This window comes from Portunus trituberculatus, chromosome 46, assembly GCF_017591435.1.
Source record: "Portunus trituberculatus isolate SZX2019 chromosome 46, ASM1759143v1, whole genome shotgun sequence".
Lineage (NCBI taxonomy): Eukaryota > Metazoa > Arthropoda > Malacostraca > Decapoda > Portunidae > Portunus > Portunus trituberculatus.
Genome location: NC_059300.1, coordinates 31,280,534 through 31,342,734, shown reverse-complemented (window position 1 = coordinate 31,342,734; position 62,201 = coordinate 31,280,534). Strand labels below are relative to the sequence as shown.

General features: G+C 40.3%; 5 protein-coding genes across 6 annotated transcripts; 3 read left to right on the top strand and 2 right to left on the bottom strand.

Moving 5' to 3' along the window:
• Nucleotides 1-13,362: 13,362 nt before the first annotated feature.
• Nucleotides 13,363-23,694, top strand: LOC123520071 (zinc finger matrin-type protein CG9776-like). The gene is made up of 6 exons (XM_045281952.1): nt 13,363-13,573; nt 15,461-15,737; nt 16,527-17,391; nt 17,964-18,048; nt 18,638-18,756; nt 20,601-23,694. Exons 1-6 carry the CDS (start codon nt 13,468-13,470, stop codon nt 21,039-21,041), a joined length of 1,893 nt encoding a protein of 630 aa, XP_045137887.1. The 5' UTR covers nt 13,363-13,467; the 3' UTR covers nt 21,042-23,694.
• Nucleotides 23,695-25,231: 1,537 nt separating this feature from the next.
• LOC123520005 lies at nt 25,232-39,976 on the bottom strand. Of its 2 annotated transcripts, XM_045281787.1 has the most exons (12): nt 39,915-39,976; nt 39,401-39,530; nt 32,584-32,755; nt 31,742-31,961; nt 31,408-31,497; nt 30,981-31,090; nt 30,426-30,596; nt 29,863-29,937; nt 29,550-29,700; nt 29,232-29,342; nt 28,609-28,804; nt 25,232-27,994 (listed from the first exon to the last, which is right to left on the bottom strand). In XM_045281787.1, exons 3-12 carry the CDS (start codon nt 32,739-32,741, stop codon nt 26,118-26,120), a joined length of 3,159 nt encoding a protein of 1,052 aa, XP_045137722.1. In that variant the 5' UTR covers nt 32,742-32,755; nt 39,401-39,530; nt 39,915-39,976; the 3' UTR covers nt 25,232-26,117. The 2 variants fall into 2 exon arrangements, with proteins under 2 accessions (XP_045137722.1, XP_045137721.1); XM_045281786.1 differs by lacking the exon at nt 39,915-39,976 and having other exon boundaries at nt 39,401-39,689.
• LOC123520006 (TATA box-binding protein-like 1) lies at nt 33,570-39,148 on the top strand. The gene is made up of 5 exons (XM_045281788.1): nt 33,570-33,723; nt 33,903-34,049; nt 35,228-35,484; nt 36,178-36,278; nt 38,245-39,148. The coding sequence occupies exons 1-5, from the start codon at nt 33,700-33,702 to the stop codon at nt 38,337-38,339; spliced, it is 624 nt and encodes a 207-aa protein (XP_045137723.1). The 5' UTR covers nt 33,570-33,699; the 3' UTR covers nt 38,340-39,148.
• Nucleotides 39,977-41,836: 1,860 nt separating the features above from the next.
• LOC123520084 lies at nt 41,837-43,883 on the bottom strand. Its single transcript, XM_045281971.1, has 3 exons — nt 43,755-43,883; nt 43,413-43,557; nt 41,837-42,753 (listed from the first exon to the last, which is right to left on the bottom strand). Exons 2-3 carry the CDS (start codon nt 43,481-43,483, stop codon nt 42,435-42,437), a joined length of 390 nt encoding a protein of 129 aa, XP_045137906.1. The 5' UTR covers nt 43,484-43,557; nt 43,755-43,883; the 3' UTR covers nt 41,837-42,434.
• Nucleotides 43,884-47,755: 3,872 nt separating this feature from the next.
• LOC123520082 (chitin deacetylase 7-like) lies at nt 47,756-51,955 on the top strand. Its single transcript, XM_045281970.1, has 8 exons — nt 47,756-47,914; nt 48,233-48,317; nt 48,517-48,739; nt 49,208-49,328; nt 49,749-49,916; nt 50,282-50,397; nt 50,628-50,798; nt 51,274-51,955. Exons 1-8 carry the CDS (start codon nt 47,843-47,845, stop codon nt 51,572-51,574), a joined length of 1,257 nt encoding a protein of 418 aa, XP_045137905.1. The 5' UTR covers nt 47,756-47,842; the 3' UTR covers nt 51,575-51,955.
• The last annotated feature ends 10,246 nt before the right edge of the window (nt 51,956-62,201 follow it).

Genomic DNA, 62,201 nt, shown 5'->3' with positions numbered 1-62,201 from the left:
GTCTCCCCATGTCTCTCATCTACATCCCACCCATCCAACACCGCCTCCGCAGCCTCCTCTCGTGTGATGAGGGTGTCGCTGGCTCAGACACGCCATTAGAATAGTGAAGCAAAGCACTTTTCTTTCAGAATTCACAAGTTGATGCAAATGTACGCAAGTATGCATATGTATTTTATGTTCCGCCAGAACATGAATACTTCGGGGTTTCTCTCTCTCTCTCTCTCTCTCTCTCTCTCTCTCTCTCTCTCTCTCTCTCTCTCTCTCTCTCTCTCTCTCTCTCTTTAATCGTCCTTCTGCTACTCGTGATAAAATATGACAAAAAAAAATCCACGAATCAATGTCCGCTAAATTTTCAAGAGAGCTAAAGCTGACGTTGAGGACCACCACCACCATCACCACCAACACCACCGCCGTCGCCGCCGCCACAGCAGTTACCTATCTTCCCCCAGCAGCCGCCTCGTCGAGTCTGGCGAATTAATCAGCAACAATTAAACAACTTCGTTTAGACTTCCGAGTTTGTGATTACCTTTCTGGGAAGTTGATGAAAAGGAAGTGTTAATGTATGTGTTTAGGTAAGAGAGAGAGAGAGAGAGAGAGAGAGAGAGAGAGAGAGAGCCAGTGTTACAAAGGCCGTGCTAACAACCACACACACCACAAGCAGAGTTGCATCAATCTCACAGCAAAGGTTCATCACACCGCATTGTTCTTAGGTTAGTCATATTTATTTACGCGGCGATCACTGGAAGTCTTCCCGCCACATCAAGATAACTTTCATAAGCAATACATTTTCAAAGGCCAAAGAGATCAGCTGTTTCACTTTGTATACGTAAAGTTACTTGTACAAACAAATACAGTGCATCGTTAAGTTTCCTATTACTCTCTCTCTCTCTCTCTCTCTCTCTCTCTCTCTCTCTCTCTCTCTCTCTCTCTCATCGTGTGAGTGTTGCCACGCTTTGCTCTCTCACCACAACTGTTTTCAAAGATCACAATTAATTAGCTGGATTCGCAAAGATGTTCCTGTTGTTTATATTGTTCAAATCTCGTTAACATCGACAAGACCTACTATGTGACTTCAATTAGAACTTGTCGAAAGCAGTGGGGGTGTTGCCAGAAGCTTGTCAGAATATGGGTCATCAGTCTTGTCGAGTGTTGCCGTGCGTTGCGATTAAAGTAACCACACAAAAAATACACACACGAGAAGCGGGAACTGCTAATGACTTGTGTACTACGTAGTGTCTGTCTGTCGCCTCTGTGTGTCAAGTAATGGTTGTGACAGACGCAGCGGTGACGGTGTTGATAAGTTTACACCTTACAGATGTCATACTCGCCAGACCTCTGATAGTACTACATACAATACGTTACGTCTTTTTTTCTTTCTTTTTATGTAAGAGAGGAAAGTTGGATAAGAGTAACATAAAACGAAAAAAATGCCCACTAAGTTCCCAGTCCCCTTGCAGGTGCGAGAGTTAATCAAAAAAAGATAAATGTCTTGAAACCTCCCTCTTAAATGAACTCAAGTCATAGGGAACTGGCAATATCAAGTAGACTTTTTTTATTTTCAGTTATCTTTGGCCAGCTTTCCCTCTTGGATGAAAAAAATATATGAACTCAGAAATACAAAAGCAGGTAGGGAGTTTCAGAGTTTACCTTAGCTAACTTTGGCGCATCACACAAAACTTCACCTTATATGCTATAGAAATCGTATTTTAAAAGTCATCTTTCAAGTGATTTGTATATCGATTATTATATCATATTTTGTTAACCTTGAATTCATCGTCATTTCTTCGCTGTCATCATACGGAAGATAAATTAACGTTAAAAAGGTGTCAAAAGTTTCCTGAAGCCCTTCGGTACTGGGAGGCATTTCTACCTTGAGCAATTTGGGTGTGATTAGACGACTTTATTGGCATTAGGAAGGATCTATAGAGGTCAGAAGATTAATGCCCACAGTCTTCACTATTTCCATTCCCCTCACACAAGTTTCTGAAGCTGTATAAAATCATCAAACAGTAACCAGAATGAATATGGAAGCGCGTCCTGGTACCGAAGGGATTAAGCACTTTGATGACGGAAGACTCAATGCACGTCTCGTAATTTTGGATATTCATTTTGGACATTTGTCTTTTGGAACTGGATTTTGTAGTTTTTGTCTCCTCCATAACATGAAAGTAATAAAGTGGCACGAGAGAGAGAAAGAGAGAGAGAGAATGCTACGAATGTGTGTGTGTGTGTGTGTGTGTGTGTGTGTGTGTGTGTGTGTGTGTGTGTAAGATCCGTAGCACTGAGAAACACTGTGTTGTCACGCCAGGGTTGCTTTCAGAGACCATAGTTATTATCAGTCGGGTCTCACTGGTGTCTCTAATGATGTTGCAGAATCCACGTTCAGACATTCCTGGATTCATGCTGACTCCTTTGAAAGCCTTAATGATTTCCTCTAGTCTATTGAAAGTGGTGAAGATGAGACGCAGAGAGGTTTGGAAATGCGGCTCTTACAGAATATTTTTTTATCATTATCAACTTTTGTTGTTATTATAATTACTATTATTATTATTATTATTATTATTATTATTATTATTATTATTATTATTATTATACTAGTAGTAGTAGTAGTAGTAGTAGTAGTAGTAGTAGTAGTAGTAGTAGTAGTAGTAGTAGTAGTAAAAGCAGTAGTAGTAGTAGTAATAGTAATAATAGTAGTAGTAGTAGTGGTGGTGGTAGTTGTTGTTGTAGTAGTAATAGTAGTAATAGTAGTAGTAGTAGTAGTAGTAGTAGTAGTAGTAGTAGTAGTAGTAGTAGCAGTAGTAGTAGCAGTAGTAGCAGTGGTATTTACTTATTTCTATTATCACTTCATTATCATTACAACAATTCTGCACCACCACTGTTATCATCATCACCACCACCAATAGTAACCACTAACTAACGTCATCAACATCAGCTAAAACAACAAAACTCTGCTTCTACAATATGCAGGATTGAAAGCGTTCATTTTTCCCCTACCTTTAAAAAGATTAACTTTACAAAATACACACAAAAAAAAAAAACAGCTAGGCACATTTTACCATCATGGTCTACAAAACACACTCACATTGAAAATAAACACAAAAATTCTACTCATTCACTAATTGCTAAAACATAAAAAAGAAATACACGCACAGAATTTCACAGCCCACACAAACCCACAAACACATAAACAAAGTAAATCAATAAACAAAAAAAACAGGTTCGCATTTGATGTCAATGCTACACGCTTACAACACACACAGCACTACACACATACATACTTTTATTCGCTCTACACTCACCAGACCTAACCTAACACAAACAAATGGGCAGCGTATCATCAGTACAGTGTATCACCACCACGCGGCCTCATCGTATTGTGTACATGTATCCTCTCTTGCATCTACACGCCCGCTGCTGTGTGGGATGTAATACGAAAAAAAAAGAATTTAATTTGTTTTCCTCACTTCTTTAGCTTTCTCTCTCTCTCTCTCTCTCTCTCTCTCTCTCTCTCTCTCTCTCTCTCTCTCTCTCTCTCTCTCTCTCTCTCTCTTTTCCCATTCCTCCTACTTCTCTCTTTTCCTCCTTCTCTTCCACCTTTTCCTCTATCCTCATCGTTTTTCTCTCTTTTCCTCCTCCTCCTCTTCTATCTATCTATCTTTTTTATCTATCTATCTATCTATCTATCTCGCTACTACTCATATTTACTTCTCAACATTGCTCTCAACATGCTCCCTTCCTCCCTTCTTCCCTTCCCGCGTTCCTCTCCCTTTCTTCCTTCCGACCCTACCAATGAAATTCTGCTAATAAAACCTGACCCTTTCGAGCGTTTCTCTTCCACTTCTTCATCTTTCTCCTCCTCCTCCTCCTCCTCCTCTTCCTCTTGTGGTCCAGTACTCTCTTTTATCCCCGGTATCATACTCTCAAAATTGCTCCCGAGAACCATCTGGGCGGGAATCAGTATCTGTATGGAGTATTACTGGCACGTTAATATTGCTCTGTCGTCTATGAAATATGTTAAGATAAAAATGCAGCATCCAGGTGAAAGTTTGACCTGGGTTTGACCACCACCACCGCCTTTGTCATCGCCACCTGCACACGATCCACGCTGATGCACACTAGTAGTTCCATGCACCCCAGCCTTGAGAGAGAGAGAGAGAGAGAGAGAGAGAGAGAGACATATGTGCAAAGTCTTTCGAAGGGGCGATAATCTTTTAATTTAGACGGTTATTAAAGGAGATTGCAGCTGAAATATGACAGGACTTGACTCGCCGTGTTTGCAAAAGTTAGATTACGTCCCAGTTTACTATACATTTCAGCGGTGGACAAACGGTGTTTTTTGCAGATATCTCCTAAACGAATCATTGGATGAGTATGATATTTCAACACACTACCTTGAACATCCGTTCGTAATTCATGGTTAACATACCACAGTGCTATATGTGTTATGTGAGGAGTTTACTTGTGAAAAATAACACAAAGCCGACGAGTCATGTTGACGCATTCGAATGAAAGTGTGGCCCCCCCCCCCACACACCCACCCAAACCATTCCTAACCACTACTACGTCTCCCCCGTCTCGGAAGTTCTCCCCCCTCTTTATCCCTCCTCTCCTCTCCCTAGCTCCTCGCCTCCCTCACTCCTGTGTCCCTCCCTACTTCTCCCACCACTGTATTTATACATTATAATGTTCTGTAAGTGTGTATGTATAGATATGATTATTAACGAGTATGGTACAATTTCATGAAGGCAAGAAGTGGTTCACGTTGATAATTACTGTACAACAGCACGTTTACGTGTAGTATATAGAAGAGCCATGTTTGCAGTCGTTATGGTCAACCATGTGAACATGATGTGCTGGAATTACCTGTGACCTGGACCTTCTACTGTTAGGAAAAGTTGATACTCTTATTGCGTACTGTCTACCTATTGATCATAAAAAGTGGTCCAGTTTATATATAATATTATTTTGTTGTTAGATACGTTGCTTATTATCCAGCTATACGGCCATTAACAGCGGAATTAGCTATTGCTTTCACGGTCGTTTGACCCACTCTGGTTTTCATGTCCACATATACCAGCAATTGTATTAAATAATATCATTAATGTATGATATGTATGTACATACTGACGTATGTAACTATTATACCTATACGTATGTAATTACAATAGGGAAAAAAAAAAGGTCAAAGGCTGATGGTGTGAATAGGGGTGAAGAGGAAGCGGGAAGAGGGTCATGCGATACTGGGGTAGAGAAGGAGTGGTCTGGGGTTCTTCAGGGTGGTGGTGGTGGTGGAGGGTTAGACGAGTACCCACACTCGTCCGATTTTGTATAACACCTTTGATATGATGACTGGATTAGGCGTAATATCACTCAGTAAACTCCTCACATAACACATATAGCACTGTGGTATGTTAACCATAAATTACGAACGGATGTTCAGGGTAGTGTGTTGAAATATCATACTCATCCAACGATTCGTTTAGGAGATATCTGCAAAAAACACCGTTTGTCCACCGCTGAAATGTATAGTAGGTGGTTAAAGAAGGAAACAACAGAAATGTGACACTCGTAGTCAATGGTTCACGCTGCTTCGAAAGACACGTAAATGATGCTTAGGTTTAAATGGTTGTTCCTGTTATTATCTATTTGTCTATCCGTTTATTTGTCTGTTTATTCTCTATTTATCTATCTATTTATCTATCTATCTATCTATCTATCTATCTATCTATCTATCTATCTATCTATATGATGCGTGTTTCTAAGATCTTCCCAAGGGTACAGTCGAGGCAGTCTCTATTTTTGTCTTTGCATTCCCTCCTTGCAATCTTTAATCCTCTTACTCTCCCTCTCTCCTTCCTCTTGGATACTCCAACATTCTGTCATCCCATTTCTCTGCAGATCTTTGGACTATTTGCAACTTGAGCTGAAGTTATACTGTTTTTTAAAGAATGTTTTTAAAGTCATGTGACAGATTAACAAGATTTCTACATTATTAACTGGAATAACTCCTTTGAGAACCCGGCAATCACACCTACTATATTCATACTCTCTCTCTCTCTCTCTCTCTCTCTCTCTCTCTCTCTCTCTCTCTCTCTCTCTCTCATTATGGTCAATATATTACTCAAGCTCAGTAAGTTCCTCCAGGTCATGAGGCAGTTATCTATCACAGCCATCCATCTCACAGAACCCTCTGCACACTCTCCACACTTCCAACGTTCGTGTACAAAATATGAGGGACAAAACTGTACTGTTCACGTATTCATAGGGTCATATTCTCAGACACCTCTGTGCTTTACCTCCACTATTCCAAAAGGATTTATTTAAATTTGCACAAGTTTTTTATGGTATTTTCACGTTTCTAGAGGTAGATTGACAATAGTTCTGCATTATTAACTGGAAACACTCTTGAAAATCTGGCTAATCAGCTCTGTGGTGTTGGACAATAGTCGTGGTGAAAGAGCAAAGCGTTTCTGAATACGGACCTTAGGGTAATAATTGAGGTAATGATGTACGTGTGCGTGTGTGTGTGTGTGTGTGTGTGTGTGTGTGTGTGTGTGTGTGTGTGTGTGTGTGTGTGTAGTAAATGTTGCTATCCCACGTTCTTCCCTTCTTTTTTTATCTTGTTTTTTAGATTATTTTCCTTTCATGTTGGTTTCTGTTATTCATCATTTTCTAACCCATCTTCCTTTTTTTACTCTCCGGAATTTTTCATTGTTTAGTTTTTTTGTTTTTTTTTAAGTTATGGCCTATGTATAGCGCCAATAGGTATACTTGAAGCGTATGTATGGGAAGTGTTTGGGTTAGTAGTAGTAGTAGTAGTAGTAGTAGTAGTAGTAGTAGTAGTAGTAGTGGTAGTGGTAATGGTGGTGGCGGCGGTAGTGATGTTAATATTAGTATCAGCAGCAGTACAATCGTCACAGTCATTACCGGCATCATATCACCATCATCTCGTTACCGCCACAACACACATCATTAGAATCTCATTTACCACACACTCCACATTCACGCTGAGTCTGACAATTCCTCCTTCCCATCTCTCTCTCTCTCTCTCTCTCTCTCTCTCTCTCTCTCTCTCTCTCTCTCTCTCTCTCTCTCCGACAAAATACTCATGTTTGTTTTATTTTTTCACAAAGGCAACAGTAATTACGGAATTTGTTCATTTCCGCACTAATAAAACTAATCCCTCATTATGACGCACTTTTGCAAATAAGTAGATTTAAATCACACGTCCAGCGGTACAAAACATTTATATTCCCTCTCTCTCTCTCTCTCTCTCTCTCTCTCTCTCTCTCTCTCTCTCTCTCTCTCTCTCTCGTGGTTGAAGTAGTCTACGTACAAAGGATCAGTGCACGAGAGGACGCACTGTATACATCATAATGCTTGGAGATACCGAATAGTTCTAACAAACCCCTTATCCCTTCCCAACCAACCGGGACAAGGCAGCAGACCACGCATGACACTGACGCTGACTCGACGTGGCGATAACGTGCTTTTGAGACTTTAACTTGGTATAAGAAATGCAAGGAAAAAATTAAAACTGGGTAACTATTTTGACTGCATGGTAAAGTGGTCCATAAAAGAATACTTAAACACACACACAGACACACAAGATTATGATTATGATGAAGACCAATGATAACAAGAAGAAGAATTAAAAAAACAAAAAGAAAAAAAGGACCATACAGTAAATTCCCTCCTTTGAACCTATCTTCTACAGTCTGTGATTCCCTCCTGCTGTCAGATCTCCACCCCCTGCACTGCTACCTAGACCTTCAGGAAACGCGCCTCGCCTCACTACCATCTAAATCCTTCCCTCAATTATTACGACGTCTCCTTTAAAATCACCAGGCCCTTCATCTTTTCAGGGACGAACCTCAAGGGAACGGAGAGGAAGCCCCACTAATGACGCTATGCCGAGGAGGGACACGAGGGAAAGGCGATCCACTATTTCTACTACTACTACTACTACTACTACTACTACCACCACTATTTTTTTCTTAGTTCATTTAGTTACCAGCTCCTATTCTGTCTTTCTCTCTCTCTCTCATTTTACTTGTTCTTTGTCTCATTTTGTCTGTTTCTCTTGTCTGCGTGTGTGTGTGTGTGTGTGTGTGTGTGTGTGTGTGTGTTCCTTCCACTCTCCTTTCCTGTGTCTCCTGCGGTTCGTCTCTATTGTTGTTTCTCTGTCTCTCCGTTTCTGTGTATTTTCAGCTTTCGTTCTTTCACTGTTTCTGTCCGGATGTTTCTTCGTCGTCACTGTCCATCTCGCTTTATCATTGTCTATGCGCCACTGCTTCCCCCCCATCTCTCTCTCTCTCTCTCTCTCTCTCTCTCTCTCTCTCTCTCTCTCTCTCTCTCTCTCTCTCTGACTAAATCATCACCCATCCCCAACATTCCGTCTCAAAACTCAGGCTGGCCATCAAAGTTTCCTCCTTAGCAGCGAGTTATCAACATCTGTGAACTTTACCACCACCACCCTTCACGAGTGCTCCGCTGTCGTGCATCACTGTATATACTATTTTGGTGCTTTCTCTATTATTATCTTCCGTCTTCTTCCTCCTCCTCCTCTTCCTCCGTTTACTTTTTTTCACGTTTTCTCTGCCTTCTGTCTCTATTCCCCCTCTGAGGTCTGTTTTCCCTAAAGGTTTTCTCTTCTTCTTCCTCCTTAAATGGCTTCCTGTGTGTGTGTGTGTGTGTGTGTGTGTGTGTGTGTGTGTGTGTGTGTGTGTGTGTGTGTGTGTGTGTGTGTGTGTGTGTGTGTGTGTGTGTGTGTGTGTGTGTGTGTGTGTGTGTGTGTGTGTGTGTGTCATCAATCAAGACGCATCGTTTCAAATTTTAACCAAGACTCTGTTTGCCAATATCTGAGGCAATCTGCAGTAAGCTCATTAGTTTTCGCCAGACCGATAGGTGTAATAAATTAGGTTAGGAGAGGTAGGGTAGGGCAGGGTAAGTTAGGTTAAGTTAGGTTAGGTTAGGTTAGGTTGATAGTATAGATGCGTGACAATACTGTAATATACTCGCTGCAACACAGTGACTGGCCTGAAATGATCCAAAGTGTGTGTTGGAATCATTGCTAGAGAGAGAGAGAGAGAGAGAGTGGGTTTGGGTTTGGGGGGGGAGATGAGCGCTTGACATGTTAACCTTTCAGACTGAATTGTGGGGGCGTTTGTTCCCTCACCTTGAAGCGTGTGATGACATGACCTTTATGTAAGAGATGCGGGTGGGGAAAGAAAGAGAGAGAGAAAAATAGGGGCACACTGTTAGCAAGTATTATGTGTTGAATCTCTCAGAGGACACGGGAATATTTTTGTCTTACCACCTCCACCACCACCACCATCACTACCATAACCATTAGCACTCGTCACCACCATTTTATTCTCTCTCACTGCTGCACCACACGCGAGACAGATAGAGGAGTGGAAGGGATGTATGAAGGTGGTGTGGAGGTTGTGGGATGAGTAATGTTGCACCCCAAGCTGTACTGATGGAGGTGTCGAGCCTGAGGTGCAGGATCATAAAGTCCATAAACCCTGACAGTACCTTCCTACACAACTCCTTCACCTCATCTGCCCAGCCTGGTTTGTGACATCATTAAAGCCATAAACCACCACAGTACTTCCTCACACACACCCTTCACCTTCTTTTGTCTGAATAAGTCATGCGATCTTTTTAAGAGAAGTGCCCGTGTCTATTTCGAAGATTATAGATTCCACACGAAAACACAGGGATAAAATGTCATAGAATCCAGTAAGGTATGCAAAAATCATATTCCCAGTGTTGTAGAGTACGATTATGTAATTAGAGCAAGAAACGAACACAGAATTTTAATAACTGTTCTCTTCATTTGACAAGTGGATCAGGCCGTGGGTGTGGCTTTCATATGTACCTTTATTTCTCTTATTTTCATTACATCTAGCCACACGTGGACACACATCCATCATCCTGACATTGCACTTACTCCATTAGCCTTTCCAAAATGTGTTGGCACCCTCCTCTGTGTCTTGAAATTCAGAGAAATGTGGCACTACTCATAATATAAGAGGTGCCATTTGAATTTCGTCACTCAGGATATAAACAAGAGAGGTTGACAAGACAGTTCCTACCACCACCACCAGACCACCACACCACAACACAACACAGGTCTACACAAATTACATAGGCCTATTGACCACAACACCACCCCAACCACCACCACACACCAATGTATCCTTGGCGCCCAGACCTGCCCAGCCCCGCTATAAAAAAAAAAAATAGCCACCCGCTACTTCTGCCCCGCCCAGGGAGCCCCGCTGGGACCGCTTCTGGGGGATCCTCCGCCTGGTTGCCATACAGCTCCTTTTCACGTATTCCTTAATTCTATAACTGAGTGTCTGTAGTATGTTTTTAGTATTTCTATGAAAGTTTAGTTGCTTTTGAAAAGTTTCCTGCTCCTGTGTTTGGTAAATATGTCGTTCAGTAGTGTTTTGTGACCTAAAAATTTGCTGGTTATCATAACCGGCTTGTCTATTTCAAGCTATAACTGAGTCTTAATCATTTCACAGAATCCCTTGTGTTCCTTTAAGTGCGTCTCACTGGCATTGAGTGAAATATGTGGGTTTTATAATGGTGTTTAGTCGTGTTAAACGTAACGTACATATTTTTGTTTTGTTTGTTTAAGTTTGTGTTTGATGGTATGGTTCGTTGTAGAATGCCTTAAAAGATAGATCAGACACTACAAAGTGTGTTAGCATACTCGGCACATTAAAATGGCTAGACTTTACAAGTTTACATTATAATCCTATCTATTTACATATATATATATATATATATATATATATATATATATATATATATATATATATATATATATATATATATATATATATATATATATATATATATATATATATATATATATATATATATATATATATATATATATATATATATATATATATATATATATATATATATATATATATATATATATATATATATATATATATATATATATATATATATATATATATATATATATATATATATATGTGTGTGTGTGTGTGTGTGTGTGTGTGTGTGTGTGTGTGTATGTATATATATATATATATTTTTTTTTTTCCCACTACTGATTCTAGGTAATTGTTAGATGCCTGAGAAGGTCGTTCATTAAGTTTAATATATTTTACTGTATGTGTCAAGTCGAAATAGCTGGACTTTTCACTACTTTTAATAGTGAGAATGTTTTGATATTTTTTTATACTTAATTTACCTACACAATTCTTTAATACTAGTTAGACTGGAGATGTCTTGATGATGTGGATATTAGTTTAAGTACTTATCAAGTCACAATATTTCAAGCATTCTAGTCTGGCTTCATTTTTCTACAAGTTGATTTTGAAATGTGTTCCGTTACGTACGTAAATCACCAACCGTCACCAGCCAACCTGGCCGCCCAGTCAGGGATGTGACGTCATCAAGTGGGGGGCTGGCCGCCAGCTGTATTCAACAAATATTTGGCATTCTTACCATTGTTTTCCCACCAATAGTATCACGTACTATGACTATGTTTGGTTAGCAGCTGTTCAGATACAACTATCATTGGCGGATGTTGACGTGGGGAAGGTTTTTTTTTTTTTTTTTTTAAGTCAGGCAGACGCAGAATGGTGGTAGACTAGTAGTGGTGACGGCGGCGGCGGCAGCGGTAATGGTCTTCACCTCTACACAAGCGTCACTTGACCGTCTTGTTTGTGTGTCTGTGTCAAATCTACTTTCCTCTTCCTCCTCCGTCACCACCCCTTCTCAAGCCCCATCCTCCTCCTTTTCCTTCCCATTGCGTTGTAGGGTGTTTTGAGTACGTTTTGGGATTTATTTTATGTTCTGTGTAAGTTTGGTGTGGTTTGGGCGTATTTTGTGTTGGTTTGAGTGTATATTAAGCTTGGTCGCCGTCTTACATGAATATCAGCTAGTATATAACACTCAATTGTAAATTACATTAATTTACCGTGTAAATGTTCCTGTCATCCATTAAGAAAGACGTTCAAAACAGTTGTTCAAGGAAAGACGAGTAAAAAAGCAAACGAGTGTGACATAGATTAGATTCGCCGCGTTGAAGCGGAATGAAAATTGTGCTTGACCCAGTGTTGCCACGCGTAGGGGAAATCCCCTACGGTAGGGGATTTTAGACCTCTGTAGGGAGTAGGGGATACCTACGGGGAAAATCGCCTCATCGTAGGGGAATGTAGGGGAAAATAAAAAATTTCAATTGTCAATCAATTTCATACACGAAATCAAAGGAGAGAGAGAGAGAGAGAGAGAGAGAGAGAGAGAGAGAGAGAGAGAATGACGAGTCTGATACGTGTCTATCCTTTCTCTACCTGACTCGACGATTCGTGTCCAGTACGGCTTGATTCGATCCCGTTAGTGACATTCCTCTCAATACTATTAAGAAACTATACCATTTACAAGTCTGAAAATCAATATGGCACAACTGAAATTCAACTGAAATTCAATATGGCTTACATAGACAGTCCATCATTCCTTAATATAAGAGGATATTACTTTGTAGACACGTCGGGAGTTAGAATGTGTTAAGTATACCTCCATTTATTTTTCCATTTTGAATCAAATTGGTTGCAGTTGGATAAAGTCTATCCTGGGATACTTGCAAGCGAAACCCTGCCAAAATTGAAGCCACACGAAAGAGAGAGCTTTCTTTCACGGTGTAGAAACTGGTACAAAACTGCATGCTGTCAAATTCTAAAAAGGATTAATCTAGTGGATCCAGTTTTTGCGGCACTCAAAGACGTTAACCATGAATACATTTTGAAGGATAAAGCTGAAGTGAACTCAGCAGCAATCTTGTTTCGGAGGCTATAAGCATTGAGGAGTTTTGGAAAGAAATGAGAAAAGTAGCTTCATATGAACAACTATAACAACCTTCATGCTGAGAGTAACAGCATTAACCCAAAGTACAGCAGAAGTTGAAAGAACATTCTCGAAACTTAACAACAACAAATCAAAAGTTATTTCTAACTTATCAACTAAGACATTGGAATCAATAATTAAAACATGCGAGAGATTTCCATCAAATTTTGCCCTGACCCCTTCTCTGTGTAAGCTGTATTCAAGTGCAAGAACAAGGTACTTCTCAAAATACTCGGATAAAGATGAAAATGCTATGTTCGTTGAAGCACAAGAATCTTCATAATCATCAACCTGCTAAGCATGTAAGTAAACTTTTTTTTTTTTTTTGCATGTGTAGTCTTTATTTCACTATATAATTACGATTTGTGAGCGTAGGGAAATGTAGGGGAAAATTAGTCATGGAAGCGTGGCAACAGTGGCCTGACCATGGGGTGGCTGTGGCACCGTTGGTAACGAGTGGCGCCCATCGGCATCAGCACCACAACAACACGCTGCGCCACCGCCCTGGCACGGGGACGGGATGCAGGATATCGGTGCGGTTATAGTGAACCTGCTAAGTTAATGTTAAATGTTATGTACAAAAAACAGTCGTGGACAGAATACGGGAGTGTGTCACAAATAGCCAGCAGTAGCTTCAGCCTCGGCAGTGAACGACCAGTGAACATAAGTAGGTAAACAAACATCCAACACAAGTCACCCATGCTGATGTATATCTTGCATTGTGCTGCTTGACTGACGTTTTCTGGTTAAGGAAATGACAAAGAAATACAATAATTGCGTTTTGTGTTACTTTAGATATAACAGTTATGTCTTGCTTTATGTTCAATGAGCGTCAGATGCCCCTTATCTCTTGAATGGTGCAGGTCACGGCATTATGATACAGTGTTCTCGATATTGTCCTGTGCTAATTACCGTCAACTACTATACCGTCAACTATGGAGAGAGAGACTCTTTCCCACTCCCAAGATCCTCCGCAATTTGTTTTGCTTTCACACACACACATCGAAACCATTCCCATGACAACTGACCTACCAGTGACAGGAGTTTACTTTTGTTTAGCCTTAGTGACCGCCACCATTTCACCTCAGTTACAATGGCTACTAAGAAGTCGACTCGAGCCAGACAGACAGGAGCCAAGACTGTGCCTCGTAAGAAAGCTAAGAAAATAGAATATCCTTGTGGATTCTGTCAACAAAGTTGTGCAGCAGACACAATTTTATGTTCAGGCTGCATGACATGGTTCCACCGAGATTGTGTAAAGCTGACCGAAGAGGAATTACATGTCTTGGGAGTGACAGACATTGATTATTTGTGCTCAAGCTGTTGTGGTAAACCTCAAGAGAATAAATTCGACTATCCAAATTCGTTGCAGCGACTGCAGGAGTATATTGGTGCCAACAAATTATGTCATGCAGCCTGAACATAAAATTGTGTCTGCTGCACAACTTTGTTGACAGAATCCACAAGGATATTCTATTTTCTTAGCTTTCTTACGAGGCACAGTCTTGGCTCCTGTCTGTCTGGCTCGAGTCGACTTCATAGTAGCCATTGTAGCTGAGGTGAAATGGTGGCGGTCACTAAGGCTAAACAAAAGTAAACTCCTGTCACTGGTAGGTCAGTTGTCATGGGAATGGTTTCGATGTGTGTGTGTGTGAGTGAAAGCAAAACAAATTGCGTAGGATCTTGGGAGTGGGAAAGAGTCTCTCTCTCTCTCTCTCTCTCTCTCTCTCTCTCCATAGTTGACGATATAGTTGACGGCAGTTGACGGTAATTAGCAGTGTCCCTCCAGCTGTCCTCGTTTTCCGGCGCAATGTCCGCAGCTCTTTCACTTAGCTGCCGGGACATGGGAATGAAAATATGAATATCAAAATGAACTTAACCTAGCTAGTATAACCTAACCAGGCTATTGGTCAGAAGGGTTCTGAAGAAGATGCATGAGCAGTGCATACTGCCTCAACTAGGTTATGTTAGATAGGTTAGATTATGTTAAAGTTTGTGTTAGGTTAAAGTTAAGGTTAGTTTTGGTTATCATATTTTCATTCCCACGTCATGAGTGAAAGAACTTCGAATGGGGAGTCAAGAAACGAAAGCAGCTGGAGGGACGTCTATATTAGGACAGCGGCATGTTCTCTGATAAACCTTTACATGCATTATTCAGTTAGCTAATGTCTATAATCAGTCCTCAGTAGCACATGAAGGTCCCCAAGCTTCTTGTCCTTGAGGAGGGGGATTGGTGATGATAGGAAGGACTCATTGCAGATATTTACTGTTATTCAAAGGAGCAGTTCAATTCACAAAGACACTACAGCTAGGTTTATTGATGATTACTGATAGCATTAGCGCACAATATAGGAATGTACAAAAATTATGACAAAGTAGTGAAATTTTGTTTAAGAAAGAGGTTGACCTCTCGAAACTGTTATAGAATTTTCTTGTCCCTTTCTTATAGACTGGCATGATGTTGGCAGTGTATTGGGTGCAAATCGTTTTATTTGTTATTTTATCTTTACTTTTATTTTGTTTGTCTGAATTTTTTCTTTCTTTTTCTTTCAAGAAATGACAAAAAAAGGAGGCAAGAATCCCACAGCAGGTGGTGGGAGTGAGGTGCCCGAGGAGGATGATGTGGGCCCGGGCTCTCCCTTCCTTGATGACTTTGATGAAGAGCTGTGCATGGAGCTGGAGGAGGTTGGGAAGGAACTTGATCGCTATAAAGCTGAGTCATTGAGAGTCACCAATTCTGGGCGGAAAGAACATCCATCTGTTATACAAAGAATCTCCTCCCTTCTGGAGGACATACCTCAGGGGCCACCCAAGGCAACCCCACCCACTAGGTAAAGAAATTATAATGTAATCTGTATTACCACATGGATTATTGCAGCAGCTCACTGACAATATTGGATGAGTTATCTGTCATAATTAGTGCAGATTTTACTTCTTTTTGTAGAACAATAGATAAGAACCATTATGATTATTTATCATTTGTCTGCTTTTGTGTATTACGATTTTGTATTGAAAAAAAACTTAGACATGATCCAAGACTTCATTGTAATATTTCCAGTATATATATATATATATATATATATATATATATATATATATATATATATATATATATATATATATATGAAAATATCATTGATTTTCCTAAGTTTTTCACATTGAATGTATTAATTTTGTATATGTAAGTATATTTTACTTTACTGTACAATGTAGAGCTCAGTGGTTCATTAGTAGTGCTGCTCTTGCATTGCTTTTCTTTGAAAATTGTAATGATAAATAGGAATTAGAATATTTAGGTTCTATTATTTGTAATGAATAATGTAAGAAATATGTACTATATGTATCTAAAGGCAATATATCTAGAAAGTGTCATGATTGCTCAATTAGATGAGTGTTTATCTGTAAATTTATTGTTGCACACACTGAACAGCCATCATATGGAGCTAACCCATTAATTGCCAGACACATTTAGCTTCCTTCGTACTGTATTACAAAATGGGAAGAACAGTAAGCTGCTTGTAGAGCATCGTCATGTCTGAGTTAGGAGTTTGATATACCATAATATTTTTATATGAACATTGAAAGATTTCCCACACATGATTTGTCACTGCTGCTTTCAGTTTGTGTGCCACTAAAGCAAGGAGAGCTCAGACTGAGACAGTGTCAGCTGATGTGTTTCCAGCAGCACCAGTTAGTGGTGTCACCCCTGAGATGAAGGAAGTGAATGAGGAGGAGAGTGAGTGTCAGCTGAAGGCACTCAGTTCCCTTAAAACCTCTTTGGTTGGCAAACTTAAGATCATGGTGACTCACAAGACAAATCTTGCTCGACAAAAGGATTTTCTCTTGAAAAATTTTGATGGTGACAAAACCAAATTAAGTAAAACTCTGCAAAAGCATTTATCTCAGTGTAAGGAAGTAGATATTCAAATACAGAATCTTAATGCACAAATTACAATGACAAGAAAGAAGATTATTGCTTTAAAGAGTGAAAAACACTCGGAAATAGAAAACAAAAAGAATAGTAAAGACAGCTGTCTTATAAATGAGAAACATTTACTTCAAGTTCCCAAAGGTTTATCTGTTAAGACAGATGAATTATGTGTGAGTAGTAAAGGCAGCCTAACAGAGGACATGTTAGGGAGCACACAGAAGGAAGAGGAAAAGAAGAGAGTTGCTGCAGAGGGTAGAAATGATTCTCAAGATGGTAGACAGACTGACGTGAGACATTGCTCCATCCACACTGTGGTGCCACACTTACACAGTGACACTTGCAACACTTCCAAGAGTCTGCCAGTACCAGCAGAGCCACGGGAAGGTAAGGAGGAAGATTGCTTGGCAGTGGAGAAAGTAGCCAGCACTCTCGCAATGCACCCTTCCTCTAAGAACGTGAACACTTTGTGGTGCAAGACTTGTAACCTGTTCCTCACCAGCATCACTGGATACATCAAACACCTAGAGCTGCCTGACCACCTCACTAAAGAGCATGTATGTATTTTATACCTGTACTTTAAAACAATGGATTGTAACCAGAATTAGGTCTTTGTTATACTATTAATCTCTCTCTCTCTCTCTCTCTCTCTCTCTCTCTCTCTCTCTCTCTCTCTCTCTCTCTCTCTCTCTCTCTCTCTCTCTCTCAAAATATTGATATTTTGTAAGAAACAGTTACCTTAACTGTAACTTACAGCCTTCACACTAGCTATTATTACAATTATCCTCAATAATTTCACATTAACCAAGCACAAGCTAATCTGCCTCTAGGCATCCAAAAAAAATTTGTCAGTACATTTTGACTCTCTTTCACTTTTGCCATTTGTGTGATGCAGGTCAGTAGTCTTTTGATCACCTGTCTGTCACCAATGGTCAGAAATGGAAAACTACTTGGATTGGGTTTAGTCTACTGTAGTGTGAATTCCCAGGATTTCTCATTAGAAGTGTCCTCTTACACATGTTGAGGCACTTTATCCCAGCATTCTCCTCTTCTTATACCATCCCATCCCTTCAGCTCTAATTGTTTTATATTGTATTATTAGTCAAATGAACACTTGCTGTTTCATCAGGAGGGTGAACATTGCCTCGACAAGTTGCTGAACTGTCCCAGCAAGATGTACAAGGAAGGTGGAGGCAGCACTCAAGAAGCACTGGGTAGGTGCCTCCTTGTACTGTACAGTGTGAATGGCTTGGCTAATGCCAGGTGTTATAAACTTTGTTTTACTTTCATACCAGAATGTAATGCACTTAGCTATATATATATATATATATATATATATATATATATATATATATATATATATATATATATATATATATATATATATATATATATATATATATATATATATATTTTTTTTTTTTTTTTTTTTTTTTTTTTTTTTCTTAAATATGCTGAAAAGGAGATATTTATTTTGATATGAACTAATTTTCATGCAGTCTTTCTCTACTCAATATGTTCCCTTTTGGCATCTGACTATCTAGTTGGGAAAGTAGAGTAAGTCTCAGACCTATTCTGAAATAGTATTTTTATTTATTCATTAGATTGTTTTATTTTTATTCCACTCACTACCATTTTCTCTTCGTATATGATTTAGGTCTTGCTGCATTTTTTATATAGTGTTTTTATTTATCTTGTATTTTCTATTGCATCTTCTGCTAGCTCTTTCATTATACCTTGGATATATGAATTTGTTCTGGAAGCAACAAATATTTACTTCGTTTTTCTTTTATTCCATTCTAGGAGTAGAGTTTATAAAGTCTACAAAGCTGATCTACTGTAGCTTGTGCGAGTGTCCATTGTTAACAAGGGAGGAAGCCACCAACCACTCACAGTCTCTCCAGCACACCACCAAGTACAAGGTCAGCTGATACACATGTCTTTTCAATGTTAGGGATCCGTTGTGGTATATCTATCTATCTATCTTTCTGTATGTCTGTCTACCTATCTCATGCACACTGTCTACCTACACCTAATGTCTCCTAAAACTTGCCCAAGTTATGACAGAAGAGTCTCCCTCTGATCTCATCCTTGTGTTCTCTAATCTTTCACATGACTTACTTTATCTCTTGTACATATTTTCATTATTGTTATTATCTATTCTGACATCAGCGTTTCTTGAACAAGTTATCAAAATTTCAGATTTTTTTATTCCATGGCTATATTTTGTTTGCATTTGTGATTACCTGTAAGTTTGTACTAGAGATGTATCGATGCATCAGTATCGGTATCGGAATCAGCGGTATCGGCCCATTTTTGGGTATCGGTATCGGCTTGTTTTATGCCGATACTTCTGATACCTAAAAGGAATTTACTACTTAGTCATATATTCGATATAAGATATTGATGATACCAAATTAATATAATACGGCGTATTAAGTTTCCGTGGTGATTACCGTATGTCATAGAATACTGCTTTCTGTGGTAATAAGCCACAACCTCTAAATTGGACGAGTATGAAACGTGTATAGGCTGAACTCCGGCATCCTGTCACACGGTCGGTCATGAGTCACCACGCATTCTCACTGTCTCTCAGTCAGACGCTGCTCCTCCACTCACACAAAGTTCACACAGGTGAAAAGCTTATGTTTTTGAACTATAATCTAAGAATGTCAAACTTCAGATATTGAGAATCCAACAAAATGATTTGGTATATATATATATATATATATATATATATATATATATATATATATATATATATATATATATATATATATATATATATATATATATATAGTTAGCATTTTGCATTATTGTAAATAACAGCATATTCTTATTTGATTTATAATTAACAGTGCTAGTGCTAGCCTTTTCCAAGATATCATACTGGAATAGGTGGAAGCTCGAATTATATATGTATATTAATTTTAATGCAAGTTTAATTTTTGAGTTACTTGTGTTAACCTAAGGATGTAAAAATTCCATAACTAAGAAAGTAACGATTCTGTTTTGTAATCATGTGCATTGTGTATAATTTGTTGCATATTAATTATTTAAGATCATAGCAATACACTAGAAATTTAGAATAAACTAAACTTTTTCTATTTAATTGAAAAGATTAGGTGAAAGCTCATTTTTCTGAATTAATATCAAAGGATGCCAGGTTTAATTAAAGAGAAACATACACAACAAAATGAGTTTCTTTTGCTAATATTTTGTGTCTGTTTTACAATTTTAATAATTTTAAAAATATTTTTGATCGCCAAAATATCGTCAATAAAATTAATAATGAAAATGCACAAGACCAAATGGTCGCTAAAGGAGTAAGAAGTAAGAATTTAAAATAACTGACAAGAATCAGAAGACTGAGAAGATATTCATTCCAATTACTGAGTAATTTACCTTTGCAAATGGCTTCAAAAAGCTTCTAGAATTGCTCCTATTTCACAAACGTTCTCAGAAGGACTCACAGCATCCTCCAAAACAAAGCCTCCCATCTGATAACGCTCGCTGTCCACCAACTCATCCTGGTGTCCAGTGCAGTAATCACTATAAGTAGCAGTATCGGTAGTAGTATCGGTATCGGCCCAATTAGGTGGTATCGGTATCGGAATCGGCCAAAATTTTGGTATCGGTACATCTCTAGTTTGTACAAATATTACACCATTGTCTTTTTTACATGTTTACCATCCTTTCTTTCATTTTGCATCACTTTACTTGCACAGCTTTTCATCAAAGACTGACTAATTTGTTTTAAATTCAGGAATACATATTGAACAACACAAGCAAAGAATTGGGCTTCCAGAAAGACAAGATGGTGGCATTCACTGAATACTGTAAGAGGAGAAAGGCCACCGTGAAGGAAAACAAGCAAAAACCAGACAATAATGTTGAAGACCCCAACAGGAAAACAATTCCTAAGGTTAATGGAAATGAGATCAACACGGAGGCCGGGCTGAGGAAGACTGAACTACTGAAGATAAAAATACCTAATAAGAAGAAAGGAGTGTGGCCACAGAGTAAAAATAATTCCAGTGGTCTTCAGGAAAAACCAAAAGAAGGCATGAAGTTGATGAAAGAAGGTCCATTAATGCCTCAGAAAATCAATGTGAATGTCAAGAGAGAAAAGGATGTTGTTGGAGAAGGTGCCAAGAAGACTTTGGAGCATCCAGCAGTGAATAAGCGACAAAAGATTATGAACTGACAATCAGATTGACAAATTATAAAGCAATCTGGATCATTATGATATTACCACCTTTATTGATTCCAGCATTGTAATCCATTTTTCAGGCATTAGTGGTTCTTCCAGCAGTATTAAGAAGTAAGGAGTGTGTGTGTTTTTTTAAGATGTTTGCTGTGATGTTTCCCTCCACTGCAGCATATACTGGAAATGTGATACATTGTTAAAAAATAAGCAATAGTGAAGCTGCAATATGTATAACGACATAATTTGCAGAATACCTAATTAGCAGCCAGGAATGACAACAGCTGTTCTCAGTATTCTTGTTATCAGGACTAGTTGCTCAAGTAATGTCAACAAAAGAAAAGAACTTAAAATTTCTTCCCTTCAAGGTTGAGTCTCCTAACAATGAACAAGTTATCTCACCTTAAAGAGTTCTTCCTTGTCACTGTGTCTCCATAATCTAGCGCAGTTTGTCAGTGGGTCTCTTGAGAGTTGACTCAGTCTCACTTCATCATCAGGTCTTTCATTCCTCAAGATTCATTTGAAGACTTTAATGTTTTCATTTTTACACATACGCACAGTTGAATAAGATTACCAGCCTTCTACTCCAACCAGGCTGCTAAGATCACAACTTGATCTAATTTCTTCACCTTCTCTCTGCTAAGTGAGCAGGAGCATTGTATGGCAGGAAACAAGGCCAAATTGTCTCTTTCTACCTAAAGTCTGAAATCCAAGTCCTCTTGTGTCTGAGCTAAATGTACCAATGACTAAACCACTGAGCTGCTGAATCCACCCCACCACCCCCTTTTTTTTTTTTTTTTTTTTTTTTTTTTTTTTTGCAAGAGAAAGTTTGCTCATATTTAATGCTAAGTAATTCACCATGTTGATAAATAGTAGTTTAAGACAGACTCGTAAAAGTTTGTCTTACTGAATTGCTCTTATAAAATACTACACTAAAGTATTCAAGCTTTACATTGTAAAGACATGCTGCCAATCACCACAAATCAAGCATTCTTCAACTCATTTGTACAGCTTTATGTGTAACACTCAGTTATCATTTCATCTTCATCAACTTTATAACTTGTCCCAACATTACATTATTGGAAAGATTGATGCATGTATGATAGATGCGATGGGTGTAATGAGACAGTCTCCATTAAAATAGAAAGTGTGATAGTGAGTAGAGAATGTAATTTGAGCTTGGAAGGACAGGACTGAATGGAGAATATTTTCTCTTAATATTACAACAATTTTTAGGAACTTCCATCAGATATATATCGATAGATTCAGTCAAGCTGAGGAAGGCCTTTATCTCTTAATACCTCTGCAAGCACACACCTACTTGAGATGATATTAGAAAATGATACCATTTGGTTAATTATCAGGGGATCTACAATCTACATAGTGATAGATTATTCTCTTTCTGTTCCAATATCTATGTCATATCTTCTCATATATTGTTGCCAATCTCACCAAAGAAAAAAGACATTAATTTATTTGGTAAGCTTCAGATGTCTGGAAATATGTTTATTATCATTTCTGTTTTGTTTGTAGTGTCAGCTGTACAGCCATGGCAGCAGCACCAGGTGTTATTTATAAAGTAACCTTTATATGATCTAAATTATGTGTTCCATTAATTTTGCAGCAGCAAGAATGACCAGCATTAGTAGTATGTCTTGTAATCCAGTCATAACAATCTCACTACAAATTTGTGATTGGAAAACTAAGCTGATCATTTGTTTCTGTATATTTTTAAATTTTATTTTCCAGTAGCATTACCTGTTTACCCTTCAGGATGTAGCATAGAACACTCTTGCACTCCCTGCTCAGTGAATAACTATAGTATTTTAAGGAAGCAAGCTCATAGTGTCCACTAAGTTAGAAGATTCAAGCTTTGTAGCTTTCAGTGTTTGGCAGAGTGTGCCACTCATTGTACCAGCAAGCTCTGTGTTTTTATTTCATCAAGAATTACAGAATACCATTTAACAGAAGACATTTTTGTAATGTTACAATAATGTAAACAACTATAGTCATCCTGGTATTGCCATATTATGTCTAATTTATAGATATATTTTTATCATTTAATGTTATTATATTGTTTTCTTGTAAGTATGCAGTTTGAAATGTTCTTAGTAGTATTTCTTCATTACTAGAAATTATTGATCATTCCACTTGATTTTAAGAACATGAGGGCTAAGGAGACTGCAAAAGGTTAATTGATCTTACAGGAGGCAGTTCCTTATTGTACATTTTTCATTGATAAAATATGTTTAGGATATATGTAGCCGTGGCATTTGTAGATTATAAGGTGCTGTATTATGATACTTGAATAATTGGATATTGATAATTGTACATGATGACTAATGTCTGTTTCCATGCCTTAAAGTGTCAGATGAGGTTGCTCAACTTGTGTAATGGCTGGTCTGGTATCCTGTGTGGTGCATTCATGATACATTGTATAGATACACATAGTATCAGTGAGACAAAATAGTGCTGTACCTTCATAAGTAAGAATGCATACTCATTATATGCTGGACATGTACACATGTGTTCATTACCATTGTGTTCAGAATTGTTTTTCACTTTAGGGATTATGTAGGTGACCTCATACAGGGGAATGTTTTGCTGAGTACCTCATCCTTCTCTCTTGGCCAATTTTATATATATATATATATATATATATATATATATATATATATATATATATATATATATATATATATATATATATATATATATATATATAGTGGCCCCTCTATATACGAGATTAATTCGTTCCCGGATCGAGCTCGTATCTAGAATTTTTCATATTGAACAAATTTTCCCCATAAGAAATAACTGAAAACCAATTAATCCCTTCCTGGCCTCCCAAAATCATCCAATTTAACCCTAAATAACTATGAAACACATCTTCTGGTTACTAAAAACACATTCAAATAGTAATTGAACATAATAATACAGTAATAGATAAATAAAACGCAAGTTTATTATGAGCACTTACCATGGAGGAAGTCGGATGCGTCTAACAGATGTATACGTGGTGGTGGAGTGAGGGAGCGCGAGAGACTGTTGACGATATGTAAGCATTTACACTTAAAATGAAAGTTAACTTTAAATGAACGATGATGACCAATTGTACTGCTTTGCGAGATCACTCACACGAACACCATGCTCATGTTTGTCTATTATCTCCTGCTTCATTTCAATTGACATCATCCTCTTTTTTTTTCTCAGAGGACACCTTTCCATTTCCTTTTTTTAGAACTCATGGTTAGGATCACCAAAAAAGCCACAAAAAGGAGATAAATGTGATAAAAACAACACAACACAAGAGCGTGGGATCAGGTCTGTATGGTGGGAAACACACGTGCTGGCTGCTGCTGGGCGGTCTTGACCACGTGGCCACCTAGCAGGAGCATCTGGAAATTCTCGTAACTTGGATTTTCTCTCACATTTCAGTCAAGATTTTTGCTCGAAAGACATCTCGTGTCTCGAATTTCTCGTAAATAGAGTAGCTCATATGTAGAGGGGCCACTGCATATATATATATATATATATATATATATATATATATATATATATATATATATATATATATATATGTCCCCACAAATGGCCTCTCCTCTCCCAAGTGAGTAAATGTTAACGTTTCCTGTTTATTCATAAGGCCAGTGTTTTGGTGATTTCCTTACAACTGTAATCCTAACAACACTCATGTCTCATTCCTGAGTCATGTACTCTTCAGTATGTGGAATGCTGAATTACTTCACACATGCTTTCAGTTGCTTTTCTTATATGTACTTTCTTTTTTAACCAGCTGTTCACTATCTATTATCACACAGACAATATTTTGTTTGCATTTTTTAGTTGACATAACTAACCCAATTTGTAGTATATATGTTTATTAGTAGCTGTAAATATAATACTAACTCTTAGCTGTGATATGTACTGTATCTGTTCAACTCAACTTTCAGTATCTGGAGCAATGTAGGAATCAGGAGTCTTTCCTTAAACATTCTCACTTGTGACATGAATATATAGAAAATGCTGAGCTTTACGCCTTTGAAAGTTTAGACTGTAAACGGTAGAACTGAATATTGCTCACTGAAAACCATGTTAACATTTAAAATAAAGAAGCAGACAGGGAATTTCAGGGCTGCCAAACATGTTATGGGTGTAGTTGCATCAGCATAGTATTAAGGAATTTCATAATTCTTTGTAACATTTATTAACTAAATAATATATGTACAAATTAAACAGACATGTTTAAGGAATTGTTAAGTATTTAAGGAAGAATTGTTAGTTAATACATTTTGTACCAAAGAAATTTTTTATTTCACTATTAGATTCCTAAACTTTACTGATTTTTTTTTTTCTTTTCTTTTGTTAGCAATCATTCTTTGGATGAATTTACTCCATGTCACTGCATTTAGCCATTTTACAGCTCCACAATTCACCTCAAATTAAGTTTTGTTATGTAACAAAACATACGAGTATACTGAGACTATGAAAGTGTCTGCAGACCAAACCAGCAAACCCGACAGTGCACTCCAGGTATATTACCTCACTGATATAGTCATAATGACCAAAATGTCCCAAAAAGGAGTTCAGTTGATCTTGTTTGTCTTGCTGCCACACAAACAGGTCATAATCTTCACTGTCAATATTTTGCTTTACCACTTCTGCTACAGTTTATCTTGACTTACTAACACTTGCACACAAGTTCTTTTCTTCACTTAATGAATCATGAGTATTGAAATACTTCATTCCTACATGACAGCTATAGGAACATCATCACAATCTGGCTGCCAACCTTTAAGGAAATTTGCAGCTCAGATAGAGAATCTTTAATGTTTGAATCTTTATATAAAACTATTCCAAGAATAGGCATTTTACATATTTACATATTTCCAAAGTTAAGAAAATTATATTTACAAAACATGGTGTATCTAGGTCTTTTTAAGTAGCACAATATTTGGCTTTTTCTATCCTATGTAGCCACAACAAAAATGTTTATATTCAGAGGTTTCCTGAGGAATCTTAAAGGAAATAATGATACAAAGAAATGGACCACAAGTGAACATGTCAACTAAAGCATCACGAGAGGTCATCAATCAGTTTTCTGTATCGTTTATCTGTACACTTTAACTTAAGTCTCTGTGCCAGTGAGAGTGTGACTATTTGTGGGGAGCAGAAGGGTTCACAAGCCCACACTTTGCTGCCATCTTGTGCAGGTTGTTGTTCAATATGGTTCTCAATTGTTTGTTTAACTGACAGGTCTCCCTTTTTATTCACATTTCCTCCCTTCATATTGTTGAGATTAAACTGTGCAGCATTAGAGTAATCCTTACTTTCATAAAAGTTTGTCTTTGTACTTGTCAGTGGACTAGATGTAAAAGTATCTTCTGCACTTGATATTTCTTCAACAGACTCTTTGTTGCAGTCTGAAGCAATTATTGATGTCTCACAATGAATACTATAGTGAAGAACATCCTCACAATAGCCTGAAATATCTTTCAGTGTTGTTGCCTCTTGACCGTTTATTTTGCTGGAATGTTGTGCTGTGGAATGCTGTGGTTGTGTGACACATGGTGTGGCAGCATTGCCAACATAGTTGGGACTCTCTGAGGACCAGCACTTAACACTTTCTGAATCTTCCTCCTCAAAACCTTTAACTGCAGGCAGTGAGATTAGGGAAGGGTACTCACTACTTTGTTTTTCACTAAGAACATTTTCAAAATCAACAATATCAGCAGGAAATTTTCTTTTGGTCTTTACTTCACAAGAAATTCTTTTTAAATCACAATTTTCAACCAGAACAGAATTATAATCCAAGCCTGAAGGATGTGACCGACAGACAGGATATGATGAATCACATCCCTGCACTGGAGAATCAGGCTGGACAAAAGATAAATTCAGGTCACAGTCTTGAGAAAGGAGACATCTTCGAGAAATATTCTTACTGCATCCTGCTCCTTCATATCTTTGTAAATCTTGTTTAATATCTGAGTCTGATAATGAAGTGTCCACAACCAAGCTGTCCTTAAACATCTCAGCCAAAGTGTCGTCACTCGGCATGTCCCTAGTCATCACATCGGTGCTATCTTTGGTCAAAGAGTCCTCAAACATGTCTCTGGATACATCATGACGCAATGGTCTTGTCTCTAATTCAAGACATCTAGGCACATCTATCTCACTTTCATATGTTTCTATTGTGGAAGTGTTGGAAGAGTTTTCTGCTGAACCAAAACACTTATCAGTACTATTATTTAAAATGTTTTCAGATAAACAAGGCTCTATCTCTGTCTTGACATTACTGAAGGAAATTTCTGAAAGGTTGCTTCTTTTCTTAGAAAGTCTTTTTGATGCTCTGTCAAATAAACTTGGTCTTAGTGGTAAAGATGAATTCTCCTCATCTAAGTATGTCACACTCTCATTCAGCATTTTTTCCCCCAAATGACAAACACTGGGATGACTCAGATTCTGCACCAATGGAGATTTTTCCCTACAGTCAGACTTGCTCACACTCCTTTGTTTCTTATGTTGGAGAGTACTCTGCTGTTCACTTCCTACATTCATTTTGATGTTAATGATCCTATCAATAATCAAAGATAATTCCCTTTCATCACACTCTTCATCCTCCTCTTTCCCATCATCAAAATCATCATCTTTACTGTGCTGGTCTTCCCTGTGTTGATGTAGACCTTCATTGCTGTGTTTCCCTAAGGACTTGTGGTCAGATGAAGTCTGCTCGTGTTTCACTCTCCTTATATCCCTGACTTTGTTGCCTGATACACTGTGGGATGTGGTGATGGCGGTGGTGGTGGTGGTGGTGGTCTTGGTTACAGCTGTACTGTTTGATGTGACTGGTTTGAAGTATTCTGTTATAGTGTGCATTTGTTTGGGAATATTTTCCTTGTTCTCTTTACTTTCCAGGCCTCCTTTGGTCTTCCTGTTCCTGGTTTTCTTTTTGCCTGAAAGAACAAAATTATTCAAATTACTAAAGTAGGTAAGCAACATCACTATACAAAATCATGAACAATATTGCTTTTACAGCTGAAGGTTTGAAATGAAAGAGCCTCTTTTTTTTTTTTTTTTTTTTTTTTGTGTGTGTGTGTGTGTGTGTGTGTGTGTGTGTGTTAGGCCTGTACATTTTGGTAATATGTTTGTGTCTTTTTAATATGAAATTACTGTTTTCAGACAACTGAATAATGAAGAGTAGAGAGAATTGGTGTCAACTTGTCCATGGCAGAGGAACATCATATATATTTCTGTACCAAAAAACTAGAAGTCTCAATTTTCTAGATATTTCTACTTATCTATATATCTAGTGTGGTTGCTAAACAAAGCACCATACACTTCTACACATACCACTCACAGTCTTAGCTCTGTCATCCTCTCCTCTAGTGGAAAGGGGCAATCTTACAGACCACTCTAGTACACCCAGGGAGCTTGGCAGTTTCATAAAAGTATCTAAATGTTAAAATATTATGTAAACATATTGGAGGATGACTAGTTCAGTGGCTAGATAATAAATAACAATCCATGCACTGAAACTAATTACTTGATTGATAATAATAGTGAGAACCTTTCTTTGAAGCCAAGACAAGGTCTTCAAAGTCCTGCACCAGGTGAGGCAGTGAAGAGCGCAGCAGTTCCAGTGGCTCCTCAGTGGTGAGGTGGTTTGGGGTGTCTGGTGGCAACGAGGAGGAGGCAGCCACCTGCCACTGCAGCTTGAGACACACCACTCCTTGCTTCACACACCGCTTCACCACACTGACTGGCTGTGGTCACACAATGGGAAAGTGGTGTTATCCCTAGCCTTGTTTGTTCTTACTGAGTTTCTTTTATAACCTCTGATAATTTTGTGACATTGCATGAACAGAAAAAATGCTTTTGTTTGCTTATAGCATTTAAACATATATCTGGGATGGAAAAAAAATATTCAGCTATAGAGATACAAGGCAACAGTTTATAAGAAAGTTTATAAGAATTTAAAGCATGCCGAGTCTTTACATATCATGGTGGACTGCCGTCAAGTAACATATCCCTCCACAGTTTTCCTTACAGTCAAGTCACCTGTTCTACTAACATTCTATAACATGATATTCTGCAAGCAGATTGTTAGCAGATTAGAGGATTCAAGAATGAGAAAATGCAAATCACAATGGAAGTGAACAATAATTACTGAACTTGTAATGATGACCATACCTGGAGTGATCTGGGTACGGCTCCCTGAGTGACTGTCCAGCGCGTCACCACTGGCGCCACCTTCTGCACCACATAGGAGGCCTCCCAGTCCAACATCCTGCCACACCACCGCTGCAATGACAGGCCATCAACCACTACCATCACCCAATCTTGGTACACACAAGCACAGAATAATCTTGCTACACAAACACAATACAGATGACACTATTCTGATGATTCATTTCATTTCATTATCATTTACATGATCAGCAGTTGAGAATACACATCATAAAACATGAAATCCTGGAAACTTTATGTCCCAATACACACTCCACTCACAACAAGTCCTTCAAAGTCTGGCTGAGACCATTTCACTTTCTTCAAGGGCTGGGGAAGCTTGTTCTTAAATTCTGACAGGAGCTCAGTGAATGGAAAGCCTTGAGTGGAAACAAGCCTCTTTTTCAGTCCCTCCTCCAAGACATTATCACTCCTTCAATTGGAATGGAAAATTTCTTAAGTGTGCATTTCCAAAATTATTCTAGATTTGTCTATATAGTCATACATGGTCCAGACATGCCTTAAAGGGCTAAGGGCTGCCTTTAAACGTCTCATATACAGTTGTTTTCTTTTTTACATTAAGTACACAACTAACCCTTTCTTCCACTTTGTAGAGGCAAGCTCAGAGGGCGCTGGTATTGAGATGCATTCCGCGGCCCACTGCTTGAATCTTAACCACAAAGAAAAGGTGAGCTTTATGCAACAGTAATAGTGAAGTCATAGTCATAGTCTAACAACATTCAACATTCAATTCTACTGTATTTTCTCTCAATCCTAAGTCCTTTGATTTGATGACAATCTCCTTTAAAAACCTGACAAGATTAACAAAACTAATAGATCACCACTAATGTATGAGTACATTAGTGTTCCATATCCCATACCCACACCATAGTCCTTTATATGCACACTATAAGAAAATGTACTGTCTATATATAAATACAATATTGATGACAAACAAGAAATTTCATCACCTCACAGCTATATCACTAATCACAACCTTACTTGTCTCTAAGGACTCATCCAGCATCATATCACCTTTAACACATGTGCAGCACTACCAGTCCATCATGAAATCTGTTTCCTACCAACAACAATTACCTCTCAACACCACACTGCAATATTTTCCTTAATTACTACTTTACCAGATCCAAGAATCACCTCTGTGTTGGGTGTTTGTCTCCAGCAGTGTAAGCCATCCTCAAGAATCTGAGCGCTGTGTCTCTGCCCACCCCATGCACTCCTCCAGGCAGGTAGTCACAGCCCAGCACTATAGCAAGTAGTATCATGCCATCTCGGGTCATCTGCAACCGCTCTTCAATGAGGTCCATTCTGAAGAAAAGGTAAGACCCTCTGCTGCACAGGCCAGTCAGCTGCCTACATCACAGTGTATGTGCATGTCAGAATTCAATGGAGAACTTTATTCTCAATTATGAAATAGTGAGGTATTAATATAAACAAAAGGAGGTGAACATGACCACAAATTGAACTCAGGTTTGAAAAGCTGGAAAGACAAGCCTTAATTAACTGGATTATAGAGTATCTCTTCCTCACAGCCAATCACAACAAGCCCCAATAATAGGGAGTTTCACTGTGTGGTCACGTTTGTAAGGAAGGAAACAAGCTATTACTTTGAGAGGTTCAAGAATACCAATTTGGTGTCCCTACACAAGGAAAGACTTTACGAAACACTATTGTTTCTCACTCATTACATACTTAAACTTCTCAGCCATCACTTTCTTCTGATTGGCAGTGAAGTTGCGGAAGACAGTGTTGCCACCATAGAGGAAAACATCACTATCCTGAGATATCACTCCCTGCACCACCTGTACACAAAAGCAATACCTTATATACAGTACAAAAACCACATGCTATTCAGCAAGTATTGTTACAAAAAATGTATGCATTGTGAATGTTTTCATATACACTTTACATACATAGAGACAACTTTCAATATGTAGTACAGACAGTTATATGAGAATAATGACAATGACCAGTGGAAGACACACCTTGTGGTAGTTAAAAGCAGCATTGTATGCATTGTGAATGTTTTCATAAACACTTTACATACATAGAGGCAATTTTCAATATGTAGTACAGACAGTTATATGAGAGTAATGGCAATGACCAGTGGAAGACACACCTTGTGGTAGTTAAGAGCAGCACAGGTGGCCTCAGCTTCCCCTGCAGCCCGCACCCATGGCACACCCAGCAGGTCAAACAGCTCCGTGCACTGCAACACCATGGCATTACACATGCTGAATGCATCACCACAATTTCCTATTACAACCTCATTCAAAACAGTTCAGATGAAAAGAAAGCTGTTTTGTGTACAATGGAGACAACAAAATCTTTAAGCTGCTTCATCTGGAACAAAGATCTTACAATTCCAACATTAGGTAACTTATGTCACAAAATGAGCTCCTGGGTTTGAACAGTAAGGAAGTCAATGCTCCCAAAGTGTGTCCTCAACTTACTTTTTTCAAGATGGCATTGAAATGACTTCTTTTCCCTGTGTTTGCAGTTGTGGTGGTGGAGGAGACACCACTGACACCACGACCACCATGAGGCTGACCAAAGTTCCTCTGGTTACGGCTAATGATGGTGTTCCACTTGAGGCTTGGTGCATCACCCTCCAGCACCATCACAGGCACCACTCCAGCTTGCAGGCATGCCACTGTCCGGAAGAACAGGTTTCTGGGGAGAGAGTCATCCAGGCTTGTGTTTGTCAAATTATGTTTGATAAGTCATTAGTACTTCTGACTAACTCCTTAGCTGTGCAGTGATAACCTGACAGGACAGTCAAGGCCAGCCAAAGTCTCAATAGGGAGCTCATTATAAGCTTATTCACACAAGTAATGTTTCAGACTCACATTTAGCTTGAATGTTTTACATTAGCACAAAGTGAACCTTGTTAGAACTTCTAACAAGGTTCACTCCCTATTAGTGATCTCTGAAATTCTAATGGACAGAATATCCCATCTCCAGATTAATTTCTCAGTGTTTCCATGATGTTCCTAATGACAGCATGATGCAGATGACCTAAAGCTCCTCGCCGTGGTAGTGGAACCATGCGTGTTTTGGGGTCTGAGGGGTCTCCAAGCGCACGGGTTCGAATCCTGTCCACGGTTCGAGTGTAGGTTGGGCTTCCTCACTCGGGGCAACGGTTTCCTAGCGGGTGGGCTTTGAGATAAGAGGTACCACAAAAAGTATCCCCTTCAGCCCATAAATTCCCGTGAAAAGCCCACAAGGTATAAAAAAAAAGAAGATGTAACACACACACACACACACTACAAAGACAGAGCAGAACAGTACTGACCTGAGGTGTGGTCGGGTCATCACGTGGCTGAGCTGCAGGCTCTGAGTCTCCACCAGCCAGCCCGCGAGGTCCACGGCCACTGCCTGCCCTGCGAAGCCTGCCAGACACACCAGCTCCCCCGTGGGTGACACCATCTCCCACAGGCCCTTCACACCCATCCTGCCGCACAGCGCTGCAAAGTGTAAAGTGTAAACACGTCACAAACACAAGAGTCACCCATCTGATAGTCTGTTTTGTGGGTGGTTGTTGGTGCTGACTGATGGTGTAATGGTTATCCCCACTTCAAAGTAGACGCTACCCTTTGGCAACTTTCAAGGCCAAGATAGTTGATTCAGCTCTTGTGACCAGTGATGGAGTACCAGGAGTTAGTAAAGGTGGTAGTGTACAGTTTCTAAAGTTACTGCAAGTACATAGGACCGAACCAAACCAATCCAATTCTCTTTTGCTGCCGTCACGGCGTGCTTGGGTTCACTTCCAGCTACGTATAGGAAATAGAGTTTCAAGGAAATAGGCAGTTTCATGCACACCAACTAGAGATGAACATATCAAATAGGCACTGTGAAAATTGGCATGTTCGTGAACAAAACGATAAGAGGGCCTCAATACAAGTACAAAGCCAGGAAATCATTTCTTAGCAGTGATAACGAATCTCATATGCCGACGGAGAACATTACCTAAATATTCTACAGGATGATTTGTATTTTGTTTAATATCGATTTTTCCTCTTTAGCATTTCATGATGAGTTGTTACAATGGTTAATAGTTATCACTGAAAATCATGTGAAAAATAACCTTTATTATTATTATTATTATTATTATTATTATTATTATTATTATTATTATTATTATACTACTACTACTACTACTATTACTACTACTACTACTACTACTACTACTACTACTACTACTACTACTACTACTACTACTACTACTACTACTACCACCACCACCACTACTACTACAGCTATCATTATCATTATTACTATTATATTAATAAACTTTTAGCTACTAGTAGTACACAAATATAAATCGCATACTGCAAGAGAGAGAGAGAGAGAGAGTGAAAATGGCGGAAGGAGAACGTCGCGCCAGCGGCATGGAGTTCCCAAAGACTTTATGGCTGGTGTTCCCAAAGTGACGGTGAGGAAACTGTTGTGCTTAGTGTCTTTTGTCCGCTGCCACAGTGCCATACATTTACTTCAGTAATCTGGTGCGGGGCAAGTCAGTAACATAATTTTTTGGGGAGCAGTGGTTCTGTAGTTTTACCATGGTAGTTGCTGGGCCATATTGCATCAGCACCACACTCTGTCCCTCCACAGGGCCAGGGCCAGCCTGCCGAGGTGCGAGAGTTCATTGACATCGAGATTGACAACATTTGGTTCCACGTGAGCACCAACACCAAGATCAACCTGCAATACATTGACCACGCCGCGGACTGCAGCAGCACCTTCCTGTCGTCTGGAGAGGTGAGGCAAGGTTGGCCTCACTTTACCAGTCATTATTTAATTGCTACATTGCTGATGCACGCACTCCATTATATTCCACACTGGCCACGGCGTCAAACCAAGGGTGGCGCCGCGACGGGCCTTTAAATTCTGAAACACTTTGAATGCTCGATGCGACTGTTGTGAAGCACAATACCGATAAACAGACGAGTTCTCTAGTGTTTCTCCGGTTCACGTAAAAAAAAAAAATGAAGAACTGTCACTTCAATTAATGCCAGGTATCAAAAGGCGTACTGGAGATGCACGGGTGTGTGTGGAAGCCTTTCAGAATGTTTTGCCTTTGTTCAGGAAATATTGTAGCAGAAGTGGAATTTTTTCCATTAGGCGCCGCAACAACTTACGCCATGGTATCGCTGGGGTTAATTAACGGGGGAACGCTACACCTCCCTCCGGGCACGGGGCAACTAGGTTTGGCAAGGATTCGAACACGAGCCACCTTAACCAAGTACGCCACTCCAAGGCAAAGCATCACACAAAGATAATTATTAGTGTACAAAGTTCTCATAGGTGTTTTTTTTTTTTTTTTCAAAATTGACAATGTAGAATACATTTTAATACATCACTAGCATCATGGAAGCAACCGTGAAAACCCCCTATAACTTTCAGCACAGCCTATCAAGTGGAGGTATGGGACTAAAATTGCAGAATCACTCTTTATCGAATATTGTTCCTGGCATGTTAAATGATTATATAGACGTACTACTTCACTGTTTGACCTTCCAAGCCTGCTGCCCGCATTTCAGTGGATGTGGATTCAAGAAGCAATGTAAAGATTCATCATTCAATAAAGAACTGTCTACATCTTAACCTGTTTCAAAATTTTACGAGGTGCCATGTTGGTTTAACAAATTCTTCTTAGTTTGTTTATCCACAATTCATTCACACTCAAGCTGTATTTGAACTAAGTCAGCACACCACAAACTGGTGAGTACATTTATACGATTCTCCAATTAGAGAACTATTATGAAAGAGAAAATGATGAGTGATGATGCTTTATACTGAATCAGATTTCCTGAATCTTGGATTCTTGGTTTGTCTCCTTCAGTTATTAGGGAAGTTACATAATTGAAAACATAGGTCGAAATTTGGTTCTTCATCCTTCCTATCGCCTCACAACTCATCATTACTTTCCCGTACAGCTTCAATTACAACTGCAAGATTCGGAGTTCTCTGTGATTCTCAACAAGCGAGGAACAGTGCGTGGCGTTGCAGGGTGTGTGACAGAGGCAGCAGCAGCTTTGGCGGCCATGAAGGCAATGATGCTCCTGAAAACGCTGGGATATCACATCAGGGCACATAACTTCAGGATCACAAATGTGGTTGCTAGAGGACAGGTGCCCTTCAGAATAGACATTAAGTCACTGCACCAGGACAACAAGAAGCATCTACAATACAGGTGAGTACAGTAACTACAAGGCAAATGCTGTTCATGATTGAATAGTGTGCAGTGGAACAATGTGACTCAGGAAATGCACATTTCAGTTGAAATAGGAAGGAAAAACTTGCATTTTGTTGATTGGTGTTCTTCGCACGGTGCAATCTCAGAATTAGAAATAAATATTGTTGTTATTGAGGATATGCTTATTCATACCAAAAGTAGCTTGTATTTTTAACAAGTTACAGATCAAGAATTTTAAAGACTAGAAAGCTCAATATACCTTTACTTGTTAGATGAGAGGAGATGTCATGTCTAAGAAGTATGTGTGGAGTAACTTAGACAGAGAAAGAAAAAAAGGAAGAGAAAAGGAGAACAGGTGTTGTCAGAGACTTCGTAGGACAGGCAGAGCAATGTGTGGTGAGATGGCTTCGACATGTTGAGGGAATGGATGGTGAGAGAGTAGTGAAGAAGATAAAAAGAAGTGAGAGGCATGAATGTGCAAGGTATGCCACACAAGAGATGGATAGATAGTGTGAAAGTGGCCTTAAAGGAAAGGACTGACACTAGGACAAAGTGGAATGATTGTGCTACTTTAGTACAATATCAGTCTCTAATCTTTTGCGTTGATTTGTAGTTAATCTAGAAATGAAACTCGTCCATCGACGTTTTGTATGTACTAAAATTAATGATGTGTCTTGCCTTCTTCCTCAGCTTTGGAGAGAATGGAGAAGAGCAGCAAAAACTGACAACCTTCATCCCTTCAGTTCACACCACAGTTAATATTACTCCCCATGGGAAATTGTTTTTCTTTAGTGAGTTGTCCTTTAAGAACTTTTTATTTGATGATATTCATGCACTTCTTAAAACAAAGTATTGTATGGTTGATGGACACAGTTATAAGTTTTTTTTTTTTTTTTTTTTTTTTTTTCTGTTGAAGGTAATCTTAATAAGGCAGTAGTGTTTGGGACAAAAATGATGATAATAACAATCATCATCATAGTTATGGCAGATATGATGAGCCTTCTTATTTGCAGTGGTGAGCATACTTCTGCTAACGTTATACAGTACATGCTAACTGGCAGTTAGAGAAGCCAACTTTTCTTCAACAGTTCTACTAGTGTCCAGTGATGCACTACTCAGTTAGCCTGTGAGTGTTCTTCAACCTTTTCTAAGATCATGCACCCTTCCGGGAGCTCTTGAAAAGAAGCCAGCCAAGAGCAACAAAATTCATGTACCCTAGCGCCGTCGACAAAAAAAAAAAAAAAAAAAAAAAAAAAAATCACATTGTTTTTTATTTTTAAGACCGAAAATATATAAATAAAAGTATTAGGTCTCTATTTTAAATATAAAAAATAGCTACTTGGTCCTAAACAATTATATAGGTGGTAACTGTATAATAAAACAATATAATTATATGTGTATACCTTTTGTATTTCTATTTTTAAATGTACAAATAATGTGATTTTTCAAATGGTTTGAAAAAAAAAATACAAATGGAATATCACATTGTATACACACAAGTTATAAAACAGCAAATTAAAAAGGTTTTATATTCAGTGGCTGGGTTGCTGCTGCATTGTTCCAACAATCTTTTCAAAGCGAGGTTTTATTTCACTTTCCAGTGCCCCCCTCATCAGAGAATCCACATCTTGTAACTGGTTTCGCTTTTTTGTTTTAATATCCACCAGATTAGAGAAGCCTTTCTCTGCCAGATATGTTGTTGGCATCCGCACTAGATAAGTCATGGCCATTCGTGCAAGTTCTTGGTACTCTGGAATTCCTAAAAAGTGAGCACCAGAAATCTCCATAGTAGGAGAATTCATGGAATGATGACTTCTGTGCAAAATCAGTGGACAGTTCTAGCAAAGTAGGTGTCAATGATTCCAGATTGGCTAATCTGGTATTAGCTGAGACAAAGGGGTTCACAATCCACATACATTCTTCGAGTGCTCTTGCCTCTTGATCAGGGAAATAGATACTAAACTTCTTTTCCAGACTGTCCAGATGAAAAATAACAAAATCCTTAATATTTTCTTCCAGCGAAGGAGATAGCACTTCCCAGTTGCACTCTTTCAAGAACTGATCAAGGAAGGAGAAACTACCGAAGTCCTTAGTTTCAACTTTTCTTTTCCATAACCCAATCTTTAACTTGAAAGCTTCAATCTTGCCAGTGACATCAAAAATATCCCCACCAAAGCCTTGAAGGGATAGGTTTAATTGATTCAGTTTCTCAAAGATAGAAGCCATGTATGATAATCTGGCAATCCAGTAGTTGTCCTGGAGCTTGACAGCCCTTTCGTCTTCTTCTTCTGTCAGAAATACACACACTTCTTCTCTTAGTGTTAGAAATCTGTTCAACACTTTGCCACAAGACAGCCAACGAACTTCTGCATGAAGTAGGAGCTTAGAAAATTCTGCATCCATTTCCTTGCAAAGCTGTTCAAACATGCGACTCTTTTTTGCTTTTGCACGGATATAAATTAATTTAAATTAATTTCTTACATTACACTTACAATTTTCTTCCTAAAACACCTTTTCGTAGTGTGCATTCTTGTACACACTAGACTTGTCATGTACCCCTCCATGTACCCCATTATTTCCATGTACCCTTTGAAAAAAATCATGCACCCTGGGGTGCACCATGCACCCAGGTTGACTATCACTGCTCTAAAAGAAAAATAAAGAGTTAGCCAAAACTAAGGAACAAATGTCTTGATATCTCACTCTTAAAAGATGTTAAGCCATATGTACATTCTGATTATAATTTATGATTTTCAGGTCCCAATGTGGAGAAATTGCTGCAGGCTTCTAAGTACATCTACCCACGCCTGCGTCCCTACGCTGTCCTTCCCACCAAGCCCAGCCAGCTGTAGTTTGAGATATTCAAGGTACCATTCACCTCCTCTTGTATACAAAAAAACAGAAGTACATATGATCAACATTGCATGTCAATTTTGTATGAAGTTCATTGTAACCAATTAGAAGGCAGATGAAGAAGTGAAACCAAACTATCAGAGGTGATTAAGCATGTCTGCCTCTAAAGGATATATAATCTGAGGCTGCAACAGTGATTTACATTGAAGGAGCAGTCACAACATGAATGCCTTGATGTAGCTGAGCATTGTCTCACTGACTTTCATTGGTGTCATGAGTCAGTAGTGTAGTGAAGGACAGAGATCCCAGTATGACATATGATAATGTCTGAGAAGTGCCATTGAGTATTTTGAAGGTAGAACAGTTTTTGATAAGAGTAGCCAACACATTATGTGCCTTAGGAAAATAAAAATGTAAAGGAAATTTATCATTACAGTTTTCTGTTAATATTGAAATTTGCTTGATTTCATTATTGTTTGAGTACATATGGAGGAAAAAACAGTCTTGCTACTCTGTTCACACTGAGACAACACTATTATTGAAATCACTGTGTGTCATGAAAGATGACTGAAAAGAATGGAGTACGAGGACCTGAAACATTACATGTGCTGTATTCCCACAATCAGACAAAGCAGTGTATGTTGATTTGGTAAAACCCTTATTAGGGAGATCTCTGCTTTGCATGTATAGATAGATACACTAAAGTATATATACAGTACAGTCAAGTCTGCCAATGTCACTTGTTTTTCATTTGTTACAGATCATTATAAAGCCCAATACATATAAATCTACTTTCAAATAGTACGTACATCACTTTCTTCATCTCCCTCCTAATTCATAAGCATGGGGGACTGCTGGGAAAGAGACCATATAATTTGAAGAAAGCATATGCTATCCAAAACTAACCAGGATTCAAGCCACACTTAATTCACATAACTCCAATGGATCTCCAACAAGCAATATAGATTCAAAACCATCCCAAAGTAACAACAAAGAAAAGTGTACATACATACATGCTGCAGATTACGTGAAGCTGCACAAATACTACAGTCCTACTTACAAAATAGGATACGGTGAATAGGATGACTATGAGGATGGCTGCCTCTGCCTCTGCATCCACAGTGGCACTACCCACAAAACCACACCATTACTATCTCATCCAGTTATCCAGTATCAGCATTCAGCCACACCTGCAAGAGAGAGAGAGAGAGGTGTTGGTACAGGAAGTGCTTCTCTGTGCTTCAAACTACCAAAGGAATTCATGCAGCCCGACAAATGTAAGTAAATTTGAGAAAGTTAACAAACAACACCAAATAATATTGAGAGCATTTAATTTTCTTCCCACAGGTGTGTGTATGTGTGGGTTTTGTACTAGTGATGAAGGTAGTGGTGGAGGAGGGGGGGTCTTAACTCTCTCTCTCTCTCTCTCTCTCTCTCTCTCTCTCTCTCTCTCTCTCTCTCTCTCTCTCTCTCTCTCTCTCTCTCTCTCTCTCTCTCCACATTTCAGTCATGAGGGCGTTGATAATCTAACCTTCACCACAGAAATAAGTCAATAACTACTAAGTAATACACACCTCTGGCCCAGGTTGTGTGTTTGACTTTTAAATCCCCCAATGACAAGGCGTCCAGGCCCGAGGGAAGGGAGAGGGTGACGGACCTAACAATATTTTGGTTAGAGAGATGTCTTATTGTTACTTATGGGCTTGTTTTTACGATTCAGTGTTAGTTTATTGAAAGGTTTACTTAATTTATGTAGAAGTTGATAGAAAGTGTGAGGTGTTTCTATTCGAGTAAGTAAATTATGGTTTGTCACAGTGTATTTGGGTTTACTAGTGTCTCCCCTGAAATTTTGTGGTTTTCGTGATATGTATACGTATATATTTTTAGTTTAAACCGAAATTCTTTCTTTATTTATTGTCTTTTTTTTCATGTTTACGTTGATTTAGTGGAAGAACGCCAGTCTTAGGATGTCGTGTAATGGTGTTCAGTAGAATGCTGCATCAGTGTGCCGGTAATGATATATTTTTAGTAGTGTTATGCTGTATATATTTATGTAATTTTTGTTAGCTGAACGAGAACAGACGTCATACTTTTAAAGCGTCAATACATAATGGTTGTCTTGTGTCACTGGAAGCGTTTGGGGGGAAAATGTGGAGAATGTGCTGAATAATGTTCGAGATATATATTGATTACAAGAATGAGACATATATATAACTTGGCCAAAATTTAAACTTAACATAGGTGACATATTTAATTTGCCATGGACTGTTAGTAATAAGTGTTTCTGTTCATGAAGTGTGACAAAATGGTAGCATAAGTATTCAGTATCAGGATTTTAGTGTTAGTAAGAAAGAGTTGGTCAGAATCATGCACGTAAATAATTCGATCCTTCATTCGGTTCAAAGGGATGTGATGAGTCGGGTTACTTGCTTGTGTGAGACGCCTGCGCCGCCATTACGACACTAGCAGGCAAAACCCAACTGATCCCTACTCTGAACCTTAACTTTTTAATACAAGTGCTTCTTTGTGAGCACTAATAAACACAGGTATTATGAATTGACGTTAAACATATTATTGTCTATAAATGTCATTCTTGTTGGTAGAAATAGTTAAAGAAATATTGATATATCGTACTCGCTGATTGCATGGCCCACCCCTCCCCCACAGTGAACTGTGAAGCATGTGATTACCGAATGTCCATGTATTGCCTCTCTCTCTCTCTCTCTCTCTCTCTCTCTCTCTCTCTCTCTCTCTCTCTCTCTCTCTCTCTCTCTCTCTCTCTCTCTCTCTCTCTCTTTTTACGCCATATGACCAGGCTATTACGATCCCTTCAAATTCCAGTTTTTTTTTTTTTTTTTTTTTTTTCATTCCGTTGAGACAGGACAGCCAATGTGTTCCTTACTCTCTCTCTCTCTTGTTATTGATTGATTGAATCAGTGGCTCGCGTGCACCAGTAACTGTCACTATGCTAAAATGTGTTTTTCACTGTAATATTCTCTCTCTCTCTCTCTCTCTCTCTCTCTCTCTCTCTCTCTCTCTCTCTCTCTCTCTCTCTCTCAAGATGGGAGGATCAAGACGATATTTTAATTATCTTTACTTACTTTTATTGACTTAATTTGCATTTTCACAGGTTGATTAACTAGATACCTGCATCAAGTAATGACGGAGTTGCTTTATTCATAGGACTCAATGTGTTACCGTGTCATCCTCAGTAACCCCTTCAGTACCATGACGCGTTTCCACATTCATTCTGCTTACTATTTGGTGATTTTATACAGCCTCAGAAACTCATGTGGAGGATTAGAATAGTGAAGGAATTGTGGCCATTAATCTTCTGTCCTCCATAGACCCTTCTTAATGAAAATAAAATGGTCTAATTGTACACAAATCTCTAGGTAAAAATATGTTCCAGTACTGAATGGGTTAACGCTAACTAGAAAGGTTAATTAAATGCATTGTTATTCCTGTATGACGATTGTTAATAGGTGCTGTAGTGTTTTTTTTTTTTTTTTTTTTTTTTTTTTTTTTATTGTTTTCCTGATGATGGTGGTGATGGCGATGATGGCGTTAGTAGTAAAGCCTTGACAAAGTAGTGATAGTTGTGGTGTTAGTGATGGTAGTGGGAACAGCAGGTGGTGTAAATAGATGGTAATGGTGATGTTGGACGGCAATGTTGGTGGTGATAGTGGTGGTGATAGTGGTGGTGGTGACAACGGTTAGTGGCAAGGAAAGCGGAGATTAACATGTTTTCCTTGGTGAGTGTAGGATGTGATGATTGGTGCAGGGCTCTTAACTAGAAACATTCCGCTCCCCTCACCGCGACTAGTATAATAAAAAATAAATAAAAAAAAAAAAAATTGATGAGTAGCTGAATTCTCAACAGTCCCTTCACAATATAAAGATCTTGTTAATCTTAAAAAACAACTTGCTTCAATTTAGAGTTTTGAATGCAGTGGAGGTGCGGGGCAATGTTTCAGTATGACACTAGCAACGGTGATGACGGGAGGAAGTCGTGTTCGTGTACTGTAGAGCCTGGCGTGGAGATGACGTAATGATGGTGGTGGTGGTGGGTGGCGGTGGCGGTGGAAGACCACTCAAACAGCCTCCAGCAGGAGAATGTCGTGTTCGGTGGAGTAGAGCCTGGCGTAGCGGCGGCCGAAGTAATGCACGACGCAGAGCCAGGCGAGCAACAGCAACAGCGTGCAGTGCAGCATGGCGCCCGACACTGTGGTATAGCCAGCCAGCAGCAGCAGCAGCAGGCACACGGCCGTCACCCCGAGGCAGGGCAGCGCCAGGGTAAAGACGAAGCAGCCGTCACCAGGGGAGCGAGTCATCTGCCGCAGTAGGATGACGAAACTCTCCCGCAGCGACGGCGCCTCAGGGTCCTCGTTGTAGGCGTGACACCGGCGACATCTGTGTGTGTGTGTGTGTGTGGCAGTCACAGTTGCGGGCGGGGGAAGAGGGTAGTAGAAACAGCGGCATTAGTGGTGGTGGTGGTGGTGTGGTGGTAATATAAATAGTAGGAGAAAGAGGTGGAGAATAAGTATTAGTAGTAGTAGAAGAGTTATCAGTAGTCAACTGATGAATATTTTAACATAATGTAATGATATATTACGAACAACTTCCTGATTGATTTAAATATAACTTTTCTGATGGAATGTTATTTATATCTTGCCGTTCCTCAGTGAAGATGGATTACTAATCATTAGCTATCACTCATAAGCTTATAAGCCTGTGATATATGCATGTACAGTACACATTACTAATACTCTGCGCTGATTGACATTGATACAAGCACAGCAGCCGTGAAGCCAAATAGTGACAGAATTCACAAACTTTTCGACGTCTTGTCTTAGTTACCTTATAGACTCACGTGGAAGTTATTGAGGTAAACACTTTTTATATGATTCTAGTGCCAGTTGAATAAATATACTGCATTATCACTGAAAAAAGCATGAAATTTAACTCTTCCTTTCTACAGTTGACAAGTCCTGATGAGAGCCAACCATTTCAAAATAGTGAGCACAGAATGATGACAAGCAATAAGCGACACAGACAGACACGTGCAGTACCTGTTTGGCAGCTTGATGTTGACGTGGCTCTCGTCGAAGGTGACCTGGCCTCTGTTATTGCCCTCCCCCATGGTGGCTCCGACGCCCACGGGCGATGCTGCTCCCTGGGAACACCTCCTGACTGACTCCTTCCTCTCTCCCTTGACTGAGGATCCCCGAAACGACACTGGTTGAGACGCACCACTTATACTCTCTCTCTCTCTCTCTCTCTCTCTCTCTCTCTCTCTCTCTCTCTCTCTCTCTCTCTCTCTCTCTCTCTCTCTCTCTCTCTCTCTCTCTCCGTTTTCGTAGCTAAATCTTCTTGTGTCTCTTTTCCTTCCTGTCACTTTCCTCTGATCTTACCTGAACAGAAATGCCTCCAGGTCTGAGTGAGATGACGTGGTGGTTGTGGTGATGTGGATGTGCAGAGAGTATAGCCTTCACCATCATGCCACCAACACACCTGCGGCTGCACTGCTAACACCTGTCTCCACACACACACACACACACACACACACACACACACACACACACACACACACACACACACACACACACACACACACACACATCTGGGAACTTGTGCTCTCTCTCTCTCTCTCTCTCTCTCTCTCTCTCTCTCTCTCTCTCTCTCTCTCTCTCTCTCTCTCTCTCTCTCTCTCTCTCTCTCTCCTTGTTAACCTGAAAACCCGTGTAACTAAAGCATTTTCAGAGAAGTAGGGATAAAATGTAGCCTGTAAGAATGGACGCTACTACTACTACTACTACTACCACCACCACCACCACCACCACCACCACCACCACTATTTCCTCCAGTTTAGTAAGTCATTCTTGTAAAACACCTGTTGCTCGCTCTCCCACCTGTCCATCCCACTTTTTTTTCTAATGTTTATGTCTCCTTTACTGTATATATGGTCAGTATTAGGGCGTCTTCTTAACGTGCACTAAATCGTCTTCATCTGTGGTACATTCTCTCTTTATTGTATGTGTGATCAGTGCTAGAGAGTCTGCCATTCTAACCTTGCATGTTGTAAATCTTGGTCATCTGTAGTGCATGTTCTTTCTTTAGTGTTGTATATGGGATGTGGTAAATATTAGAGGGGGGGGGTTTCTCTCTCTCTCTCTCTCTCTCTCTCTCTCTCTCTCTCTCTCTCTCTCTCTCTCTCTCTCTCTCTCTCTTCTCCTCCTCCTCCTCCTCCTCCTCCTCCTCCTCCTCCTCCTCCTCCTCCTCCTCCTCCTCCTCCTCCTCCGCCTCCTCCTCCTCCTCCTCCTCCTCCTCCTCCTCCTCCTCCTCCTCCTCCTCCTCCTCCTTCTTCTTCTTCTTCTTTGGTTCTTTCTTCTTCTTCTTCATCTTCTCTCCTCCTCCTCCTCTTTTCTGTATATCGGCATTTTTCCTATCGTGCCTGTCTTGTGTTTCATGGATGGTGGGCGAGATTAACCTATGCTTAATCAATTATTTCTGCCCTGACTTGTTGGATAATGCTGTACAGTAGAGCAGGGTGTGTTTCCCGTCCATCGGTCACGGGTGTCAGCAAGTCCTGGGTGTTCCCGATCGTGTTTCTATAGCTGGTAGGGTAGAGGTGCTCCGCGTATGGTAAATCCTCTCTATAACTGCCATGACCTTCAGTTTATAGTGCTTGATCAAAGTTATATGCTTCAATCTGCTTGGAAATGTGTGTGTGTGTGTGTGTGTGTGTGTGTGTGTGTGTGTGTGTGTGTGTGTGTGTGTGTGTGTGTGTGTCAGCGTGACGCAGGCAGCAACAGCTTATTCAGGTCACAAAGCTGGCTGGGATCAAGAAGAATCAAATGATTTAAAATAACAAGAGCAAACATTACCGCCATCTCGCCGGCTCCGTGCCTCACCACCATCCGCGTGTTGGTTTTCCCAAAGAGAAAAGAAAGAGAGAAAGGGGAGGGTTATATTTTTGTGGGATGTGTTCCCTCGATGAGCAGTGCCGCCACACAGCACCTATCGGCGACTTAACTCGTTTTTATTTGTTGGGGCCAAGAACGGCGCATGTTTCGAGACCAGCGACCAGTAAGGCTGTAGGAGGTTTGAATCGCCTCACTTGTTAGTATATTCACTTCAGGTTTGCTAGGTATACCTGTAAGGCAGCCTTCCATAGGGCAGACGAGACAAGAAAGTTCTAACATTGAAGAAAGTAGAATCACAGGCCACAGGGAGGCGAGATAACACAGGTTTTCTTCTTTTCTATCTCCTCTTTTCATGTTTATGACACCCTGTCTCTTAGCTACAATGAATTGGCAAAACTGCTGACAACATAATGTTTGTTTTCTTTCTTCGTTCTTACAGTATATGATGATTTTATAGCTTTAGTTACCATGAAAACAATAAAGAAAGGCAACAGTGCTCCTGTTTGTTTTTGTTTCGTATGATTATGTGTCACTCGAAAAAAAACTAACATGATTGTGTCACTGAAAAAGAAGGCTTGCATAAGGTCCCCTATCTTCTCTGAACAGTAATCTCGTTGCTGTGACGTAACTGTACGGAGCATTAAAAAAAAGTAAAAGGGAGAACAATGGGTTTCTGTTCCTTATTTGATAACAAACTTCCAGGAAACGAAATAAAGAAGGCGGTATTACACGGTGGCTGTGAAGTGTGATGCCGAGTGTTGCGTCTGACAGCGGCGGCGACCACAGTCACACGTCACCAACACAGGGAGAGAAAAATCAATCTTCTCATGTCAATCTCAGACGTAATCTGGAAAACACAGAGGACCGCTTAGACTACAGATAAGCGGCCAAGACTAACACTGCTGGATTTGCTCTTTCTTCTTCTTCTTCTTCTTCTTCTTCTTCTTCTTCTTCTTCTTCTTCCTTCTTCTTACCGTTTGCTTCTTTATCCTTCATTTTTGTGCGCATGGTTGACCGGTGAAGGTGGGGTGTGACGGGGAGGAGGAGGACAGATTCGAGCAGAACCTCGTATAAAGCTCCTTATACAAGACTGTGGATGCGAAGAAACAGTAGCGCCATGCAGCGGGAGAAGCAGCATAGTCATGTTACCTTTGTCCTGTACGCGCACCATCTTCGAAGGAATTGCATTGACAGACTCTTGAAAGGGATCTTCGGCGTTCCTGCTGCCATTATTCTCGCAGTTGTCGTCGTCGTTATTATTATTATTATTGTTATTATTATTATTATTATTATTATTATCATCATCGGCATTATCATCATTACTAGCACCACCTCCACTACCACCACCACCGCTCTACTTCTATTGTGCTCCATTCACCACTGTTCTCTGTCCATTGGGTGGCACCATTGCAGTGTCCCGAAGTGTGGCGAGACGGGGCGGAGAATTTGGCGTTGTTTGGTGACTCGATAAACACTGCCAGACACCTGAGGCTGGCTCTCCTAAACAATGGTCTGCTCTTTACGTTCTGCTCCTAATCCATCGAGTCTTCACCTCTCTCTCTCTCTCTCTCTCTCTCTCTCTCTCTCTCTCTCTCTCTCTCTCTCTCTCTCTCTCTCACACACACACACACACACACACACACACACTGCTAATGAACCTATATCAATCATTTTATCATTTTCTGTACCCATGTTTTCTGTGTGGCTGGTCCATTAAGCTCAGAGATTGAGTCACAGCAGCAGCCGGTCCTTTGTCCGCGCCGCCACGCCCACCACGCTGCCGTCACTCACGCTTCACGCAGACATACGTAGATACCTGTGTTGACTTTTTTTACACGGAGTTTTTAGGACATTACTTTGACACTACTCGACACCGTGCACACCCCACTAAAAAAAATCTATGAAATTTATACATATATATATATATATATATATATATATATATATATATATATATATATATATATATATATATATATATATATATATATATATATATATGTGTGTGTGTGTGTGTGTGTGTGTGTGTGTGTGTGTGAAGCGAAATCATTCAAGATTTTCGTTATGATAGAAAAGAATAATAATGAAATGATAATTACTTCAGCTTACCAAATTTTAGCAAGATGTTAACAAATTCACATATCATAAATAGATGTAGAAAAAAAGGTGATTGTATCATAATATGATCATTGTTTTTTACAGTTGTGGAGTATAATATTATGTGGGAAAACTCTGTGTTTAGAGTGAAAAGGAAAGATGGAAAGAAAGCGTCGAGTACACGTGGTAACGTACAGTATACATGTATGTATGTAAGTACAGTAGATAACACGAACCAGTGTGTGGGGTTGGGATGGTGGCGTGGTGGGACCGTGGGGCCTACCTGTGCCGCAACGTTGTGGGCACAAGGGCTACACTCTGTCAAGATCAGTCAGCTACAACGCTTTCTTGCACCTGATAACGCTGAATTCCAGACCCCCTCTCCCTCTCCCTTCCACCAGATTCTCCCCTTGGCGGCAGCGGGGGCGGCTATATAATGTAATGATGCAGGGAGACCGGTGTCAGTACCTGGGGCGAAAATGACACGACCATTTTCTTGTCTGCTGGTGGTGGCTCTGCTGGTGGTCGTGCCTGCTCAGGCCGCCCCTAAGGTGAGACGCTCCTATTTGTATACCACCGCGTCGCTCATCGGGGGGTATGCCCATTGAAATTCTCTTGTCTTCCCATTCCTCTCCAAACCTCACTTTAGTAATCCTCAAGTAGTGATAGTTTCTCTTTCATCAGTGCTTTATCCTGTCCCTCCACCATCCAGAGAACAGTTTAGGACAAATAGTATTACTTTGTCACACTTTTTTTCATAGGTATCTTCTCACCGATCCCTCATAACTAGTGGCACTGTTTTCTCCATATCTGTCTGCCAATACTTTCATTCACGTTTTCGTCATTCTATATTGTCTGTGTTCTTTCAGAGTGGCCAGGAGGGTGATGCGTCATGTAAGCAAGGCCAAAACTGCAAGCTGCCTGACTGCTTGTGTCCCTCTCTTGAACCTCCAGGTAACTCTCTCTCTCTCTCTCTCTCTCTCTCTCTCTCTCTCTCTCTCTCTCTCTCTCTCTCTCTCTCTCTCTCTCTCTCTCTCTCTCTCTCTCTCTCTCTCTCTCTCTCTCTCTCTCTCTCTCTCTCTCTCTCTCTCTCTCTCTCTCTCTCTTTACAGTACATACAGCAGCTCCCCTTCACCTCTCTCCCTTCTTCCAGGCAACTTCGAGTCTCTGGATGACGTGCCACAGTTTGTCGTCCTGAGTTACGATGATGCCGTCACTGTCACCAACAAGGACTTCTACCTGGACTTCCAGAACCTCAATAACCCCAACTTCTGCCGCATCACCATGACCTTCTTCCTCTCTCATCAGTACACTGACTACACCATCGTCAACGAACTCCATCGCCTTGGCCATGAGATCGCCCTCCACTCCGTCACGTTAGTATCTCCTCTCCCTCCTCCTCCTCCTCCTCCTCCTCTTCTGATTACATTTTTTTTAATAGACTGCTGGATTTTTATGGTTTGCTTTTGTCAAATGCTATTGTTTTTATTCATTCGCTTGTTTATTTTATTATTTGTATTTATTGAGAGGTACACCAAATAACATCACGGGTTTTATTACCTCTTTCACAGAATCTACTCGCAGTTAGTTTGTTTCATTATGCTTCGAGTGTGAATGTTGTACTATAGTTTCTCTTGTCATTTATCAATTCACATCTCAACTCAAATCAACATGTCATTCTTTGGTGTGCTTCTAATTATCCTTTGTACATCATCACCCATTGTACTTGTGCTCTTTTTTCTGTTGGAGTGCCATTCAGATCTTTCTCACAATTGCATTTTTCTCTGACTCCCAGTGCATTATACAAGTATGTATTGTATTTTACTCTGTCCCTGAACCTGCAGTCACAAGAGTGATGTGTCAAATTACTGGCGGCCAGGCAATGAAAGTCTGTGGATGCAAGAGATGGAAGACCTGAGGAAGATGATTGTCAAGTTTGCAAGAATTCCTGAGGAGGATCTGAAGGTGGGTATTTATAAGGCAGGTAGTGTACATATAGGGGGAATGATGAAAATATGATTTATCAGAGAGAAAGAGAGCTCTTGTTATTGTTGGAAGTCAAAGCCTCTGTCTGTCTAGTACAGTGGTAGTGGCCTGGCATTGCTAAGGTCAGCAGATCGAGTCTCACTCAAGCTCGTGAGTTTAAGCTGTTTACTGGGAGGTTAGTGCTGTGGTTAGAGTGCCACTGTGGGGAATTGGGTTCGCCTGGCTGATGTTTTGGAGAGCACCCATTTGTGGTGGATGCCAGAACTAAAAACTAATGAAACTTTAACAAAGGGCAACTAAGCAGCAAAACTAGTAAGTCTCTCACTGTGACCTGGTGTTGCTGCTACATGTGTGTGTGTGTGTGTGTGTGTTTTCAACTGTTTTCTTTTCTCTGGACAGGGATGGCGAGCACCCTTCCTGGAGCTGGGAGGTGATGAGATGTTCAGTGCCTTGCAGCAGCTTGGCCTGAAGTATGACTGCTCCTGGACTACACTTAAGTACACCAACTGGTTTGAGAAACCCAATCAGGGATTGTGGCCCTACACGCTGGACTACAACAGCCCTCAGGTGGGTGGCCACACAGGGAGCATTGTGCTCCAGGGATGAAGGATAAAAACTGATGTGGCACCATGTTATTGGAATTTGAATTGAGGGTTGGCAAAGATGAATAACATGTTGAGTTTGAGTAAAGGATGAATAATAAAATGAGATTAGAAATTATTCCATGTTTATTGTAGATATTACGTAAAAGGTGAATATACAAGGATAAACAGAGATACATACAGTGTTTGTTACATATGCTTTACATATATCGACAAGACAGTACAGTATTATAATTATTCAGTCTTTATAAATGTATACAAGTAGTATTATATTCAGTCTTTGTAGATATATACAATTGATAAATTTTTGTCATGCATGACTTCTGCCAGGACTGTCCTCTGGGCCGATGTCCTAAAGACACCTACCCTGGCGTGTGGGTGATGCCAATGCTGGACCTGAATGACAACAAGAACCAGCCATGTGCCATGCTGGACACCTGCCAAAGGTTTGCTAGTTCAGATACACACATCGCTGTGGAAACTGAACACATGCACTGTAGCTACTTACTTATAACTGACCTAGCTCCTGTTGGACATGTGAATGCTAAGGAGTGGTTAGCGCTGCAGCACACACCTGAAATAATACAATGCGTTTTTATACTGTAAGAACATTTTTGAATAGTGATCAAACTTAAAACATGAGAATTGCTTGACATTTTTTCATCATATTTTATAGTGAGGATGGTGAACTTCTCAACGATAAAGATGCCGTGGAGGCTTTCCTGAGGAGGAACTTCCTTGTCAACTACTACACCAACAAGGCACCTTTTGGCTTGTATGCACACCACTCCTGGTTTTATGAAGGCACCCTCAACAAGACAGAGGCCAGGAAGGAGGGTTACACAAAGTAAGGAAACATCTCTCTTACACCACAACATTTCAACTTGTATCCTATTTCATCTACCTATATACAGTACTGTGTGTATGCTTGAGTGTGTCTGTAAATGTAAATGTCAACTTTCATTCATATAAAGATGCTTTACATACCTTCTAGATGCATTCACTAATTTGACCATCAGTCCTGCCCATCTAAAAGGCAGACATGACAGTACAGCAAAGGCGTCATGTACAAATTTGCTTTTCCTTCATTCATGAGGAACAAAATATTATATGCATATTTTAGGAATGAATGTTAATGGTAGTTTGTCTCACCACTTACACCAGCACTATCGAAAGTCCCCACATCACCACCACCACCACTATTAACATTCTTCCTATCACCACATATTTTCACCACCACTACTAGCACTAACCACCACTAACTACAATTTCCCGACCATCACCTACCATCACCACTACACTCACATCCTGCACCCCACCAGCTTCCTGTTGTGGCTGAGTTCACTGGAGGATGTGTATGTGGTGTCCCTGGATCGACTGCTGGCCTGGATGAAGAACCCCAAGCCAGTGGACGAGATTGCCAGCATCCCTGAGTTCAGATGTCCAATATTTGACCCAGAGACCACATGTCCGTCACACAACAAGTACCACTTTGGCCCGGAGAACAACATTCCACCATCGATGTCTTCCATGTACATGACAGCCTGCACCAAGCCCCAGCCACCCTATTACCCCTGGCTGTACAACCCCTATGGCCTGGAAGACATTCCCATCCAAAATTAGTGCACATACATACTGCTTTGAAGGGAGAGTGACAGTGGCAGCAAGAACATCCAGCCTAGCCACTCCAGCTGTCACATACCCATAGTTCTTACTACTTGCCATGAAGACCTCTACCCTCATCCAGTCAGTCCTGTGGTGTCCAGGCTGCTGCAGGATGGTTGTTGGTCAAGAAACACTCATCTCTCCTTCTCATAACCAACCCTGGACATATAGTTTACTTAGTCCTCCTCTGTGCTCCCTGGCAAGTTGCTGAGTGAGGCACATGTCAGGTGAGTTAAGGGGACATTATGTTCCTATGTGTAGTGATGATGTTCCCCAATGTAACCCTGCATGACTTACCTTGGATTTGTGTGCCTCTAGAAAATAAAGAGTTTGTTTCTATGTAGTACATATTTCTCTTTTTGTGGAAGGTGCATGAGAAAGTGCTTAGAGTATATATATGTGGTAAGTTACTCTTCATTAGTATCATATTCTTTTCTTTTCTTTAAAGTTGTGCAATCCTCTTTTTATTCTGTTTTATCTGTGTTCATCTGACAACAAAAGGAGTGCCAGCATGCTTTCTCTCTCCTCAACCTTATAAACTCCTTTTTTTTTTTTACCGGAATTATCAATTCTGTGACTTGTTGGAAATGACTAAGCAGATCTTAGGCTAGTATACCTATTGATGAGGAACTTTCTGCTAAATTGAAGAATCTTATTTTTAGATTTTTTTTTTTTTTTTTTTTTTTTTATGAATTCCAAAATACACTGCACGGTCCTCTGAGGCTGAATGTGTGCCCTGAACAAATTTTTATTTTTATAGTAATTCTCTCTCTCTCTCTCTCTCTCTCTCTCTCTCTCTCTCTCTCTCTCTCATCAGTAAAACTGAAATTCCAGTTCTCACTTAACACAGTTTTGTCTTATTGGTTCCACGCATGCAACGTGTTTCTTTCCCACATTTTTCGTTCAGTGTGTGTGTGTGTGTGTGTGTGTGAGTGTGTACGCGTGTGTGTGCGCGAGCGCCTGTTGAGGCGGGTGGATGGGTGTCATGTCTGCGTCTCCTAGCAACGCATTCCTGGCGATCAACACCACGTGAGTCCCGTGCGCGGCGGCAGCGTGGTGGAGGGGGGCAGGGTGGTAACTGTTAACTGGTGAGGGCAGGGTGCAGTACGTAAAGATAAAGAAATACATAAATAATGAATGTAAAATTACGTAATAACAATGATGATGACGATGATGGTAAAAAGAACAGGAGAGCTGTATGTTTCATCTTGACCTATCTGCGAGATATATATTTAGGGGACTGAGTCACGGTAGTAATTAATGTGCCTTGTAATACTGAGTGATCGCATTTCCTTGTGTAACTTATGAATACCTTCTGTTAACACTTTACAAGTTTACACCAACACACTCATCACTGCCTCGGCTGATACATTCCACTGATCTGCAGCCCCACCCCTACTACCACCCCCACCTCTCTCTCTCTCTCTCTCTCTCTCTCTCTCTCTCTCTGTGTGTGTGTGTCCTTGCCTAATTGTATCAAACTGGTGATATTTTGTCTTTTAAAGTTAGTATATCACTATTTATCGTTTAGAGCTAAAAATAGGAATGTTTCTTGTGCACACAACTTCGTCAGTCAATAGATTCCATCGCCTTATTGCTGTCAGAAAAGAGGAAACATTTAATCTTAAGCTTTTTTTCTTATTTCTTGTGTGTGTGTGTGTGTGTGTGTGTGTGTGTGTGTGTGTGTGTGTGTGTGTGTGTGTGTGTGTGTTGAACATTGCTACCTACAACTTTAACATCTCCGGTTCATTGTTCCTTAATCGCCGTAATCAGCTGAGTAACATGGCCTTTCCTGTCATCCTCATCATTATCATCATCATTACTCTCTATTCTCTTACAAGCCATGCCCATATTTATTCCCTCGCGTCCCTGCCTCCCCTGTCTGGCCCTCTTCTCCCGCAAGACATCCCGGGCAAGTCTCACCCAACGTCCTTCTTCATCCTCGGTCATTTGTTTTCTGGCAGTGAGGCAAAAAGTACTCATATTTTATACGTCTTCGTCCGTTTTTCCACTTTGTTTTAGTCAATTGGTGCACATTTTTTTCTCATATTATCCCTTGTGTGTGTGTGTGTGTGTGTGTCAATCAACGTACATTACCCTTGAATTATCCTCTCTCTCTCTCTCTCTCTCTCTCTCTCTCTCTCTCTCTCTCTCTCTCTGTGTGTGTGTGTGTGACAAGTCTGTTTATAAGTAGGCTACCTAAGTTAAGACCTGTATTTTTGCCATGAGTTGTAAGTGTTTGCCTTTCTCACTCCCGTTATCATCTTTCCCCCACAGTTACACGAAGCATGAGGGATATATAACTCACTGTCCTGCCCTGCCCTGCCCTGCCTTGCCTCGCGTGTAACGGGGAACTTAGTGGCGTGTATTTGGTGAGTAAAGGCTCTCGGTACCAGTGTTGTAGCAGTAGGACATGTACCTGTAGAAGGAACTGGTGACATGTAGAAGAGCTGCTGATGGTGAGTAAGATGAGGCTTCAGTGTGACGCCTATGAGTGGTAAGTTAATTTCTGATGGGAATGACCACAATAGGAATCTCCATTTTCTGCCTTACGCCTGCAATTACGCCTCAGCCTTGCAATCTTCCGGTATTCTGACGGAGAAGGGGCACTTTCCTATTGTCTTTATCTGCTTATTCCTTGATTTATTGCGAGGAAGCCGAAGTATATTGACTGAGGTATGTTGGGGATGATCTTTCCTATACACTGTGAGCTGCTACGAGAGAGATACACACCAAGTACCTCAGAAACACTTTAGCGCAGTACTTTCACTATTTCAAAAGGCTCCCGTTGAAGTGACAAGTTTTTTTTTACGGCTGCTTTTAGGGTTTTAGTGACAAATGAACATGGTTACCATATGATTTACAGGAGAAACACCTTTTTAGAAACACAGCTTATCATTTTGGTGTCCTTTGAAAATAGAAGTGGTGAGAGAGCGGCGGGTTTTCAGAATAGTGAGCCAAGATACGATGTTATTTAATCCTGTACCGCGATAACTAAAACGCTGTCTGTCTGTTCATATGTTTCAGTGGTGCGTGACGAAGCGCATTTTTTTATTTACTTACTAATATTTTTTTCGTATTTTTTTTTTTTTTTTTTTTTTTTTTTCTTTATTTTTACATCTTCCCGATCCCACGCTCACCACTTCATCCACTACGCCACCGCCTCCCTAGCATTCACTTATATATGTTTGCTCCTTATGACTGAGAAGTACATACATATACGTGTCTTTCCTTGTCACTTTGTTGAGCGTGAGTGTACCGTGGAGGATATAAGGTTGAGGCGAGGCAGGGCAGGATGGGAGCTAGTGTGTGGGGGGCTGACGTGCTGCTGTTCCTGCCCTTGTCTCCTCCTCGCTCTATTGTGATACATTCCTTGCCTCCTGTTCTTCCTCCTCCTTTTTATTTTTTTCTTTATTTTCTTTATTTCTTTTATTTATTTGTTTATTCTATCTATCTATTTTTCTTTTCTGTCGTGCATTTTTTTTATTTTGCCCCATTCTCTCTCTCTCTCTCTCTCTCTCTCTCTCTCTCTCTCTCTCTCTCTCTCTCTCTCTCTCTCTCTCTCTCTCTCTCTCTCTCTCTCACACACACACACACACACACACACACACACACACACACACACATTTTATGGTTTTGTATCAAGAGAGAGAGAGAGAGTGTGTGTGTGTGTGTGTGTGTGTGTGTGTGTGTGTGTGTGTAGTTTATTACATTATAGATCAAATCGTTATCAAGATTGTGTTGAGTGCGGTGTTGGAAGGAGTTTGCCTTACATACAATACATTCCTAAGTGTCCCCTGTGCCTGCCTGGCTTCCTACACACCACACCGCACCGCCCCTTCCCCTCCATCCCCTCCTCATATACTTCCTGCCTCCCCTTGCCTCCACCCACCCTCCAGGAAACACAAGAGTTAGGAATGTTACCTCTAACTCGCCCTTAATAAGTTATTGTTCTCCGTGACCTGAAAATGTTTGCTCAGCCGCTACGTTGTATACTAACATTCCAACACACACACACACACACACACACACACACACACACACACACACACACACACACACACACACACACACACACACACACTCACTCACTCACTCACTCACTCACACACACACACACACACACACACACACACACACACACACACACACACACACACACACACACAGGCTGAAGTTCTCTCTAGTGCAAAGGTTTGATGATGAAAGAGCAGATAGGAAAAATGTATAATCTTAAATACCTCTATGCCTTATGTAGTTAAAGTTTCACTGATTTTTGAAGGCGTTGTTATGGTTCTAGTGAGAGATTAACAAGATTTCTACGTTATCAACAGGAGACGTACTCTTGAAAACTTGGCTAATCATCTCTGTGGCCTTTGAAAGCAGCCGTGGTGAGAGAGCGAAGCGTTTAAGGGTAAGGATTTTTTTTTTTTTTTTATTTATTTATTTTTTTTTTTTTCTACTGTACAAGTCGACCAGAGAATGTTTGCCTCTCTGCCAGATTTCTTCTTGTTGAATGGTGTGTCACTTACGTTCATATTTCAAACATTTCAGCTTTCCGTCGATATCTGCTCGTTCTCTCTCTCTCTCTCTCTCTCTCTCTCTCTCTCTCTCTCTCTCTCTCTCTCTCTCTCTCTCTCGTAGCGTGTGTCTCATATTTCCAAACGTTTCCACTTCTTATTTCCACAGCAAATACTTCCAACAGGTTATCGTGGAAATCATTGGGGACTGGCGTGTTTCTGGGACTCCTGTGCTTTACCGGGGAAAGCACCCATGAAAACTGAACCTATCTATGTACTCTTGAAAAACTTGCCTTGACGAACTCCCAGAACGTTAAGACCACCAGCCTGAGTGTTTGTCTGATAGTAGTAGTAGTAGTAGTAGTAGTAGTAGTAGTAGAGGAGGAGGAGGAGGAGGAGGAGGAGGAGGAGGAGGAGGAGAGAAGGAGGAGCAAGCGCTAGTATTAAGAATAGCAGTAGTGATATTAGTAATTGTAGCATTAGTAGTAGTGGTGGTGGTAGTAGTAGTAAATGTAGTAGTAATAGTAGTAGTAGTAGTAGTAGTAGTAGTAGTAGTAGCATAATTAGCTACATTTTTTACTGTCTATTCATAAGTGTAGGAAAATGTGTGTGTGTGTGTGTGTGTGTGTGTGTGTGTGTGTGTGTGTGTACTGGGAGTTGAGGAGGGACCATCGTGACGTTTATACATATCCAAGGAAACTAAGTGTGTGTGTGTGTGTGTGTGTGTGTGTGTGTGTGTGTGTGTGTGTGTGTGTGTGTGCGTGCGTGCGTGCGTGTGTGAGACTCCTGCACGTAATATGCATTGATTTTTCATTACATGGCGTTGCAAGGGAAAAAAAAAGGAGAGAGAGAGAGAGAGAGAACAGTGACTAGTGAAGAACAGTTAGGAAACATATTGGAGGGAGAGCAAGGGAATGACATGAAAAATTAATGTAAATAGGCAATAGATAGGAGGAAGATGAGGAGGAGGAGGAGGAGGAGGAGGAGGAGGAGAAATTGTAGGAAAGATAGACAGAAATAATAAAAGAAAAAGTTAAAACTGATGGAAGAGGAGAATAAATAAGAATGAAGAACAGTGAAGTATTAAAAGCGGGAAAATTTATAGGAAGAAATGCAAAATACAAAAGAGAAGGAGGAGGAGGAGGAGGAAAATACAATAGGAAGGAGAGGAAAGAGAAAGAGGAAAGAAAATTTAATATACATGTTAAAGAGATAAGGCAAACCATTACGTACATTAAAGAGGAAGAAGAAGAAGAGGAGGAGGAGGAGGAGGAAGAAGAAGATGATTATAATATGTTAAAGGATTATATAAGAAGACAGAATATGTTGGGGGAGGAGGAGATGGAGGTGAAGGAGGTGGAGGAGAATTAGGAGGAAGAATAAGAGGAGGAGCAGCCAGGTGAGGGAGAAGGATAAACTACACTGCAAGAGGAGGAGGAGGAGGAGGAAGAAGAAGAAGAAGAAGAAGAAGAAGAAGAAGAAGAAGAAGAAGAAGAAGAAGAAGAAGGAAGGAAGGAGGCGGTAGAGATCTGAATATACTAAAGAGGAGAAAGAGAGGAGGGCGGGAAGGGGAAAGAATGTAATGGGATAGGAGGAGGAGGAGGAGAAGAAGAAGAAGAAGAAGAAGAAGAAGAAGAAGAAGGAGTAATGACACAGTAAGGAGAAGAAAGAAAGGAAATAGAAAACCTAGAAAGTAGAGCTAGGAAAAAGAAAGAGAGGAGGAGGAGGAGGAGGAGAAGAATAAGAATAGAGATAGATAAACAAGTAGATTAGAGAAAGGAGCAAGGAAGGAGGAGGGTAAAGTTAGGTAAGGTTAAGTAATGTTAGGTAAGGAGGAAGAAGAAGAGGAGGACGAGGAGAGAGAAAACCTGGTATACTCGAAGAGGTTACAAAACACTATGGAGGAGGAGGAGGAGGAGGAGGAGGATTCAAGAGGAAAAGAAGACACAAAACATAAGAGGAAGAGGAGGAGGAGGATACAAGAGGAAAAGAAGACACAGGACACAAAGAGAAGAGGAGGAGGAAGAGACAAGAGACAAGAGAAAAGAAGACAAGACACAAGAGGAAGAGGAGGGACTACAAGACACTAAGGAGAAGTATAGCACCTGACAAACTAGTGGAAGGGGGGAAGAAGAAGAAGAAGAAGAAGAAGAGGAGAGGGGAGGAGGAAGAGGAGGTGGAAGATAGAGGGACGTGGGGGGTTGGGAGGGTACAAGGCAGTAAGTAAGGTGGCAGACTGGCAGTGGTAGAAGTGTAGTATAGTGTGTTCAGTACTGCAGTGGGGGCGACACGTTTGTTCTGTCACACTCTTACACTCTATTCCAACGCGTCCCAATACTGGTACACGCAGACACGCAGAGAGAGGAAACAGCGAATGAGCGACTGAGTGAATGAGTGAGTGAGCGGAAAACAGAGAGATAACTGAGCAAAGTGTTTATTGTGCACCATTTGTTATAGTGAACCTTGGCAGTTTTTAGTGTACGTAGTAATAATTAATGCATGTCGATACCCTGCGTGTGTCTGTGTGTCTGTCCGTGTGTCCGTGTGTCTGTGTGTCTGTGTGTGTGTATGTCCGTTGTGCTTGCCAGGAATTTGCAGTGAGGACAAAGGACAAAGGATACTGGGAATTGCTTACCTGTGTACGTGAATTGTAAGTGTCAAGAGAAGAACGTGTGACAGATGGAGGGAGACCATATAATAGTTTTACAGTGAGGGAATACGAGCAGGGTGAAGAAAATATGCGCTAAAGGAACTGGCTGTGTAATAATAGGAGGAGGAATAAAACGTAAGAAAATGAAGATTGGGAAGAAAAATGCGTGACTCTACAGTGGTGTTGACAAAGAGAATAAGAAAAAGAAAGACAAAAGAGGACAACAGTGCGTAAAGAAGTGAGAGAAAGAAAGAGAAAAGGACACTACATATGAAATAAAACAAATGTGACAATAATTAAGAAAAAATGCGAAAAATATGAAAAACCTACATGAACTTTTGGAATAATAAGAAAAAAAGCAATTATTTAAACCAGAACATACCAACAAAACCTACGTGGATTACAATAGTGGCTTAGAGTAAATAAAGCACGTCAGCACAGTACAGAGAGCGGTGTAGTGAAGGCTGACTGACCTACAAACAGCGGGAACCAGGACTGTGCTGAGGTGAAGTGAGGGGAGGGGAGGGGAAGGACAGCTGGGAGTGTTGCGTTGCTCCTGACGGCCGAGTGAGGGGAAGGAGCGTGAGGTGAACCAGGAAACGTGTGGCGAGTGTTCTGAAGGTGAAGTAACCAGAGAGAGAGAGAGAGAGAGAGAGAGAGGGGGAGGAAAGGGAGAAGGCGTTGTTCCACTAAATGGCCATAAGAGGAGAATATCAGGTGACCTCGAACTCTGTCTTGGCCATATAGTCAAAGATACGCCTTCCTCTGCTGAGCCATGCAATTATTCCTTCGTGTGACTTAGTTCAGAAGTCTTATTTGTTTATGTATTTTTTTAATTTACTTGTTAGTTTATTTATTTATTCGATTATGTATTTATTGATTAATTTGCAACAGAATATCAACAACATGAAGATATTTCGCTTACTTCTCAGAAAGCTAACTTCAGAAATTCACGTTTGATATCACCCTACAGTCATGCACGATGCCCCCTGCCCAGCCTGCACTGCCTCCGTGACCGCCACCTCCAGGGCATTCGTTCCTCAATAGGTGCAGGTCCTTCCCCCTTCCCTTCCCACCCCCAGCCATCACGCGTATCAACCCTTGACTGACCTGATCTCACCACAACCCTCACCCCTCAGTGGCGTGAACCCGCTAGGTCTCATCCCTCCATGGTCGTCAACTGTTAGATTGTTGCTGAGTTGAACGTCTGGCAAATAATGTTAAGAAGAGTAGAATCATTATCGTAAGAATAAATAGGAGAAGATTAGCAGCAATCTTTTATGAATAACAGAAACAGGATAGGTGATGATGACAGCCTTGTGGAACATCACATTAATAGATTTAGGAACGCACTGGCCGTCTAACACTGCAGTCATAGATCGGCCACAGGGAAACGTGTGATGAGGTGCAGAGCGATGCATGGAAATAGTTTGAGGGAAGCTGAGGGGCCAGCCACCACTCTACACAGTGCACACCTCACCACATTTTACAAGATTTCTCATCTGTGTGTCTTTTATTTCCACGACCACCGTCCGCTAAGGGCAGAGACGCACCTTAATTGTATAGGAATGACCTCTTTTCTTTAATTTTTTAGGTCTCAACAGAATCATTTGATCATTCCTCTCTGTTTCCTTCTTTCCAAGTGAAGCTCTTTCATTATGCAACTGACACCTCGCCTTGCTTAGTAAAAGTCTCAAAAGTCTCTAGTGTCACTGTGTTCTCCTCCTCGGCATGGCTCTAGCTACTGCAAAGGGAACACCAGTCACATATAAAAGGAAGCGACCGTGAATTACCTGATTTTATTCTTGACAGCCGAGCACACCTGTCCGCCATTGTTGCTTCTTGTTTCATTGTCTATTCCTTTATTTCATCGTCTTTTTCCACCATCAGCAGTTTTGCCTTCTTTCCTCATCGTTTCAGCCAACACAGTAAATGCTGCAGTTCTGTAATGGGCAAAGCAGACGATCTTTAAGACGTGATGTGCTTATTTTTGTACCACGAGTAATATTTTATGGTAATGGAATGTATAAGGTGTGTGTGTGTGTGTGTGTGTGTGTGTGTGTGTGTGTGTGTGTGTGTGTGTGTGTGTGTCATAAATGATGTTTAATAATGATGATAGGGCGTATAGTATGTGTGTGTGTGTGTGTGTGTGTGTGTGTGTGTGTGTGTGTGTGTGTGTGTGTGTGTGTGTGTGTGTATCTTGCCATGCTATCCAGGGAGGAAGGAGCAGCTCACTTGTTGGATTAATCAATAGCTGGTCCCTGATTGGCTCTCGCTGCTTCTCTGCCCTGCCGCCTCGCCAATGAGACTCCTTGCAGACGGCGGCTGTGAAGGGGCTCACGGGAACACACACACACACACACACACACACACACACACACACACACACACACACACACACACTGTGGAAGCGTTGCCACAGATACTCAAAAGCTGTGTAGTTGTGACCTACGTAGACTGTGCTGAGAGTCGTACAGGTGTTTATGTGTGAGCGTGAGTCGTTATGCCCCTACCGGACGACCTAGAGAGAGAGAGAGAGAGAGAGAGGGGGTTATTGTGTTATCATATTTATTGGCGTCTGTCTTGCGTGTTTTCCATGTGTGTTTTTTTTTTTTTTTTATTAATATTTTTTTCTTAAGGTTCATAGGATTGTTTTCTTAGACCCATTTTTTTCCTATTTTTCTCTTTTTTTATCCTTTTTTTGGTTCACAGGATAATTTTATTAGACCTATTTCTATATTTTTTTTCTTTTTTACTTTTTGGTTTTAGTTGTGTTTGTAAAGGAGTGTTACTTTTGAAATGTCAAATCTACTAGTGTATACTGTTTGTTGTTGTTGTTGTTGTTGTTGTTGTTATTGATTGCTATTGTTGTCGTTCTTCTATACTTTATCTTCTTCTTCCTCTTCTTCTATACCATCTATACCATACCTTCTTCTTCTTCTTCTTCTTCTTCTTCTTCTTCTTCTTCTTCTTCTTCTTCTTCTTCTTCTTCTTCTTCTTCTTCTTCTTCCTCCTCCTCCTCCTCCTCCTCCTCCTCCTCCTCCTCCTCCTCCTCCTCCTCCTCCTCCTCCTCCTCCTCCTCCTCCTCCTCCTCCTCCTCCTCCTCCTCCTCCTCCTCCTCCTCCTCCTCCTCTCTTCTTCTTCTTCTTCTTCTTCTTCTTCTTCTTCTTCTTCTTCTTCTTCTTCTTCTTCTTCTTCTTCTTCTTCTTCTTCTTCTTCTTCTTCTTCTTCTTCTTCTTCTTCTTCTTCTTCTTCTTCTTCTTCTTCTTCTTCCTCTTCTTCTTCCTCTGCTCCTTGTTCTTATTCTCCTTCTACTCTTTCTCCTCCTTCTCCTCCTCCTCCTCCTCCTCCTCCTCCTCCTCCTCCTCCTCCTCCTCCTCCTCCTCCTCCTCCTCCTCCTCCTCCTCCGATCCAA

What these genes read in the sequence shown, in the direction of transcription:
- LOC123520071 (XM_045281952.1), top strand. Translation starts at nt 13,468, where the DNA reads ATGTTAAATGTTATGTACAAAAAACAGTCGTGGACAGAATACGGGAGT. An exon ending in CAGCACTCAAGAAGCACTGG is followed by an intron (nt 18,049 to 18,637) that starts GTAGGTGCCTCC and finishes ATTCCATTCTAG; the next exon opens with GAGTAGAGTTTATAAAGTCT. An exon ending in AGCACACCACCAAGTACAAG is followed by an intron (nt 18,757 to 20,600) that starts GTCAGCTGATAC and finishes TTTTAAATTCAG; the next exon opens with GAATACATATTGAACAACAC.
- LOC123520005 (XM_045281787.1), bottom strand. Translation starts at nt 32,741, where the DNA reads ATGGGTGTGAAGGGCCTGTGGGAGATGGTGTCACCCACGGGGGAGCTG. An exon ending in TCTACAAAGTGGAAGAAAGG is followed by an intron (nt 29,701 to 29,862) that starts GTTAGTTGTGTA and finishes TTCCAATTGAAG; the next exon opens with GAGTGATAATGTCTTGGAGG. An exon ending in CCGTACCCAGATCACTCCAG is followed by an intron (nt 28,805 to 29,231) that starts GTATGGTCATCA and finishes GTGTGACCACAG; the next exon opens with CCAGTCAGTGTGGTGAAGCG.
- LOC123520006 (XM_045281788.1), top strand. Translation starts at nt 33,700, where the DNA reads ATGGCTGGTGTTCCCAAAGTGACG. An exon ending in CCTTCCTGTCGTCTGGAGAG is followed by an intron (nt 34,050 to 35,227) that starts GTGAGGCAAGGT and finishes TTTCCCGTACAG; the next exon opens with CTTCAATTACAACTGCAAGA. An exon ending in AAGAAGCATCTACAATACAG is followed by an intron (nt 35,485 to 36,177) that starts GTGAGTACAGTA and finishes CTTCTTCCTCAG; the next exon opens with CTTTGGAGAGAATGGAGAAG.
- LOC123520084 (XM_045281971.1), bottom strand. Translation starts at nt 43,483, where the DNA reads ATGGGGGAGGGCAATAACAGAGGCCAGGTCACCTTCGACGAGAGCCAC. An exon ending in AACATCAAGCTGCCAAACAG is followed by an intron (nt 42,754 to 43,412) that starts GTACTGCACGTG and finishes ACACACACACAG; the next exon opens with ATGTCGCCGGTGTCACGCCT.
- LOC123520082 (XM_045281970.1), top strand. Translation starts at nt 47,843, where the DNA reads ATGACACGACCATTTTCTTGTCTGCTGGTGGTGGCTCTGCTGGTGGTC. An exon ending in CTGCTCAGGCCGCCCCTAAG is followed by an intron (nt 47,915 to 48,232) that starts GTGAGACGCTCC and finishes GTGTTCTTTCAG; the next exon opens with AGTGGCCAGGAGGGTGATGC. An exon ending in ATGCTGGACACCTGCCAAAG is followed by an intron (nt 50,398 to 50,627) that starts GTTTGCTAGTTC and finishes CATATTTTATAG; the next exon opens with TGAGGATGGTGAACTTCTCA.